The sequence below is a fragment of the Mus caroli genome, chromosome 7, assembly GCF_900094665.2.
Source record: "Mus caroli chromosome 7, CAROLI_EIJ_v1.1, whole genome shotgun sequence".
Taxonomy (NCBI): domain Eukaryota; kingdom Metazoa; phylum Chordata; class Mammalia; order Rodentia; family Muridae; genus Mus; species Mus caroli.
Window position 1 is genome coordinate 103,547,737 of NC_034576.1, and position 62,811 is coordinate 103,610,547.

The 62,811-nt window shown below is 53.0% G+C and overlaps 1 protein-coding gene across 1 annotated transcript; it reads right to left on the bottom strand.

Annotated features, from left to right (window-relative positions):
- Positions 1 to 3,794: 3,794 nt before the first annotated feature.
- On the bottom strand, positions 3,795 to 60,014 carry Arhgef17 (Rho guanine nucleotide exchange factor 17). The gene is made up of 21 exons (XM_021167774.2): positions 56,440 to 60,014; positions 22,427 to 22,504; positions 17,672 to 17,854; positions 15,528 to 15,644; positions 15,227 to 15,319; positions 14,879 to 15,055; positions 14,534 to 14,584; positions 14,178 to 14,287; positions 13,988 to 14,073; positions 13,457 to 13,575; positions 12,943 to 13,156; positions 12,375 to 12,448; positions 11,709 to 11,908; positions 11,226 to 11,530; positions 10,593 to 10,842; positions 10,282 to 10,368; positions 9,886 to 9,953; positions 9,493 to 9,641; positions 8,584 to 8,758; positions 8,231 to 8,500; positions 3,795 to 5,252 (listed from the first exon to the last, which is right to left on the bottom strand). Exons 1-21 carry the CDS (start codon positions 59,611 to 59,613, stop codon positions 5,056 to 5,058), a joined length of 6,177 nt encoding a protein of 2,058 aa, XP_021023433.1. The 5' UTR covers positions 59,614 to 60,014; the 3' UTR covers positions 3,795 to 5,055.
- Positions 60,015 to 62,811: the final 2,797 nt, after the last annotated feature.

Below are 62,811 nucleotides of genomic sequence, written 5' to 3' on the forward strand. Positions count from 1 at the left end.
TCTCAGTGACAGGCTGGGTAGCCTTAAACAAGTGACTTGATTCCCCTGAGTATAGTATTTGCAGAGACCCAAGTAAGGTGCATCAGCTTCAAGAGGGACACTGGAATCTGGAGCTCCAATCTGCCCTCGCCTCCTCCCCCGCACCCGCCCTCCCCCAACACACACACCTTCTCTGCCTCAGCACTTGCTCTGGGCACCTTCCCAAAACACAGCATCTGGGGCTCTGCCTACATTTTATCTCCAAACCCGCTCCCTGGCCTCCTCTGCAGGTCTGTCCTGCACTCTGGCCCTGACCACCCTTGGTTGCCTGTCTACTTGCCTGTGCCCATCAAGGCTCCTCACTGGCCATAATTGGGCCCAAAATAGCACTTCCCCTTGCCACTTCCTGCAACCATCTTGTGGCTTAAGGACAGAGAGACAGAGAGTTGGTGTTTGGCAAGCATGCAAAAGATGTGAAGGGCTCTCGGAGGTCAGCAGGGTGCACAGATTTGCCTCCAGGCACCAGTGAGCAGAGGCTAGGGCTGGAGTTCGCTGTCTAACCCTTTGGTATGCCCTCCCCTTCCCAGGCTCAGCTCAAGGCTAAGACAAGGCCTTAGCCAGACTTCTGCTGTCCTGCTAAGCTCTCTAGACTTACAGACCGGTGTGCTGAGGCTTGTCCCAAGTGTGGGCCTTTTGTCTCTTCTCATCCGAAGAGACTTTTTCTGACTTTTCTGACCATGAGGAACTTTCAAGCCTAGAGTCCCTCGTGTCACCCCTGCCTTTCTGTGTGATCACTAGTAAGTCCCGGTCCCTAAGTGTCACTGTCCTTAAGAGGCAGTCTAGCTAATCCTGGCTTTTGTCTCTAGTCTACAGAAATCTGCAGGAGCAGCTCCTTGAGCAGATAGTCTTTGGCTCCGACTCACTCTCCTCTGGGATCCAGCAGGAGTTACTTCTCAGAGCAGTCTGAATGTGAGGCCTACATGTGGCTCTGGCCATGGGGCTCTTCCAGACACCTGTGTGACCACCTCCTCCTCTCCCACAAAGTATCAAGACCCGAGGGCCTGAGTCCAGTTCTGATAGGTGAATGACCTTGAGGAAGAAGACACTGAGCCTCCACCTCAGTTTCATTGTTCAGAAGGAAATAGTGGCAGCAACCTTCCTGGACCATTTTAAGGATCCAAGGAGCCCAGCTGTGGCATTCAGCAAGCAGCCAAAGGAAGCTGAGTTTACAGTTCCCTAGTATGGAAGACCTACAACTCAGAGATGTGTCTCAGGTAGAATGTTTGCCTGGCGTGAGAATCGCCCTGGGTTTGACTCCAGCATTAAATAAATCAGTTATGGTGGTACTCATGTCTAATCCCAGCGTTCAAGGCAGGAGGATCAGAAGTTCAAGGTCACCCTCAGCTACAGACACTGTTTCAAAAAGCAAAAAAGACACACAGCTGTGTCTCACCTGGATTCTCCAATGTTTATTTCATTAAACATGAATTCAACATTTATTGAGCACTTACTGTATGATGCTTGCTACAGCAAGTAGGCTTAGGGATGAAGCAGAGAACATGCCCTGCCCTCAGAGCATTCATCCAAGCTCCTTCAGCCATCTCTCATTCTATCTGTACAACAGACCGTTCACATCAGGCTCTTGTGGCCCTCCTTGCATCTTACACCCCTCCTTGCATATTCCTGCTTCACACCAAACCCTGGTCCTGCTTCCTCTCACCCAGTCGTGCACTTTAAGGCAGTTCTCTATGCTGTCTGGGAAGACCACACCCCAGTGTCTCAAGCCTGGGTGGCCATGAGTATAAGGAGAGCTGTTGGGGTGATGGATGCCTCTTGGCTGTTCTATACTGAACTGTATACTGTGTACTTCCTCATGTAAGTGCTATATATCAGTGGCTCCCAATAAACATACTGCTACCTGGGTCCTAGCTAAGGTTTTAATTTAATTGGCCTTTGGTGAGCCTGTGCCCCTGGAGAACTATAATGAACAGCCCAGGTTGTAATTTTCCCAGGAGACTCCCTTGGGGATGAGCCTGAGGCCTGTTCCTTCAGGACCGCCTTACTCATGCTGAGTGCCTGACCCAGATGGGCACCTGTCCTCAGGCCAGCCCATGCCCTGGCAGGCTGTCTTCTCAGTGGTTCTGCAATGTGCCAGCCCTATTCCCAGTGAGGATGGCACAGACCCAGCCCTATGTCTCTAGTCCTGAAAGTGAAGCCTGCTTTGGGCCTCTGTTGAGGCAGAAATCCTGTAGTAGCAGAAATGACTGAAGCACTAAAGGTGGCAGCCACTGTCAGAAATGCAAATAACTGGACTAGTGGCAGTGGGGAGGAGCCTGAGGTGGGCCTTCAACATGTAGATCACTGGGCTCTGACCACCAGCTCAGGTCTCCAGACGCAGGCACCCTTTAGATTTAAGGGCCAGAAATGGACCTCTTTGCATTTCAAGAACTACATGCACTAGCCGACCATCCTGTAGGGGAAAAGAAGTTATCAGACCCCATTACTGAGAAGAAAATAACTTGGCCTGGTCACATGGCTGCTATCAGACAAGATTCCAAAGAGAAGCCGTTCCATGCAAAGCCCGTGTTCCTTCCATTTCATCCTGAATTCCACACGGGCACAACCATCTCCTCACGAAAATGCTGCTAGCAAGATGTCCTTTACATGTCCTGTGGTGTTGAAGACCCAGCAGACCCCTGAGGGATGCACGCGAGTTAATAAAAGCACACACCTACACTTTCTCCCTTTGTGTGTGTGTCTTGCCATGTAGAACCATTTTGTTTTGAAATGGGGAAGGGGTCTCACCATGCAGCACTGGCTGACCTAGAACATGCTTGGTAGACCAGGCTGGGTGTGGGCCAGTGACTCTCAAGCACTAAGATTATAGGCACAGATCATCATAACTTCTCTAAGCTGGTTTTGAACTCAAGAATACCCTGCTTCAGTTTTCCCACACGCCAAGCATACAGTCTGTCAACGGAACTATCTGTTCGGTGCAAAAACAGACTTTCTCTTACTGAAAATGTAGTATTTTGTGTGTATGGGTGTTTTGCCTGCATGGAGGTTTGTGGCCACATGCATGCCGTATCCCTGGAGGCCAGAAGAGGGCATTTGATTCCCTTGCGATTGGAGTTATAGATGGCTGTGAGCTGCTGGGGACTGAACCTGGGTCCTCTTGAAGAGCAGTCCGTGCTCTTAACCACTAAACTATTATTGTCCCAGTCCAGGAAAGTGACTTTTTAAGTGAGTCATTTGGGCTGACCTAAGCAGAGATTTGGTACAACCTGACCTCTGCTGTGAGGGCCACTAAGTTCCATGGGGACACCATGGTGTGGGGGGGCTCTTGGCCCCTAGAGAGCAGCCCCATGTTGCTGGGCACTTAAACCCTTTGCAGTCTAGTGTAATGACACATCTCTTTGCAGTCTAGTGTAATGACACATCTCTTTGGACCAGAATCAGCCCGACTTGTGTGGTAGTTCTGCTCCACAGGAGCCTTAGATAGGAACTCTACGACCCTGGGTCAGACTTCCAAGCCCAAACCTAGCCGGACTCGGGAGCTCTAGACTGACACACTATTGATTCGCATATGATTGTAAGGAATTCTAACATTCAGAACTCCTTGGTTCTTCTAAGGAGACTGAAGCCCAGACACGCGCAGTCTGCCCGTGACAACACAGGTTCAGTGTCAACCCCATCACCCCAGGACTTCTTTATCTCCTCCCTTTGGCCCAATTGAGCCAGAGTCAGGGAGCCCTCGTCCTTGGGGAGACAGCTGGCAGGAGGCCATGATGGCCCAAGGCCCTGGGGAGCCATCATTTAGTGTTTCTATTTATTGACTCTTTAAATTTCATCATCTGAGGAGAGTTAACACAAGGCTGTTTGGTAGGAAGAGAAACATCATCTAAGACCACAATGACCCACCCACCCCAGAGAAAAACAAAATCAAACAGAACAAACAAACCCTATCTGAAACCAGACCTTTGGAGTTGTAGCTGAAGCAAGGGGCTGAGGGTCAGGGTGGCTCCCTGCAGCCTGGCGGTGAGGGACGGCCTTCTCAGTTAAAAAGGTTATGTCTAGCCCCTCAACTCTGGGGGTGGGGGTGGGGTATCCTTCCTGAAGGGGCTGCCCTTGGCAGCGTGGGTGTTTAGAGAGGGACTTGATTCAGTGGTCAGAGAAAGGGGACTCATAGGTCCCCACAAGGTGACCATTGTGCCAGTGCATGAGACATGGGGAGGCAGAGGCTGGGGCTTGAGCCAGCTGTGAGGACTGAAGGCCCTTTTCTCTTACCTGAGAAAGCCCGGTCCCAGACCTACCACTGTTCCCACATTGGGGAACCTCAGATGTCACCTTGGAAATGCTAACCCCTGGAAGCTCCCCAGTGAGCTTAGCTGAATTAGGATGGCAGCGCCATCAGGGAGGGCTGGAGCTTATGTTAAGGGACAGTGTCTTAGTGCCCTGAACATGCAGAGTGAATGTGAGTGTGTTGTGTGTGTCTGTGTCTGTGTGTGTGTCTGTGTGCGTGTGTGTAACACATGGGCATTGGTCCTTCCAGGACAACTTGGTTAGGGCTCCAGGGTGGCCTCTCAGGCAGGAACAGGCTTTTTTCTTCCTGTCTTTTCCTCACATCATGTCCTGCCCCAGGTCACTGCATAAATAAGTGCTTTGGAAAGTATTCATCTAGAAAGTAACATAAATACTGTACATAGGAAAGGGTTGCCGCCCCTTAGCCTTCGCACTGCCCCAGAGAGCTCTCCACATATTGCACACGGCCTCCCCAGCCTTGTGGGGTCCAGGCCTGGCTGTGTCTTTGGTAGAAGCTTCAGGGACAGTTCCTGGGCAGCCCCCACATCTCCACCCTGCTCCCAAAGGGGAGCGCTAGGGTAGTCAGTGGGTACCAGAGGCCTCGCTTGGCCTTGCTGGTGGCCTTCTACCAGGGATGCTTCCACAAAGATGAGACAGAGTCCGCATGGTATGCCCCTGCTTGGACACTCTGCTCAAGGTCTGCATGTGGCCTGGGAGGAGACAGGCAGGCTGAGGGCAGGTGGACAAGTGAGTCCTGGGCCACAGAGGGCAGGCTCACACCCTCCACAGGAGTAGGTGGTTTGTGCTGTCATCTCGGCCCACAGTCTCGCTGCTGCCGCCACTCCCGCTGCTGAGTCGGAAGTCCTCAGAGCCATCACCACCACTGATGACCAGCATTTTAGGCCTGGCTGAGGTGGGGCCTCGGCGCCGAGGGGAGTCCCGGTGATCCAGGGAAGGCAGCTTCTCAGGGCCTGGGGAACAAGGACAAGGATCATTTACCTGAGGCAACTTGTAGCTTCATGTCCTATTATTGCTTGAACAACGTCTACATCCTACATCCCAGGAAGATAATAAGACACACACTTCCTGTGGGGGATCCCCACTTCCTGTTAACCAAGATTTTCCATATTGAAAGAAAAGTCTACTTACTTGGCAATCACACTTATGCCTCTGTGTGTGTGTGTGTGCTCTTTCTCTGTGTGTGGCCAGATGTCTACATTGGATGGACGTCGTTCTTGATCAATCTGGTTTTGTTTGTTTGTTTTGAAACAGGATCTCCCTATGTAGTCCAGGCTAGCCTGGAGCTTGCTCCTTGGACCAGGCTGGCCTAGAGCTGGCAGAGTTCTGCCTGCCTCCGACTCGTGAGTGCTGGGACTAAAGCTTTGTGCCACAGCCCTCAGCTTTCTACTGTTTTGGTGGTGGTGGTGGGGGTTTCAGACAGGGTTTCTGGCTACCCTGGAACTTGCTCCGTAGACCAGGCTGGCCTTGAAGTCCCAGAGATCCTCCAGTTTCTGCCTCCTGAGTGCTGGGACTAAAGGTGTGTGTGACCACTGCTTGTTGCATGGATCTACATCATCATCATTATAGAATTTGTTAACAGTTATTTTATGTTTGCGTGTGTGTGTGTATGTGTTTGTATGTACTGAAGAGCTACCTGATTTGAGTGTTGGGAACTGAACTTTGGCCTTTTTTTTCTTTTTTTGAGATGGGGTCTCTCTGTGTAGCCCTGACTGTCCTAAACTCCCTCTGTAGACCAGGCTGGCCTCGAGCTCAAGCGATTCCTCCTGAGTGCTGGGAGCAAAGGCATATGCCAACATCACCTGGTTAATAAACCTTCTTCATGTGAGCAGTAGGTGTATACTCTGGAGACAGCTAAACAAGCTTAGCACATTCATGGGGCAGGAAAAGGTCTTTGCATGTACACTGCTCTGGATCAATTCCCAAACAAAAACAAAAGCCCGGAAAAGATAAATAGAAAATAAACAAGCCAGTAACATATGATCTGCACACATAACATATGCTCTGCACATAAGTGAATGTGCTACACTTTTATGTACGTTTTATGGACTCACAGTAGGTCTGTTAATGCCCTGGACACGTGAACATTGTGACTCATTGCCAGTAAGATGGCCACAACGTCCCTAGGTGATAAGGGGTTTTTAGTCCCATTGGCCAAAATTCATTATGTAGTTATATAAAGATGACCTTATATGTGCAGCAATAATAAAGATGGAAAGTGGCTAGAAAGTTGATGTCATGCCTGATTAGAAAGCACAGGCTGGGGTGGGGTGGCTGGAGACACTTCAGTCTGTGAAGCGTTTGCATGGCAAGCCTGAAGACTTGAGTTCACATCCCCTGCACCCATCCAAAGCCCGGAGTGCAGTGGGCATTGTGTCTGTAAGTCCAGTACTGGGGAGGCAGATACAGGTCTGGGGGCTCACTGGCCACTCAGCCTTGCCTAATGGATGAGATCCAGGTTCAGTCAGAGGCCCTGATCAAGTTTTAGAGGAGGAGGAGGAGGAGGAGGAGAAGGAGGAGGAGGAGGAAAAGGAGGAAGAGAGAAGGAAGAGGAGGAAAAGGAGGAAGAGGAGGAGGAGGAGGAGGAAGAGAGAAGGAAGAGGAGGAAAAGGAGGAAGAGGAGGAGGAGGAAGAGAAAAGGAAGAGGAGGAAAAGGAGGAAGAGGAGGAGGAGGAAAAGAGGAAGGAGGAGGAGAGGGGAGGAGGAAGAAGATGAACAGGAGGAGGAAAAGGAGGAAGAGAGAAGGAAGAGGAGGAAGAGGAGGAGGAAGAGGAGGAGGAGGATCTAGAGAGATGGCTCAGCAGTTAAAAGCACTGGTTACTTTCATAGAAGAACAAAGTCCATCAGGTGGTGGTGGCACACACCTTTGCTCCCAGCACTTGTGAGCAGAGGCAGGTTGATCTCTTGGGTTCAAGGCCAACCTGGTCTACTGAGTGAGTTCCAAGACACCCAACACAGAGAAACTTTGTCTCAAAATAAAAAAAAAAATTTTAACTGTAAACAGCAAGCAGGGTTAGTGGCAGCAGCCTTGTCTGCCTCGGGTTTACTGCATGCTGTTCTCATGTCCTTGACTTATTCTTGTGTTTTACTCATCATGGCTCTAAGAGCAATAGGCTATGCCATTTATATATATTGTAAGGCACAGCCCTGTGGGCTTACACCATCTAGATGTCTGTAAGTGATCTATGATGCACCCACAGCAATGAAATCATCCAAACACAGAGCTCTCAGAACATGAGCTGTTGCTATGTAATGCATAATTGCACCCGATGCCCTTTCCCAGTTAACGTGGCTCAGCTATTTTCTAGATCCACACAGGGCCCATGTTAGGCTCTACTGACTCCTGATTCTCAGTCACTTCTACTTGGCAACAAGGTTTCTTGTCCTATAAAAGCATTGTGACCTCTGAGAAGTAAGTACCTCATTTCCCTATTTCACCTTCTAATCCTACTTCCTGTCGTGTGTGTGTGTGTGTGTGTGTGTGATTCTCTATCCTCTTTTCTGGTGCTCTATTTCCTGTTCTGACATCACTTCCTGAGCCCATTTCCTGCCCTGTACCTCATTTCTAGCTCCGCTTTACTTCCTGATACATTTAAGAAACACACACAACAATATATTTTCCATGAATATCTCTCCCTGATTAGCTTATAGCTCACTTCCTGACCCCTATGACACTTCCCTGGACAACAACTTCATACACATGCATGCATGCACTCAGGGGACACACACATACACACACACACACACACACACACACACACACACACACACACACACACAGCACACACACACAGAGCACCCACACAGTCTCATTTGAGGGCTCTGCAGCCTATTTCTTGTAAGGGGCTTCACTTCTAGCTCTCTGCCTTTCCACCCTTCTAAAGCCTCCCCTGGCAGAGCCCCTGGATGGGAGTGGAATATGCAGACCCACCTGTGTCTGGGGGAGGCGGTGGGGTTGAACATAGAAGGTTGAAGCCTTCAGGCAGCTGGACAGCAGCCAGGAAGCGGACATGGCCAGTGTGGCCCTGGCACAGGCCAGCTGGGCTGAGAGGTGCTCGTGGGCAGCTGACGGTGCTTGGAGAGGTGGGTATAGTCAGCACGACCCCGGCACTAGTGCCCACCCACAGCAGCTCCGCACACACCAGCAGCGCTGTGATCCTCAGGCAGGCTGCCTTGTGCTGCCGGATGATGGCGTCTGAGCCTGGGAAGGGGAGAGCAGCATCTTTGAGCCTGTAGGCTGACCGTGTCAAGGCCTCCCCCAGGATGGGAGTGGGAGGTCAGTACCTGCCAGCATCCTGTGCACAGGAGGGGTGACATCTACCTCCGCCAGCTGCTCAAAGGTGTCCGGATGATAGAGACATACATGGGCACTACCTTTCAAGGTCACCCACACACCCAGGCTGGAGTCCACCATGCAAGCCACACTTCGGCTGGAATCTTGCCCCACGTAGAATGTGTGCTGTCGGGGAGGAGGGCAGAGACCATGTGGTAGTCGGTAAAGCTGCCCAGGGTCCTCCTGCCTGGCCCCGCCCTTGCCCATCCTACATATAGCTCTCCACAGACTGGTTCTCTAGATACCTGCCCAGATTGAGAGCCGAGGCAGTCTTGGTCCTGGGTCTGGTTGATTAATTTCCAAGCTTGCCCACTTAGTCCTCCAGAAGTTAAAAGGGGTGCCCTTTCCCTATGACATTTGAGTGACTAAAGTTCATGTGGGGTTTTAGACCAGTCACTGGTCTCTCCCTGGATAGATGGGGAATTATCAGCCTAGGAGGAAGATCACACCCTAAGAAGGCCCATGGTCACATAGTCGCAGAGCCAGGGCCTGGCCCCGGGCTTTAACCTTCAACTCAATGAAACCCAAGGAAATCTGTGGCCCCTAGGTTCTGTCCAAGCTTCTGGTTTACGAAGCAGGACTAAGGACCAGGGCTGACAGCAATGCCAACATCAAGGACCCTCTGAGTCACAAGGACCCTAATACTGCACTGAGAGGATACAGCAGGAACATAACTGAGGAATTCTAACGTTTATAGGAACTTACTGTCTTCCTCACCAGCTAGAGTACAAATAAGACAGGGCTCAGTGAAAGGTCCTAACACCTAAGCTAGATGCTTCTCTGTCCCTCTGGTCTTATCTCCCTCTCCTGTGACCCCAGCTCACCCCCAAATCACTCATTCTGTCCCCCAGCCCTGCTACCTCCAGCTGCAATGTGTCAGGGCTCAGGACAAGGACCCGGTTCTGGCAGCCACACCACAGCCGTCCACCCACAGACACCATCTTGGTAATGGGGCTCCCCTGAGAACCCAGGGTCATCGATTTGAAGTTCTGGGGATCCCAGAAACGCCCTGGGGAAGGAATGGGTTAAAGAAAACATAAAACAAAAACTTAGTGCAGTCCCGAATTGAAGTCTCAGTCTTCCCTGAAGAGATGTGGATGTTCCCGCTTATAAGACAAGATGGAGTGGGGGGGGGGGTTAGGAATTGCCCAGAGCCTCATATATGTCTAGGCCAGTGGCTCAGAAGTTCCCATTAACCTAAACGAGAGCTCAGCTACCACCAATGGGTAAAGGCAGGTGTGTGGGGACCATACCTGCTTCCCTTTGGTAGACTACAAGTTCTCCATTGGCCAAAGACACGAACACCTTGTTATTCAGATACCTGAGAAAAAGGAAACAGTGAGGTGCTTCCCACAGACTGAAATGGGCACCCCGGGGCCAAGGAAGTCACAGGCACAATGGCTCTATGCCTAAAAGATCACCCTTTTTTTTTATTCTCTACTCTCAACGTTGGGGGAACCTGAGGCCAAGAAGCCACACTGACACACCCCTGCCAAGAGTTTGGGAGACGCACAGCTGGCCTTGGCCCAGGCCTCTGTTCTGCATCTTCCTCAGAAAAGGGGGGCCAGCAGAGCTGGGGCAGAGGAACAGAGGCAGCCTATGTGCTGGCTAAGACGGTTCTGGGTGGCAAGGGCAACCTGGGGCCTTACAGGATGCAGGTCACGGAGGCAGCGTGCTGGAGCTTCATGCTGTTCCTGCGATCACGGATGCTATCAGAGGACTGGTAGACGTGGACACTGTGGGTTAGGGGAGCGTCTGTGACAAGTGGTCAGATCTCCCAGCCCCAGGTGTCATGCCTCCACCTGGCTCCACCCTCTCTGCCTCCACCTCCCCTCCACCAGGTACTGACACAGGTTCTCTTGGGTTTCAGGCCCTCTGGTACCCTCAGCTGGCAAGACCCCCGAGACTAGACCCAACCCCCACGCCCTCACTTTTGCTTTAGGACTCCCCCTGCCCCTACCAGCCATCCTCGGTGCCCAGCCACACGGAACTCTGGTAGGCCTCAGGGTCCACACTCAACAGGTCCTCAAGGCTGCCCCTTGTGAAAGAGCCACGGCTGGAGCGGCGAAGGGCTCTTCCATCCATCGGGCTGGTGCCACAGGGACCACCTGGCCCAAAGGAGCCAGAGAGTGACAGGAAGCCAGGCTCTTGCTCTTCCTCAGAGCTGGTTGTCTCTGCAGTGGCTTCCTTGGAGCTTGGGGTCTCTTCATCTGAAGGGACAAAGATCTCTGTCCCTATTCCCCTCTACCGGGCAGAGATCCGGCATCTTTCTAGGCCTCAGTGTCCCTCCTGGCCACATCGCTCCTACCCCTGGTCCCCGTATCTGCTAAGGCCTTTCCCCTGCTCACTCTCAGCACTCACTACAGGTTCCCAGTCCTTGCCTGGCTATCTTAAGTCCAGCCACATCTGCCACTCTACCCAATACCCTTCTTCCTTAACTGTACTCGAAGGTCCCCAGGACTCCGATGTGTCTGAGTCTTCATATTCCCATCCCCCACTTGGTAGAAGCTAACACCTAGTGAACCGACTCCAGCCTTTGCCTCCTCTGGTGTCCCCTCACTTGCTGTCCTCTCAATCTCCACCCCACACTCACTGCCAAAGCTGGAGGAAATGGTAGATTGGCTGGCTTGGCTCTGTAGAGTCCCGGAGGGGCTGGGTGAAGATTCGTCGTCAGAGTCGCTGTCAAAGGGCACCAACTCGGGCTGGGGGTCACCCTTGGCAGGGCCTGGCTCCATCTCCAGGCCCGATCCTGAGATGGAAATGTGCAGGCAAGGCTGAGGGCCTGGCTCAGCCAGCGTCGTCGCTGCCTCCTCCTCAGCTGTGGCCTCGACATCTAGCTCTGGCCCAGTGGATTCCAGTGTGGTCTCTGGGGGGTTCCTCAAGGGCTCTGGCTGCTCTCTAGAGACAAAGGGAAAAAGAACAAGGGATGCCACTAGGAGGCGCCCGAGAGAGCACCCCAGTCCGACCCCGCCCACGGACAGCCCACCTCCCAGCCCCGCCCGTCGCCACCGGGTCAACAATTCAGTGTACTGGGCCAAAGGCTAGTGGCATCGCAGGTTCGCCACCAGAGCCTTACCGCGGGCAGCGTGGTTGCAGGCCTGGCACCGCTCCGATACAGAGAATGCGGGCAGAACAAACAGCGATGCAGGCCTCCACATCTGGTTCCGCCCTCAAGCTTAGCAGGCACACCTGACCTACGTAGCCGTCACTGTTGCACACCCAGACCTCTGGCGCCGGCTCTGGGCAGCTGCTGAAGGTGGGGGCAGCACACGAAAACTGTGGGAAACCCCAGTGGACAGGGAAAGATGAATGATAGAATCCTGTCAGGACCGACCCCGGCAGAACAGAGGGGCGGGGCAGGTTTGCATCCATCTCTATACCATGCTATACATCAGTCAAATGCACGATGCCTGATAGAAAAGTCGCCCAAATCTGTATGTACACATACATGTACTCCCAATAGGACCATGAGTGTATCCGTTTAATTAATATGTGACTCTGGTACTACTGGTTAGATATTAAAACTCATACAGGTGTATGAACTAGACTTCAAATCTACAGCCTGTGCACATATGCACACGCCATACACATTACACATGTAATGTGCATGTGTATATACTCAAACACGGGGAATAATCACAATGTTTAAAATACATATGTGAGATGGTACACAGCACAAAACCTCATACACATGTAGCTTTGAATAGACACGTGTCTACATGGCCCACACGCACACACACACCTGCATGCCACTGCGAGTCTTCATGATAGGAATGGCCTTCAGAAACTCAGGGTCTAGACAGCTTTTACTGGATGCTGTAGTAGAGGAGACAGGGCAGGAGAGAACCCCTGCTTAGCACCCACCTTACAGTGGCTCTCGTCCCTCCCCATTCCAGTCTCTCTAGGAAGGGCCGGGTACCAGCTCAGCTAGAATGAGAGGTCATAGATTACTTCGTTTGTGTCTGGCCTCAGTTTTCCTTTCTGTACAAGTAGCCCTGGATCTCTAAGATGTAGACTTAATAACTTTCCAGGACTTAGCTGAGTCTATACTGAGGAAGAGGAAGGTCTTGGTGGTTCAGGCGTATGCTGGGGTCCCTGTTCCAAAACGACTCTGTCCAGGAGTTTCTTCCCCCCAGGAAGAAGCTAGGAGCCAGAGCAAATGTCCAGCCTGCTGTTTCACTGTGGGAGTCTCAGTCCACCCTCCCTATCAGCCGCTGGAGGACAGGAAGGCAGGTCAGAGAGTTCTGGCTTCTACAGTCAGGACTGCACAGGGACTGTGAGAGAAGACACCAGCATGAACTCTGGCTCACCCAGCTTCCTCTTGGCCTCATCAAAGGCCTGCTCGAAGCCCAGGCGGGCATCTGGGTGGGGAAACTCAAAGATGTAGGAGTCGGTGCCCTCGGGCCGGGTGGCGCACAGCTCCAGCTTGGTGGGTGGGAAGGCCAGGGAGTAGCACAGCGCCTGCTTTTCTGACAGGTCCCGGTGCATGGCGGCCGAGAGATCCCTCAGTGCATCGTCCAGACTCTGTGGGAAAAGAACCCGGGCCTCAGGCCAAGGTCTTACCACATGGGCACCTGCACCGAGGGGACAGTGGAAGGCAGCCTCCTCCTGCCACAGACAGGGATGGGCCTTTCTCCCCCTCAGATGTCTCCTCCCTCAGACCCCGGACCTGTCACTTCCCTTAAGTGGGAGCAAGACTATAATTTTCCCCTTCAGATAAGTGACAGGACCAACTGCTCCCTCAGGCAAAAGCCAAGACTGTCTGTCCCTCAGACAAGGTCAGGGGAAGTCCCAGCCAGCACTGCCTTAGCTCAGGGCACAGACCTGGTGGGGGAAGCCGAGGCTCTCGGAGAGCTTGCTCATTTGGCCCAGGGTTGCCAGGTCCTCATCCAGGCGGCTGATGGCCTTTTGGATGGTCTCCCGATTGGTGGCTTGAGACGCCCCTGGCGAGGACAGAGGAAAGCCATAGACACATAAACCAAGGTCAAGCTTGGACAGACACACTTCCCTTACTGCACAGCCTTCAGCTGAGCACGGGATGGGTCTGGCAAATGGGAGAGCTTCCAGACCCAAGCTCTCAGAAACAAGGTCAACAGGTGGCTTTCAGAAAAAAAACAGGCCCAGGAGGAGGGGCCTGGGCCTGGTTTAGAGCCACAGGGCACAGAACGGCCAACTCTTGGAGAACTTGCTAGGGCACTAAGAGGATGATTTGCATGGAAACTAACCCGGTTCTTCAAAACCAATCTCTCATATGGGATGAAAAATGAGTCACAAAAGCAGACAAACCAACAGACAGGCAGTCAGACTCAGGGGAAAGCCAACAGCAGAACCCCTGACAGACTCAGCCAGCCTCACCCTTGATGATGTCTGTGTCCTCCAGTGGCAGCTTCCACAGCATCTTGTATTTGCTGGCTGTATCAATGACACTGGCTGCTGTGTACCTGTGGGTAGCCAATGGGGTGCTCTGGCTGGGGCAGGGAGTAGAGCCCACAATAGATCAATGGCTCTCCTGCCTGCACCACCCAGCCCCACCCTGGCCACTCACAGGCTCATGGAGCTGCGCCTTAGCGAGCCCGACTTCCGTTTCAGGGTGGTACAGACAATGAGGTCTGTGAACAGGAAGAGGGATCGGTCCTTCTTGCCTCCAATTGCCTTCTGTAGGGTCCAAAGTGGCATTCAGGCTGAGTGTGCACAGTCTAGAGGCCGACCTATATTACCCTAGTGCCCCAGGAACAGCAAATCCAAGGGAGGGGTGAGGGCTCTCCCCCACTTATGTGGATTCATGCAGGGCTCCCATTGTGTGGTGGTTGGGGAGCAGGAACCAGAGGGCAGCAGGCGCCAGAGAGTGAACTTGGATGGGTTGAAGGTACTTGGGGGAACAGCCAATGGGAGAACCCTTACCACTTCAATAACCATCTCCTGCCTCAGGAACCGCCGCAGGGGGGCCTGGAGCTGGTGGGTAGGAGAGAACTAGTTATTAGTCCATTGACCCTGCAGTGATCGGTTGACCACTCTATGAACGAGGTCAGCCAGAGCGACACCCTTCCTCGCTTGCATCACTGGGCTGCCAGACAGGGACACAAGGTCAGACAGAGGAGGAGGAGGAGGAGGAGGACACAGAAGGGTGGGGCACTGTGGTCACAGAAGCAAGCTGACCACAGACCTGGACGTGGATGGCCACAATCCGGGTGACAGATGAAGACACAGACAGGGACAAGTTGGGGCACGGCAGGGTGGGGCACGTACATCCTCCATGCCCTCGATGTGGGCTTCGATCTCCTGCAGCACGCGGGCATGCCGCTCGGCCTCCTCAGCGCTCCGCACACCCTTGTTGATGCGCTCAGCCACCTCCTTGATGTTGCGCTGAGCATCGAGCAGCAGTGGGTGGTCTGGATGGTCTTCCGGTGTGTGCTTCAGAAGGTCCTGGGGCGGGAATGGAGACCTGCTTAGCTGCCCTGAGGTATTGAACTGACTGCTGGAGCATGAGAGACCATGGTAGAGGCATCAAGGAGGACTTTCTTTCCTGCCTGGAGTCTGAGAACAGACATACTCCTCCTCCCCCAGGCCTCCCTGTCCAGCCAGGCCCGCGGTTACCTTCACCAGAAGCTCATAGCGTGGGATTCTCTGCACAGGCTTGATCATGAGGTCGGACAGAGCCTGCTTTTCCTTGTTCTCACGCATGCTTTGCTGAAACCAAAGGCAGAGTGGAGGGAGTTCTCACATGAGGACTGACCCGTCAGGAAGAGACACGCTCCTAGCCAAGTCCCTCCAGGTGAGCCCAAGGGCAGAGGTTGACACACTTGCGAGCACCACAGTGTTTTTGGTCAAGAGCTCCTGGGATGCCCAGAGCTAGCCTGACGTGAGGTTAGCTTCACCCCTACCCCAGTCCACGTACCTCCAAGAACTTGAGAAAGGCTGGCCTGGCCTCCTTAGCTACACGCACAGCATCCTTTGCATTGAGGAAGTTATCAATATAGGCCGAATAGATGTTCACCAAGACGTCTTTGGAAAACTGTGGGTGAGGAAGCAGGTTAGGCAGGCTCAGGTGTCCCTCATCCACTTCACCCTGTCCTGGCTTCTATCTATTTAACTTGAAATGGTCAGGCAGGTCTTCTCTGTCTTTCTCAAAATGTGTACGTGTTGCATGTATGACACGTGACTGAATGAGCAGGTGTGTGTGTGTATAAATATATATAAATATATACATATACATATATGCATACATATATACAAATACATGTGCCTAGATGCGTGCTGAGACAAGACCTGGGTTTTTTTTTTTTTTTATGTTGCTGCTGTTGTTGTTTATTTGTTTGTTGTTGTTATTTGTTTTCACTTCCAGACAATCTATCACCAGGTCTCCAATCCCATTAAACCAGCGAGGCAGGCCTCAGACCTTCCTGGTAGTAGGAGTGAACACGTTATTGTAGCTTCTGGGACTCTGCCTGTGCAGTTCGTTCCTCCATGAGGAACATCCCTCCCAGCACAATCGACCCACCCTTGGCACTGAGCTGCAGTCTGCTTTTATGGAAGGTGCCTGCTGCCTGACTTAGGGGCTCTCTCCTGGCAGAATGAAGCCTGGCTCAGGACAGGGTTCACACTGGTGGCTAATCCTGCTGGTTGGCTGGTGGTAGGTGCTGGTGGGGGGGGGCGGGGGGAGGAGGGCTTTCCCTCAAGGGAGGACAACTGGGTGCCAGTCTCAGCTGCACCAAGGACAGGTAAGACACAGATCTTGGAGTCCCTGATTCTCTAAGGTGCCAAATGTTCCTGTCTCGGGACAGGGCAGGGCTGAACCTGAGCCGATGAGGGAGGGCCTGCCTTGTGGAGCTCCCTGTCAGCCCACAGACAGCAGCCAGGTCCAGACAGAGGGGCAAGGCAACAGCACTTAATTCTACCTGGTGGCACCAGTTTCCAAGGAGCAAGGACAAACTAAGGCCTACGTATGTAGGTTAAGACCCCACTCTGCGTCATAAGGAGCACATTTAAACAAGCTCACGGCCCAAAGGGGAGAGGACTCTTTTTTTTATTTTTTTTTTTTTTTTAGGACATGGTTTCACTATGTATCCCTGACTGGCTTTAAACTTGCTATGTGGAACATTTCTTCTTTTTGGCTCATGGAATTTTCTGGAAGGATTCTCTACAGTTTTGCTTTTGTAACTACGTGGCTCTAAGGTAACACTTTTTTTTTGTTTGTTTGTTTGTTTGTTTTTGTTTTTTTCGAGACAGGGTTTCTCTGTATAGCTCTGGCTGTCCTGGAACTCACTCTGTAGACCAGGCTGGCCTTGAATTCAGAAATCCGCCTGCCTCTGCCTCCCAAGTGCTGGGATCAAAGGCGTGCGCCACCACGCCCGGCTCTAAGGTAACACTTAATTTGAGTTCAGCTATGATTTATCAGTCATCGTCAAGAATTCTTGGGAATTGTAAATTAAAAGTTTTTTGAGTATAATTAAACTTATATAAATAAATGCCAATTTAGGAAGAAACAGTACATTATGTTTGCAGGAGTTTAATAAAATGAAATGTTTTGTTTGTTTGAGACAGAGTTTCTCTGTGTAGTCCTGGCTGTCTTAGAACTCCTTCTATAGACTAGGCTGGTCTCGAACTCACAGAGATGCATCTGCCTCTGCCTCCAGAGTGTTGGAATTAAAGACACGTATCACCACCACCCAGCTTTGTTTGTTTGTTTGTTTTGTTTTGTTCTGTTTTTGTTTTAAACTTTGCTTTTGTGGCTCTTTTGGAATTTGGAGCCACCACAGAAGGACTGTGAGGGGCTCACAGGATGCTGTGGCTTCTAGGAGGAGTGTGGCAGGTGACATGTGAGGCCAGGGCCGTAGGATATATACTATGCAGGATAAGGCCCAGCATGCAAAAAGCGCCGGACGGTATGAACCACAGTTATTTTTAAAAGGAGCCAGACCGCAGCGAGCATCAATGTCACACCCATCTGAGCATGAGGTCCAGGTCAGCAGCAGTGCCAGCTCCCCTGTCCCGGTCCCAGTCAAGGTCTACAGCTGCAGCCTCCGAGGCAGGGACACTCACCGACTGGACGAGCAGGGCTCCCACCTTCTGCTGGGCGTGCCACGTCTGCACGCAGTGCCGCACCTGCTCCAGGAACTGCTCATGGTGCTCCAGGAGCTCGGGGATCTGGTCGAAGATCTCGTCCACCAGAGACGGGTCACACAGCAAGGAGTTCTCCGGCTGCTTCAGTGGCTGCATGTAGCCCTGCAGGACGCACAGGGTCAGCCCATCTCCTCCAGTGCTACCCTCGCCTTACCTGCACCGGTAGGCACAGGTCTGCACAGGGAATCACCCGGGCCTGCAGCTCAGTGACTTGCCACCGAGCCTCCCTGGTTAGACCAGGAGCTTGGCAGTGGGAGGAAGACTCTGTCCCCCAAATGCTACCTACTACATGCCCAGCTCAGGGCTCTGTCAGAGGACAAGAAGGAGCACAGGGGGAGCATGATGGAGTCATGAAAAGATCTTGGAGAGAGGAAAGCAAGAAGACGGGGGAGAGTGGGGGTGCTTTCCAGGAGTCAGCACCACCTCATTAATAATATTTACTGAGTTTGCCAGGCACGGTTTTAAGAGGGAGAAGACAATAGTGAATAAGAACCAAAAAGATAAACACAATGGTATACACCTATAATCTCAGTATCAGGAGACTGAGGCAGGAGGATCACCACAAGTTCAAGGCCAGCCTGGGCTACATGGTGAGACCTTCTCTCAAAAAACTAGCCAATGAAAAGACCTAACAGAGCTTACATCTAGTCAAACGAAACACAAAAAACAAAAGCCCATTTCACCAAATCTAAGATACACTGTTATTTTAAGTTACCATCTAGGGAAAAAAACCTGATGCTGATTAAATTATGGCATGCTACCCTCTATAGAACAAACTCTGGATTCACCATAAGAAAGCCTTGGGTTTTAGGATAAAGCAGTGGTAGGCAGGGCACTGGAAGCTAATTCTGAAATGACTGGAGGTCTGTACTAAAGACTAGTTTAAAAGTTTTTGTATCTCCTGGAAGTCTGTGCCTAAAATTTCTGTTTTTCACCACAAATGTACATTTAGTGGTGTTTCCTAAGCATAAACAGCATGCCCCTCCACTGGCATTTTCATGGTGAGATCGCCCTCTACTGGCCCATGATGCAACTGCAAGCCAAAAAATGAAGAGGTTTCCTGAAAGACATATGTGATGTTACATTTATAAAATAACATTTATATTAAACATTTTAAAAAATCTGGCTTGTTTTGTAAAACAAACTTGAAAAAGTCAAAGCTGAACAGAATACTCTTGGCTGGCTGAAGAGTCTGAAAAGGCTCAGGGTGACTTGAGTAGCTAGCAGCTGGCCTCCTTATATAGGACTCTCTGGCCGGTACTAGCCAGAACCATGACAGGTCAGGATCTGTGGTTCCTCCCAGAGCAAAAGTGACACCATTTACTCCTGGGTCACACCGCAGAGGAGCAGGCACATCATAGGAGCCACGAAACCCCACACCAGAAGTCAGAAGCTGAGCAAGGAGCACATAAGCCATGGAAGAAATATACAAGCCATTCCACAGTCCAACAGAAGGGAGTAAGAACTCTGGAAGCAGGGAGTAGAGGGCATAGGGGGCCAGGGGAGAAAGGCTGCTTTAAAAAAGGGCGGTGTCTTAGCTGAAAATATTGGGGTTCAGGACAGAACTCAAGGATGGGGGTGAAACCCAGGAAAAGGGTGTATATAGAGTTATGGCCTGGGTTCAGATCCCACCTCTTTCTGGCTGCTGACCCTGGTAAGGGATTCCTTTGTTATTTTGTTTGTTTTTATCTGAGCTTGTACACACACACACACACACACACACACACACACCAACAGCATCATACACAAATAGCAGCATACACACACACACACACACACACACCAAGATACACATGAACACACATACAGGCAGTATGTGAGATGCTACACCCATCTTTTGTAAGATATGCATTTGGGACAGGTGCTATCATGATTGCCACTCTACAGCTGGGGCAGGAGAGGCACAACTGGATCCACCATCTGTTCCAGGTTACACAGCTGACCAAGACGTGCAGCAAAGTTTGAGCACTAGAGCCAGGCTCCAGAACTCTGGAGGGACCAGTCTTCCGTCTGTGCTCCTGGGCTGTGGAAGGCCCAGCCCTTGGGTAATACTGTCCTGCTCACCTCCACCTCCCCTTCCACCCAGAAATCTCAATTTAGTGCCTTCAACTCCAGGCCTGCTTGCCTCCTGGAGCCCAGACGATCCTGGTTCCAGGCCCGCCTGCTCTGCATTCCACGGTTCCCCCTCCCTGTTGACAGCCATGAGAGGCAGCACCATCTTTCCATCTTCACTTCGGGAAAATCCATGAACAGCCTCATTTTGCAGGCGCTTAAAGAAGTGAAGAGACTCAAACTCCCATCCCCAGTAGGGGACAAGCGACTCAAAGCCTGCCTGCCTGTCTGACTGTACTGCCTCCAGCTCACCAGAGGATGGCCATGGGTCCTTGCATGACTCTCTTCTTGTCTAACATCTTGGGGGTCCCCTAGCCCTTGCCGAGCTTCTTGCCTTTCTCCTTGGCAACCACACCAGCCACTTCTGGGGGGTGACAGTGGCTTCTCCACTGTCCTGGTCTTTGCTTCGGTTGTGTCCTCTGCCTGTTCCCCTCAACAAGCTCTCTGCTAAAATCCTACCCACCCCTCAGGTCTCTGCAGGGCACCCCAAACCCAGACTCACATTCCTCGAGCCCATACGACAGGGAAGTCCTAGTTCTATGTTCTTAGCTTGTTGGACATTTTGATAAAAGCAGAGGCAATGTATTTCTTATGTAATTTGTCACTTAAACTAGTTTCTTTTATGGTTTTGAAACAGGTCCTCATGAACTCCCTTGGATTATCTATCAGTCAGAGATGACCCTGTATTTTTGATCCTCTTGCCTCTTCCTCTTGAGTGCTGGGATTACAGATGTGCACCACCAAATCTGGTTTATGCAGGCCTGGGAATCACACCCAGGGTTTCTTGCATGCTAGATAAGCACTTTTCTGAGTTACACTCCTATCCCCTCTTTAATCGGTTTTAAGTATTCAGCTTAGCACACACACATTCATACTGTTGTGTAAATGCCAACTTCACCTTCCAGCTGGAAACTCTGGACCACTGAATACTAATTCCCCACATCACCCTTCCCCAGCCCCAGCCTCCCCGGGACGGTGCCACCACCACTCAACCTTCTATCTCTGAAGCACCTTGGAGCACACGCCATCCAGTACTGGTTGGTTGTGAGCCCTTCCTTCACTTAGCACTGTGTTGTCCAGGTTCATCAGTGCCGTAGTGTGTGTTGGCATTACCCTCCTTTTCTAGTGGAGTACTTCCCATATATGTCACACACCACAGCAGCCATTTCTGGTGGTGACAGTGTGACTTGTCTGGCTGGTGAGGGCCACTCTCCTGAATAATCAGTCCCTGAGCTCTGGGGAAAAGACTCACGCCCCTGAGGCTCACTGCTGAATGGAAGCCTCTGCACTGCCCAGAGGTTTGGTGTACTGTAGGGATCTGTGCAGATCTGGACGGGAAGAAGGGGGAGGAAGGAAGGGTGAGTGGTTCTGGATATGTCCTGTCCCCCTGAGTTGTAGCAGGGTGTAAGCTCACCTTCAGTTGTGTTTGTGAGCCCCATTTCAGCACATACACCCAGGCTCTGGCCTCTGCTGTACACACACAGCTGAGCCTCAGCCCATCATCCTGCCACAGAGGCACCCTCCCCATCTTGCTCCACCTCTCCCAGGCTAGGGGCCCAAGCATAGACCCTGTCTTCCCACCTCATGCCCACTTCCCACAGTTCCTGGAAACACCGCCCCCCACCCATGACCTGAGGAACTTACCTCCTAAGTGTCTGTTCCCCCTCTGTCCTTCCTATGGTCTGCACCCTTACTGGAGCTCTGTGCCCTGGGATAGCTTCTTCTTCTGCCACCTATGTTTCCAGTAGTCATGCAGACTTCCCAAAGCACAGGTCCAACCTCATGCCTACCTGTCTCAAAACCCTCTGATGACTCTCCAGGAACCCAACTGTGATCCCATCCTTCTCCTGGGGTTCAAAGACCCCATGGCATGACCCTTGCTGCCTCCTGCAACATTACCCAAGAACCAGCCCCTCATACACCGCACCATGTAGCTCTCTGAATATGCGTGCCTTCTGCAGAACAGAGCCACCCCCCTGCATCTTCTCTGGGGAGCTTTCCCTGATAGAACACTGGTCAGGCACCTCCCATGCCTCTACAGCAGTGGCTTTCAATCTGTGGGTCGTGACCCCCACAAGGGTCCCATATCAGACATTCTGCATACTATACTTACATGGTGACTCACAACAGCAGCGATATTAGTTATGAAGTAGCATTAAAGTGACTTTATGGTTGGGGGTCACCACAACATGAGGGACTGTATTAAAGGTTCGCATCCCTAGAAAGGTTGAGAGCCCTGTTCTAGAGCGTCCCGTGTGCACTCAGCAGGCTCTTCTTTCCCACACCCTTGGGCTTCCTGTATCTGGACCAGGGCCTGCTCTCAGATACCTAGCATTTAATTCTAGTCACAGAAAGGGCAAAAAAGGTGCACACCTCAAAACTGGGTCCAGGACTGATGAGGGGACCTGGTAACTCTAGGGTAGAGACTCCTACTCTCCCTGGATCTTCTAGTCTCACCAACCCTGCAGGGGGTGGCCACACCCAGCCCCGGTCCATGTGAGTGATCCCACCTGTGTGCGTCCACACTTGGGGTGCTGCTCTCAGGCCTAGGCCGTGCCTTACCTGCATCAGGGTGCGCAGTGACTCCACGTACGACTGCTCTGTGTCCAGCAGGGTCATGGTCACGTGTTTCCTCATGTCCTGCGGGGACAGAAGGAGAAGGTGAGTGGTCCTTTGTTCCCCTTAGCCTCTGTCACCTTCTGCTACATTCAGGCGCACCTGAACACAGAGAGAGCCCATCTGGTCTTTTCCCAGGCCTTCCCTGCCAGCTTCCTGTCCCCCAGTTTCCCAAAGCATCCCGGACCTCCATTCTGCCAGACCCTTGCTCAGGCACTCTGCTGGGAACGCTCTCCTGAGTCTCAAACACACCCTTCCAAGTGGATCCCTGTTTTCCTACCCCAACAGGTTCTGGACAAAGGCAAAACCCAACAACAATCAACTCTCATATTTACAAAGGAAGATGCCTCCGGGCTACACCCACTCTAGAGACTTACTCTGAAAATACCAAGTTCCAGTTTGCTGCTATGAGGACATGTTTGACCTGGCTGTGTCACAGCATCCCTCAGAGCAGAGGCTGTCACTTTCTGCTTCAGAAGAAGAAACTTCAGCTCAGGGAAGTAAAGTTGGTGCTGGAAACACCAGGGCTCTGACAAGGCTGGGTCCCAGTCTCATTAAAAGGTCACAGAGCTCTCTACACCAGGCCTGGCTCCAGGCCCGGCTCCAGGCCCTTCTTCTCCTGGCCCTCTTGTCCACGTCTGTGTTCACAGTCTCTCCATTTCTTCTCTTTGTGTGTGTATGTGTGTGTGTGTGTACATAAGAGGTCAATGAGGTGTCTTCTTCTTTTGCTCTTCACATTATTTTATTTTATTATTTATTTTTTAACACAGAGTTACTCACTGAGCCTGGAGCTTCACTGTCTCAGCCTGGGCAGCCAGAGAGCTCAGAGATCTCTGTTCTCTAGCACTGGAGTCACACACACAGTGATGGGGTCACACATACACAGTGATGGGGTCACACATACACAGTGATGGGGTCTCACACACACACTGATGGGGTCATACATACACAGTGATGGGGTCATACATACACAGTGATGGGGTCATACATACACAGTGATGGGGTCACACATACACAGTGATGGGGTCACACATACACAGTGATGGGGTCATACATACACAGTGATGGGGTCACATATACACAGTGATGGGGTCACATACACACAGTGATGGGGTCACACATACACAGTGATGGGGTCACACACACAGTGATGGGGTCACACATACACAGTGATGGGGTCACATACACAGTGATGGGGTCACACATACACAGTGATGGGGTCATACATACACTGATGGGGTCATACATACACAGTGATGGGGTCATACATACACAGTGATGGGGTCACACATACACAGTGATGGGGTCACACACACAGTGATGGGGTCACACACAGTGATGGGGTCACAGTCACACACACAGTGATGGGGTCACACACACAGTGATGGGGTCACACACACAGTGATGAGGTCACACATACACAGTGATGGGGTCACACATACACAGTGATGGGGTCACACACACAGTGATGGGGTCACATATACACAGTGATGGGGTCACACACACAGTGATGGGGTCACACACAGTGATGGGGTCACAGTCACACACACAGTGATGGGGTCACACACACACTGATGGGGTCACAGACACACACTACTATGTCCAGCTTTTACAACTCTGGGAGTGTAAACACAGGCCTTCATGCTTGCCCTTCAAGCCACCTCACCAACCCTCTTTCTCTCTCTGAGGCAGGGTCTTACATAGACCAGGCTGTGGAGACTTCCCTAGTGCTAGGGGCTACAGGTACTCACTACCTCGTCTGGCATATGCACCGCTGTAGAACAAGCCAGAGCTTGGTGCACAAGCTAGGCAAGCCCTGTACTTCCCGAGCTATAGCCCAACTGAGTCTCTTGTTTTTCAGAACAGGGGAATTACTGATGCTCACATACACAGGGCCCAAGAGTCCTGTGAGGTTGCTCAGCATCAGCACCCACATCACTAGGCACTGGGGTCCCTGCCCCTGTCAAAGGTATTAGCTCTATCCTATGGGAAGACTTTGTTAGATGCAAGCTTGGGAATGTCTAAGCTTGCCCCACCCCCTCCCTGCGGCAGAGCTCACCTGCTGCCAACTCCCATGGTCCCCAACCGTATCCAGGAACCCCTCCCAGACAGCACCCATCCCACCAGCCTACATCCTGGCAAGGACTCCACTCCAGAACCCCATACAGACACTTGACTCTCTAGGCTAGCCTAGGCAAGGGTGTGGGGCCTACACACTTATCTGGGCCATGCTTGGGGCTCCAGCCATCAGGCCTGCAGATTCAACATGCTCTTTCTGTGTGGGGATTCTGGAATGGCTTATGCTTGGGTATTTCCCCAGTTCTTATCCCGACACCCCTTACTGTAGTGCCTCAGTGAGGGGACCTGCCACCGCCACTGCTCCGCCCAGGGTCCCTGTGCTGCTTAGTATTACACTCTATTAGTAATTTGTTTGTTTGTTGAAACAAGGCCTTACTCTGTGGCTCAGTACACAGCCCGGGATGCTTCCGTCTCTCGTGCAGGAGCCCCAGGCTACCATGGCTGGCTTACTTCTCACTTTGCTGGCTATGGTAAGCTTACCCCAGGTGCTGCTGCTCCTCTGACCCTGGAACTGGGGGATCAGCCTTCCCCCTCCTCCCCCGATAACTGAGGAGGCACACTCAGAAGTGACGCTCACTCTGAGCTCTATGGAGACGTGGATGTCGTCTCCTTGGGACACAGGAGGCTGGCTTACTCCACTTCTGCAAGCTCTGTGCTAGGCTGTGTTTCTCAGGCTCTACCCCAGAGACCCCCAACTAGGAGCAGGCAATTTATACTGAGGGCTTCTGGAGCCTTAAAAACTGAAAGCAGCTTTGGGTCTCCCACATCTGCTCCTGTGCTGGCCACTCCCAGAACACCCCAGCACCTCATAAGTGCGTGCAACTCATTTCAGCCTCACGCAGGTCCAAGACACAGGCGTCATCCACTGCACAGATGAGTCAAGTCAGAGAAGTGATGTGACTTGCCCAAGATCATTCGGCCAGTGACAGACAAGGCCCAGGGCCTCTTCAGACACCTCACGCAGAGCCCTAGGGTCCCAGCACCCTATTCTCCCACTACCAGGAACCTCGGGCCACAGAGCTCCCCAGCTCTGCTCTTCCTCACTGTGTGACTTTCGTGGCCCTGCTGCCATCCTCCTTCATGAAAAGGAATAAAACCCCTTTGTTCCTGGTACCACACAGGCTCCACGCTCTGCAGTGGGGTGCCCCACCACCACAGCGACCCTAGCTGTCCCTTCTAATTCCACTTCCCTGAGACTTCACTGGAGGTTTTCTGACCGACAGGACAGCCAGACTAGGCTTTGGGCCACACTGCTACTGTCCCCTGCCCACACTCACCGGGCAGCCACCCCCCAACCTGGGTCATGGTCAGAGAAGTTTCCTGAGGGGGAGGGCTGGCACTGAGCCTGTTGGCCGGGAGGCTGGGGGTAGAGGGAGCTGACGCTGCAATGCAGCCGCCTCTCCTGGCCTCCTCCCCGCTGCAAAGCACAGTGGGCTGTCATTCAGCTGTCAGGTAACACACAGAAAACAAGGCCAGCTCCTTGTCACTGTGTGGAGCACCCTCTGCACGTGTCCTGACACGGGAGCAGTGCAGGGGGGCGGGGGACAGGGGAAGCAGGAGATGGAGGGACGAAGCAGCTGTCAACCAGATCGGCAGGCCCACCTGTTCCAGGCTGGCCAGCCCTTCAGCCTGCTTCCCTCGGGATCCCCCAACCCTTCAGTAGCCACAGACAGGACCCTGGCATGGGGACCAAGGGGGCCTGTGGGAAGGTGGACATGGCAGGAACTTGGTAAGTGGAACCCAAAGACAGCATGAAGAAAGATTCACAGAGAGAGGCCATGAAGGCCAGATGCCCCACATCAAGACAAAAATGAAGCCTAGTTATCCAGCTGTGAGATAGGCCCTCTTGCCTAGACTCCTGGAGCACTGGAGACACGTACACAAAACACAGTACAGTACCCGGATTAGGCCTAGTCCCCATTGTGCCCATAGAACGGAACAGAGTCAGGGCCCAGACAAACACAAAAACAAGGCAGCATCCCTGGTCCCAGCCTCCTCCAGTTTCCAGAAAGGCCACTGGCGGCAGGGATGGGGACAGGCCCCTGGGTCCCAGTGGCAAAGTGGCGGTGCTGGCTACCCTCAGCACATACATACAGTTGGGGCCCATCAACCCTGAGGGAGGTTGTAAATCTGGCTTTCCTGGGGACCCAAGGTGTCCCAGGAACAAATCTGCTTTCACCTGACCCATTTGACAAGAGAGTACTGTCCTGGGCCTTGACCCTGCCAACCCGACTAGTGCAGCCAGAGTTGGCTGTGCCGGTTGGCCCTGGGGAGGAGGCTCATCAATCTCTCTGCCTACATCTGAGGTCAGCTCTCCTCAACCCCGGCACTGACAGGCAGGCAGGTCCTGGTTTCTGATCCAAGTTCCAGGCCCTGTTCTCCAGCATCTGCCTACGCTACCCGATCTCCTGGGTCTGCGGCATCCTAGGCCAAGACCCAAATTCCCGGCTGCCCCTCCGCCTCCCAGTACCTGGGCCTCCCCCGGCTCCTCCGCGGTGTCAGAGCCCCCGCCCCCGCCCCCGGAGGGCTCCCCGGAGGCGGCGGCCGAGCCCAGATCGCGCATGTCTTCCAGCGCGATGGTGAACTGGGCCAGGGTCTTCACCATCTGAAGCATGCGGCCGGGCTGCCGCCGGGGCGGGTACTGCGCAGAGTCGGAGGGCCCCCTCCCACCCGCGCTCCTCGGGGGCCTCAGCCCCGCCGCGGTGGTGGTGACGGCGTGAGTAGCAGCGTCAGTGAGGGCGCAGCCCGCGGTGGCGCTGCGGCCTCCTCCGCGCAGGGAGTGCGCGCGGCGTCGCAGGGGGAGAGTCCCGCCCTCTGCGCGCCGCCCCTTCTCCCGCAACAGGCTCAGTGCCGCGGGACCTCGCACCCCCGCCTCAGGACGCAAGTCACACACACTCGCGGATAAAGACGCGTCCACAGTGTATACTAGCGCGCACACACAGATCTACACCCAGGAGCCATGAATGAATAGAGCTGGTATAGAACAGGCCCGGGGGTAGGGTAGGGTCAAGTGCACGCTCACATACAGATCTCCAATTCCTGACACCCACGAGCCTGACCCACCATCTTTCACAGTAATGCGAACTTTCTTGGTCAACAACTGCAGTATGGCAGAAGCAGGCACCATTCCATGTAGGTATCAAATACGGATGGTTGAAAACCTCACTGGCCCCAGCCAGTGAGAGAGGGATTTGAGTGTGATAGAGAGCTGTCACGCAAATCACCCACATTAAGTCACCCCTATCCTTACCACCATCTCCCCCAGCTTAGTCAGTGTTCTGTACCTGGCTCCAGTCCTGTTCCCTTCCAGTGCCTCTCCCCAAGACCCTCACTGGAAAAGCCCCCCCCCCCCAATCTGCCCTCCACTAACTCTGGCTTTTGTTTAAATGTGATCCTCGATCTTCTGGCTCCTTCCATAAATGCCAGGATGAGGCTAGAATCTACTCCAGGATCCACTTAAGTAGAACTGGGGTGTGGTGAGAAACAACTTTGACACCAAATCCCACTGGGCACCAGGAAGGGGGGCCATACCCTCTGCTGCTGTGCCTTACCCCTCACTAGCTCCACCTCCTTCAACATTGTGGGTTCCCACACTCACCAAGCTTGCATCTGACTCCCTCTCTCCAACCTGTTCTCTCTGGATTTCCTGAGCAGTAGGATAATGAACCTCCATCCCACAAGCTAGGCTCACCCTCGTTCCCACTCCTACATGCTTCTTTGTTTCACCCTAGCCAACTCTCCGGGTCTAGAAAAGACACCTCTCCCTTGCCTCGGGGCCTTGACCTAAGCCGGTTCCCTCTCCTAGCAACCAATGTCTTTTCACTCAACTGTTTTACACAATGTCACCTCTTCTAGGAAGCCCTCCAAGTCTTCAGGGTAGGTGTTGTGTGCCTGTTCTGTGTTCTCCAAGATCTTCAGTTTTCTTAACCACAGACAGTCTGTAATAATGGATTGATGCCCACTTTCTCCCAGGAGAGTGCTGGCTCCCTGAAGTAAGTGTTCTTGGTAAGCCAAGGCACTGAACACACGAAAAAGACGGTTGGTCTCAATAGTTTTGCTTTTCCCCTTGGCCAGCCAGCATGGGTACATTTCTGAGCATCTTTTTAGTGTGAGGTCCCTGCATCCCTCTATCCTGCCCTGCTTTATTAGCCCGGACTCCACACCCCATTCTAAGGAACTTTAGAAAAAAATACTTGCATATTTTTAATCTACGTGTATGAGTGTGTTGCCTGCATGTATACCTGCTTGGTGTCTATGGAGACCGGAAGAGGGTGTTGGACCCTGACACCTATACCTGCCCCCACCCCGCCCAAGGTCTCATGTAGCCTAGGGTGGCATTAAACTGACTATGTAGTGGAGGAGGACACTGAACTTCTGACTCCTCTGTAAGCACCTTCCCAGTTCTGGGACTATAGGCATGCACTACCGTGCCTGTTTTGTAGCATGCCCCCGATTGGATCCAGGGTCTTGTGTATGCCACGCAGGCAATGCGCCAACTTAGTTTGCCCCTAGCACCTTTAAGTTTTGCTACCGGTACTGAAGATTGAACTTGGGGCCATCTGCAAGCCGAGCAAAGGGTGGGTGGGCTTTCTTTCTTCCTGTGATGCTGTTTGTGTGAGCCTTCCTACGCAGCTCAGGCTAGCCTCAAACTCATGACCCAGCTAGGGATGGAGCTTAGTGGCAAGGCGTTTGTCTAGCCTGTGTGAGGTTATGGGTCTGGTCCCCAGAACTTTTTTTTAAGTGCATATAACTTCTGTCTAGGCAAGATGGCGAACACCTATAATCCCAATACTTGGGAGGTGGAGGCAGAAGGCTCAGCAGTTCAAGGTCATCCTTTGCTATATATAAGTTCAAGGCCAGCCTGGGCTACAAGAGGCCCTGTCTTAGGAGCAAAACAAAACAGGTCTGGGAATATTCTTCACTGGAAGAGCTCTTGCCTGGACTCTAAGGCCCCAGGTTCAGTTCCCAGCACTGAAAACAAGCCCACAAGAAGCCACTGATTCTCCTGCCTCCTCCTGAGCACTGGCAGTACCCCTGTGCCTGGCACAAATGAATTATACTTCAACTACTCCTGGAAGGGCAGGTCAGGGGCTAGGATCCCAGGCTAGCAGGCACAGCACAGACCGGTCACAGCCAATATTGGGTAGTGCTTAATAAATTTGTGTTGTATCAGTGAAGGGACTTGCTATGTCTACTGGGTCCCCCTGGATCAGAATAACCAACCATTCGTTCAGTCTGTTGAATGAAACGAATCCAGGAGGGGGTGTGCCAGGCTCTGTTCTGGCCTCTGGATTGAGAGTCCAGCACCTCCTCGGAATGTGCTGAAAAGCAGTCACCTGTCCCCCAAAGGATCTCAAACCCTACCCAAGGTTAGAGCCAGAAAGCAGCTGACTCCACCTGCCTTTTCCCGTCCCAAAGCACTGCCTTGCCCATACTTCCTCCCCACAGCTTGCTCCTCTTCTTCCTCATCAGGGTGGGCGAGTTGGGGGAGGAGAGAAAGAATGCCTGTGTCCGGGCAGGGCAGCCAGGTCTCAGAGGTAAGCACATGCATACAGAGGCCCATGGACTGGGGCCGGTTGCTTGGTCGCTGTAGCCACCTTTGGCTATCAATGTTCCGCCTCCATTTGGCCCTCTCTCAGACTACCTGATTATTTCTTCTTAGTGGCCGAGAGGCAGTGCAGTTTGGGGTCTTGGCCAGGTGCCACCCATCTACCCATCAGCCGGACTAAATTCAGAGGAGTGATTCCACCCCTGCAGGCTCCCAGGCTTAGCAAAGGTTACCTCTGCAGCGGGGAAAGCACTCACAGGATGCTCCCGGAGAGGAGCCAGGCCTAGAACACAGCATGAATGGAGGTCAAAAGACACAGGAGTACATGGGTGCAGGGAGACAGTCCCAGGAAGCCTCCAGCCCCTTACAGGTGAGGCTTAATGCCAAAGGCCGCTTTGTTAAGGATGGCTGAGATGGTTTGAATAAATTTGGCCCCACAGACTCATACTTTTGATTGCTTGCATAAGAAGTGGCACTGTTAGGAGGTGTGGCCTTGATGGACAGAAGTGGCCTTGATGGGGGAAGTGAGTCACTGTAGGGGTGGCTTTGAGGTCTCTCCATGCTCAGGTTACATCCAGTGACGCAGTCGTTTGCTGCCTGCTGATTAAGACGTAGAACTCTCAGCTCCTTTTCCAGCACCATGTCCTGCCTGGACACTGCCATGCTTCCTACCACGATGATAATGAACTGAACCTCTGAAACTGTAAGCCAGCCCCAATTAAATGTTTTTCTTTGTAAGAGTTTATGAGTCGTAGTGTCTCTTCACAGCAATGGAAACCCTAACTAAGACAATCGCTAATTAGGTCCAAGCTCGTTGCCATAGCACTGGGGGTGCTGATGGAGCAGAGAACCAAAGGATGCCAAGGAGAGGAGCAGCGGCTCAGGGGCTGAGGCAGGGAATCATTAGAGCCCCCTTCAGGACAGGGTCAACTGGGGTGAGGCCGAGGGCATCACGTAGCCAGGACCAAGTCAAGGTATGGTTCTGTGGCTCCTCTGAGAGTCAATCCAGGGTGCAGATTTAATCACCCTCTTAGAGCTCTGAGGATGTTTGGAGTAGGGTCACAGAATTTAATTAATTTGATCATATGTGGGGTGGGTATATGTGCCCCTTCCATGGTGGAGTTCAGAAGTCAGAGGACAGCTTTTGGGAGTCAGTGTTCTTTCCGTCACCACATGGGTCCTGGGGATTGAACATGGGTCTTCAGGCTCGGCAGCAAGAGATTTTACCACCTGGGCCATATTGCCATCCCTGAGAAGAGTTTTTTTAAGTATGAAAACCTGTCTGGTTTTCCATACCACATCTGTATCCCACCTCAGACATCTTCCTTCCCCACCAAAGAGCTGTCCACACCCTCCTTGGTTAGGGGAAGGTAAGAGACAACAGTCAGGAAAGGGCTCAGCCCCACCAGACCACCGGGTACCTGGCTCTGAGACCACCCTCTGTCAGCCCCAGGGAATCCTGGTCTAGCGACCTCCACCAGGTCTGTTGACAACTTCCCCAGCCATCTCTGAGGCAATCCTGGTTTCCTGCTCGCTTGCCTCCAGACACCATTCATTCCACCTGCCCTCTGAGACCCACCAGACCTTACAGCTACTGTTGGACCACTGGAGGACCAGATGCGACAAAGGCTAGACCTAGAGTGGACTAATGAGAGTCATGGTAGCGGCTGAATAGCTGGAATGGTGAGAAATGAATATGCACGTGGATGGGTGACAGGCCACTGAGTCAGGGGCAGATGAACACACGACTGACTGCACCTAGTGGATGGGCTGCTGCTCTGATTGTCACACCATTCTCTTGACTAGTTTACTAAATACTCATTAATCACCAACCAGGTACCAGCTAAGCACTGTGCTAGGATGATGATGATGACTTTAATGTATGAGGGTTCGGTCTGCATGTACACCTGGCTGCCAGAAGAGGGCATCAGATCCTGTTATAGATGGTCATGAGCCACTTGAAGTTGCTGGGAATTGCCAGTGCTCCTAACTGCTGAGTGAACTCTTCAGTTCCTGTGCTAGGAATCTGAAGATAAGGTCTTAGACTGGGAGATGGCTGGGCATATGATTAGGTAGGTAAAAATACTGGCCATTCAAGCCCAACGACTTAAGGTCCATCGCCAGAACTCACATAAAAGCCAGATGGGACAGCATCCATCTGTAATCCCAGCACTCTTATGGTGAGACAGGAGGCAGAGACAAGGGTGATCACTGGAAGCTCTCAGGCCAACTAGCCGGAGCTCCCTCAAAAGAAAAACCAAAACCAAACAAACAAACGAACAAAAACAAAACAAAAATGAACTCCAAAACCAGTCCTCTGTCACATGCACGTTGTGCCATGTGCACACTCCACCTGCACACCAGAAGGAAAGGAAAGGAAAGGAAAGGAAAGGAAAGGAAAGGAAAGGAAAGGAAAGGAAAGGAAAGGAAAGGAGGGAGGATGTTTATGTTGGGTTTCGTTAGGAAGACAAGACCTGAAAGAAATGACCCAAGACCAGGCCACTGGGGTGTAGCCAGCTAGTCCAATGCTTGCCTCATAAGCATGACGCTTGGGGTTCGATCCTCAGGATTGCATATACGTGGCATGGGAGCACATGCCTGTAGTCTCAGCACTGGGGAGGCAGGAGGATGAGAATTCAAGGTCATTTTTGATAACCAGGGAAGCCCCGTATCAAAAAGAGCAAAGACAGCTCCTAAGAGACACAGGTCTGGAAAGCAGGTGTCATCAGGCTTCATGGGAAGGGTCTGCAGACCTGCCCAGCTGTCTCTGTCAAAAGATCTCTGGACCCCCGAGCTGCCCACACTGGACCACGGGGAGCCTGGAGGATCTCTCTCCATGACAAATGCTGTTTGCATGGGTCTTGGGACCAAGATTCATCTTGCTTGCTCCTTAACCACCAACCTACATACACCAGAGCTCTGTTTCTTGTAACTCTCCCATTTTATAAACCAGGAAAGCTTTGAGAGGCCAAGGCCGTCCTGCTGGTAAGGTAGGACCCAGCTGGCTGTCTTCAAGCCTGCAAGCTTCCTGCACTTCCGAGACACACTGGCTGCCTAAGTCACCTTTCTCTGGTCTCTTCTTTCTGAGTCAATGATATAAACAGGTTCCCTTGAGTCAGGAACATTCTGGAAGATGAACACAATGCTGCCACGGGCCATGCCAGGATCAAGGACTACAGTGCCTGACAACCCAGATGTGCTGTCTGGCTCTCCCACCCCACCCATATCCATGAAAGTGGAGTTGGTACTACACAGTCGCAGCCTATAGGCCATCTACTTCCCAATGGCTGCTGCCACCTCTGATGCTCTGTCATCAAGGAGACAAAAGTTACAAAAGGATTCTTGGTATGGAGCCCAAGATGGCTGGCTATGGAGCTGTGTATTTCAGGTTCAAATCCTCGCTACGCTACTTAGTATGTGGATTGGGGAAGACACTTCATTTCCTGGGGGCCCCCGCTTCCTACCACCCTTTCCATTACCCATCCACTCCCCTTGGTTCCCTAGATCACTTCCTGCCCTCAGTAGACCCTCCTTTCTGGAAGGAGAGGCCTCTTAAGGTTTCTCAGTTCCCAGGCCTCACAGGCAGCTGGAAGGGAAATGTCCAAGCCACTGAGATCTCTGGGGACTGGCTGCCCCGGGTGGGGCTGTCACTGGAGGATGAGCTCTGGGGCTTGGAGGGAGAGCTCGGGGCCTAAGGAGCTAAAGCGCCTTCCTGCTTCAGAGGCAGAGTGCCGTGTGGCCCCTTAGTTATCTGTAGCCACGACTGCACAGCAATCCATGGTAATGAACCATGGGGTTCTAGGCAGAGGTTAAAAACTGAAGGGTCTTTCAATAATGATCAAAACCAGCTACGTTCAAAATAATCCCAAACAGAAAACAGCAACACACCCTCGCTTTCAAGGCATTTGCCATGTGTTCCACATGGACTGAGTCCTTTCCATTACTGCCTCCTGTCCTCACAGTCACCCCGGGGTGATGTGTCAGATGATATCTGTCAAAGCGCGTGTTCACAACATTGTCCATCTGGTAGGCTCTTCCTCCAACATGGTGCAAACACTCTTGCACACAGCATGAGGCCCATGGCCCATGGTCCCTCCTCTCCAGACTGGATGGACCTTTGTTACTTACTCTCTTGGACACAGATCACTAGCAGAAGTGAAGTCACAGGACACTGAAAACTTGCTCTTCTGGCTTGTTCCAGTGATGCCAGGGATTGAACCCAGGGCCACGCAAGCACTCCTCCATTATGGTGTTCTTTTGTTTGTTTTTATTTAATTTATTTAAACAGTTTTAGATTTCGTGTGTGTGTGCGCGCGCGCACGCGCTCTCACACGCATGTGCCTGCATGCATGTTTGTGCACCGCATGCATGCTTGGTGCTCTCGGGTGCCAGAAGAGGGTGCAGGATCCCCTGAAACTAGAGTTGTGGATGGTTGTGAGCTACTGTGTAGGCGCTGGAACCCATATCCAGGTCCTCTGCAAGAGCAACGAGTGCTAAACTGCCGGGCCAGACCTCTAGCCCCTGCTCATTTATTTTTTGAGAGATGGTCTCACTATGTAGCCCTGGCTAGGCTGTAATTTACAAAAACCCTCTTGCCTCTGTTTACCAAGTGCTAGGACTAAAAGCATGAGTCACCACACCTGGCTTCCTCTAGAGATTTCTAACTTTGATAAGGGGTCTCACTAAGCTGGCCAGTTTACCCTTGAACTAGCTGTGGCAGGTCCTGAACTTTTCCTACTCAGCTTCCCAGTACCTGGGACTACCTTGCGCCACGAAGCCTGGCAGCCTGCATATCCATAAAGCCCGGCCTACATGTTGGGAGGGAGCCCGGGCCACATGCCATGTATAGGTGTTCCAACTAACGGCTTAGACGTGGCCCGAGCCAAACATCAATATTCACTGCTAAGTCTGAGAGGAACAAGTCCAGCCCAGGCACCACCTGACTGCCATGAAACTCACAGTGAAAAGGAGACAGAGGCCCAGAGAGGCAGACAGGGTGCCAGGGCCCCGCAGACAGGAAGAGGCGGCGCTTGAACCTAGAGCTCTTGCTATCCTGGCAGAGAAATGAAGCCAGGCTGATTTCTGCATGAACCCACATTTCATCTGTTGGCCCAGAGGGGTCAGACTGAGACCCCAGCAGGGGCAGTAGTAAAAAACCAGAAATCTATTGGCTGTGAAAGAAGCAAGAGGTAGCCTTCGCTCTCCTGGCTGGATTCCAGGCTGTCTTCTGATGGCTAAACCCGGCTGGCCCATCTCTCAGCCTAGAAGAAAATCCCTGACCACAACACGCCTGGCCCATCCCAGACCCAGGGTATAGCATACACTGCGAGGTCCTCGATGGGGACCTGAGGTACAATTTCTCTCCACAGCCCTATGTAGGCCTCACGCTGTTCCTGAGTGCCCTGTGATAACTCCCCAGTCCGTTCTTCTTCAACATGCTACAGATCTATACGTTGCCAAGACAGAAACAGAATCCAGGAGCACCTCTCTGACCTCCCAGGAGCACCGTGGTCTAGGAAAGACCCCAGTTCCTACAGGATGTGTACTGAGAACATCAGTGGGGTGACCTAGGCTAAGATCTAACCCCAAGCAAATGGCGTATCAGCAGTTGAAAGACTTCACTAAGTTGCAGGGCACATAAATAAGAAGTCAGGCCAAACCTGGGGCACCCTGAATTAGGAAGTGGGGCTGGCAGCTGTATTCGTTTCCCTGGATGGCTAAGACATAGATGGAAACAGAAGGGAGGTCTCAATGTCTGCCTGCCCCAGGACTACAAGAATAATCTAAACAGGAATGAGTATAAACTAGACATACACTGGGTACATAACATGTACCTATTGGCTGGCCTTCCTGCTCTGTGACTTAGTTTCCCCTTCTGTAAACAGATGAAGGAGGTGGGAAAGTTCAAGAGGGTTCTAAATTCCCCACTAGGTTCCCAGAGGGTGACTGAGGTCATTCTGGGAGAAAGGCATGGCTGATGAAGCCCAAGTGAGGAAGCTGGGGCTCTAGGACTGCACTTCCACCAAGCACTGCTAGGTGGCAGCAGAGGCCTGCAGGACTAGGATTGTAGGGCATGTGGTTTGAATTTAACTGCATGATTTTTTTTTTAAATGTGTTTTTTTTTCTTTTCATTTTTTCTTTCACTCCACCCCCTTCAGTTTCAAGAGGATACAGCTGAATCTTCTAGGTTTCGAAAGAAAAGTTCCTTATCCCAGATAATAGAAGTAGGAGATGGGGGCTGGAGGGTAAGTCGGACCTCAGCAGCTGCCAAAAGCATCGGTTGAGCCAGTCCACTCTGAACTCAATCTCTGTGCCCACTTCTTCCCCGTAGCCACCATTTTACAGGACAGGAGCCAGGCATAACTGAGTGTGAGACCTTGGAGGAGAATGCTAACAAATCTGTATTCTAAGTTTGTATTTTAGGGGCTCCTAGGATATACCTGCCAGTCCTGCACACAGGACTGTGCCCTGCCTTGGCTTGGAACCCCAGGATGTGTTGACTTCCAGGAGACTTCCCCTTACAGCTCTAAAAATTCATTCAAATATCCAAACCATGTTCAGAATGCTACCCAGGCCGGCCTGGGCCCCACATGGTTTGAACTTCAACTCCTACCTTCATGTAGCTGAATATACCTTTTCCTCAGTGTCTATTTCCCTACCTGGTACATGCCAGAACTACAGCTCAGTGGCTGCTCTACAAAGAATGGCTCCCTCCCATCTCACCCATCTTGGTAGTACGGAGGGAGGCTGGGGTGAAGGGTCGTGGGAACGGGAGTTTCTAGGCTTTGATTCCAGCCCCTCCAATTCCCTCCTTCCTTCAGACCAGGCACATGGGAGGGGGGCTCCATTTGTACACTGTTGATAGAGATGGGGTGTCTTGCCTGTAGGGCGGAAGATGATTCATTGGGCCTTGAGCCAGGCACCCTGGGAAAGGCCAAGCCAGCCCCAGGCCAGTGCCCCAGGGAATAAAGGACAGGGCCTGACTGGGCTGTGTATAAATCCTAGGGACTCTCAAAGCCCCAGTCAAAAGACGCCATCTTCCCCACTTAGACAATGCCAGAAACCCTTCTGCTCAGGCCACCAAAGGCCCAGGGAAATGAGGTGGCCGAGTCCACCAGTCTTTCCCTCCTCAGCACGGGGTCCATCCCCACATGCTCCTTGCCCTTGGCTGGATCAAGTCCCATTTAATCTATGCTCTGCTTTTTCCACGGAGCTTTAAATCTCCCTCACCAACCTCACCTCAGGCCAGGGCAGGCGCCAACTGCCCCACCAACTGCCCCGTTGTGACTCCCAAATCAGTCCATCCTTTTTATTATGCTACAGACCTATGAGGACGCTACGTAGGGCACCAGGGGGCAGTAACAAGATCTGGGAGCTCCAGGATAGAGGAGGCACCACTAAGGCCTAGAGCCCAGTTTCCCCAGGGCATACAGTCAGCACACAGGTGTGAATAGAGACAAAGACAGCAAGTGTCCGCAGGATGAATAGGCACAGCGAGGAGGCCACGGGTGTCTATGATCAACCTCTTAAAATGAAAGGGCAGTAGGACCCGACCCCACCACCAACACCCTTCTCTCTCTTTGTTTTGTGATTTGGGTTTTTTGGAGACAGGGTTTCTCTGTGTAGCCCTGTCCTATCCTGGAACTCACTTTCTAGACCAGTTCCCACAGAGTTCTGCTTGCCTCTGCCTTCCAAGTGTCAGGATTAAAGGTGTGCGCTGCCACCACTCAGCGGGGGCCATTCCTTTCTCCTAAGACTCCATATCCAAGACTCAGCGCATGTCGTGACTTGCTGGGTTCTCAAGACTAGGCAGTGGGCTGGACCCGAATCCTCCCGCAGCCACTGACCACTAAGTGGCTGGGACTTTGGATAAATCACTTAACTTTACAAAGCCCAAGGACAGGAAGACAGCAAAGATCTAAAAATAGCAGGTCTATCTGTGGAGGGATTCCATTCTCTGCTGACTAAGCACCTCCCAGGTGTTGGCTTTAACCTCAAAATAATCTCGTGGGTGGGCCCTATTATTACCTTGTGTCACTGGCGACCCAAGCAAGATCTTTCAAGCAGACAGGACTCCACCCCAGGGGACCCTGGGTAGAAAAGTTGGGACAGTTTACATCTGTCTAGAGTGCCAGGAGGAGGGCTTCTTTCAGCCAGGGGTTAGCCTGAGAGTGTCAGCCTGGGCTCTCCGCACATGGACTCTACCTACACAGCTCGCTTCAACTCCAGCTACAGGGAGGGAGGGCTCCTGAGTCATGGACCCTTAGGAAGACCTCTGAAAAGTTACAGAGAAGGAGTCCGCTGTGTTATCAAATGAAAGCATAGGGCACTCCTATCGACAAACTGTATTGCCTCAATGTCATCTAAAAATAAAGAGAGAGAAAGAGATAAAGACAGAGAGAGAAAAGGGACACACCTGGAAGAAGCCACCAGAATGTCAACGGTAGGCGGGGCCTAGGGCATGGGGACAGGACAGAATAATACCCGGCCAGGGACACTCTTCATGGGTGACTGACTCAGAAGACCAACCTGTACCTTGATTTTCTCATCTATAATGCCGGGAGTAGAAAGCACTTATTTCGCACAGTACCAGGAGTCAAGACGCCACTCAACAAATACTGGCTGTTATAAATAAGGCTGAATCGTTACATCAGGAAGAAGGCTCTAAGAGACTCTTGGAAGGCAAGTGTCTAAGAACGACCAGTTCAGCCTCCTCCAAAATAGGCCCTGGCAGTCCTTGCTTGCACATCCCACAGAACTGAAGAGCCCAGTCACTCCCTCCACTGGTACTCTGGGAACAGCTTACCCTACGGAGGAAGGGCCAACATGTGCTGGACCCTCTAATCTCTGGGTACCAGCTCAGACTACCAAGGCCAATAGAATGGCTGGGATGTTGGGAGGATCTATCCCCACCTACCATTCCAAAATGTTTTGGTCTAGGGTTTTTCTATGGGGGTGATTCTCCAAGTAATAGAGGCTTTCTCTGTGGCTCTCAAGGCCCCTGCCTAGATGGTCACCTCTGTTCATCCCACTCTGTGCCTCAACAACCATTTGCTAGCAATCCTACCAGCCTTTTCCATTTTCTTGTTTGGAAAACAAATGAGAAACCAGCTGGGCCTGACCTCCTCCCCAGCCTTCTCCTGACTCCCTAGTCCCTAGGGGTGGGAGGCCCTTCTGCCTCCTCCCTGGACAAGGGCCTTGTGGAAAACCCCAGAGGAGAGGCCTTGTGAGCTGGTTGTTGCCATGGCAATGGCAGCCCTGGAATTTGACCACTGGGGCCCTGGAGTGGGGGTGGGGAGTTGGTATAGGCAATGCTGGGGGCAGGGAGGAAGGTCCAGAAGCCCAGAAGCAGGAGATGGCAATCCAAGGCCCCTCCATGGCCTCAGTATCCCCATTATAAAGGGAGTGAGGAATGACTCCCAGGATCTCTCTTCTCTGTTCTAACTGATGGATGGGGGAGACAGCCAGGGAGAGGCCAACTGTGCCCTTTGATAGATAACTAGGACTCCAAGGGACAAGGACTCACTAGAAATCAAAAGCCAAGTCCACAGCAGTGGCGGAGTTAGTTAGCTTCTGAGATGTGACCTCTCCACACTCTGGCATCTCTGTGTCTCTGGAGAGGATGAGGGTGCCTGCTCAGGGTGGTGACGGCTGGACTAAGAGCTCTCCTGAGACAGAGTATAATGTGTCTGCTCATGGTAACCCTTGCCATTCCTGGATCTGGAGGGCGGGCAAAGGGCCTGCCCCTCCCGGCTTGCTGTGCCAGGCTGCAGTGGGTATTTTTAAACAGGCGCCCGCCCCTTGGCCTTCCCACCTGCCCACTCCAGGAACACAATGAGCTCGGCTGCCAGCCTTCCGTGTACTTCCGACAAGTTCCAGCAATGCACCCTCTGCATCCCATCTTCTCCCTCCCCATCAGCCCAGCAGTCAGGATGCTATCCAGGGTCCCCTCCAGCTACAATGCTGGAGGCTCAGAGAGGTGGTGGAACTTCTGCAGAGTCACACAGCACAGAGAATTTGGAATGCTGTAACGCCAACTTGTGCCCTCACTTCCAAATGCCACCGAATTCTTCTGGTGTCACTCCAGCTCCTTCATCCTTTCTGTCCCTGACCCTCAAAAGTCACAGCCTCACTCCCCCACAGGCCTTCACAGCCCCTTTCAAGAAGATAACACAACTATGACTCCTCAGCTCAAAATACCAGCCACAGGAGGAAGCAAACAGAGTTGGTGTCGCATCTCCCACGGCACAGCAGGACAAACTCCATGTGGATCCAACACTGAGATGTAAAACAAAAACCAGAAGGCAGCAGAGGGGTGGCAGACTTTCTAACCAGGGCTCCAAGGCCAACAGTCAGAAAACAATGGCTTGATAAATTAGACCACATTTAAAAACAACAACAAAAAAAACCTCTCTGGGCCAGCAAGATGGCCTGGTTACGGCAAAAGCCTGCTGATCCCCAGAACCCACTCAAAGAAGACAAAAGGAAACCAATGCTACAAAATCCCTCTGACCTCCACACGCACATCGACAAAAACTAAAAACAAGGCCTTCTACAGAACAAAAATATACCCCATACAAATACAAAAACCAGGTGAGAAATCAGGGATAGACACTTGCAAATCATAACTCAGTCAAAGAACGAAATCCTCCTTCCCAGAGGTTAAACGCTTCCTAGAAATGGCTACACTGGGCACCAACAATCAACCGAGAGAGACACACGGGCAGGGGAAAAGTATGAGACAAATGTGAGTTAGGACAGAGTGACGGTGGCGGCACGGGCACCTATGACGTCATGGGTACCTACTGGACTGGTAATTGTCCAAAAGTCAGATTTGTGAGGCCATGCCTTCACATCGCTAGAGGTACAAGCATGTAGAAACATCAAAATGCAAGTCACAAACACACGATGTCTTAGCAATCTCATGCCCCAAGGGACTCCACTCCCACCATGAAATCATGCAGTATAGCTCCTGTGCTGAAGTGTTGTTTAAACAGCAAAAGACCTGAAAATACTCTGTGGTTTTAATATTACTATTATTATTACTGTGTTGTTGTTTCACACTCTGTGTGTGTGTGTTGTGTATATGCTTGCTCAGAGGGTAACTTGCAGTTCTCAACTACCACGTGCCTCCTGGAGACTGAACTGAGGTCACTAGACTTGTCAGCAAGAGCCTTTACCCACTGAGGTCAGCCTTATTTATTAGCTTTTGCTTTTGTTTTTGTTTTGGGACAGTGTTTTATGATGTAGCCCAGGCTGGCCTCAACTTTTAAGACGATGCTGGTGCCTCAGCCTCCTGAGCGCAGGAATCGCAGGTACAACGCACCACATGCAGCTACATGTCCCACCGTAAAGACACTATGCAGTACAAAAAGAATATGGAAGGCTGCTGTGAGTGGCCTCTTCCTTTCTCCCCCTGGGCAGGGACTGCTGGGTCTGCTTGGTTAGATCCAGTCCAAAGGATCTCTGTCCTGGCTCAGACCACTTCCTGGTATCCCTGGCACTGAACTGTGCCTCTCATCTATACACAGAACCAGGTCCCGAGGTGGCTGCCACCTAGCACCGATGTGATCCAGGCCAGTTCTCTGAGTCCCAAGAGCACAGCCTCTGTCTTTGGTGACTCCAACACATCCAGTCTCTCAGGTGACAACTCTCCAGGAAGCCCAACTGCTCACTCGGCAGACCAAGGCCTGGCTTTGCCCCTTCCTCAGAGGCAGGTAGAACACTTCTTTAGGCCAAAGGGCCATCCTCATCTATTTGAGGGCTGAGCTTCCCTGGCTGGTGCTTGGAAATGAGTCCTCATTCTGCACGAAGGCTTTGGAGTTGGAATTTACAGGGTCACGCTGGCAATTACACCCACGTCTGGGTCTGGGGTCTGCAGAGCAAGGAGCGTAGGCCAGCTATCCTGCTAGGAATGGGTAGCTACACTGGGGCATGGGGATGTCTACCAGTGAGAATTAGGCACAGTACCAAGGCCACATCCCTGCTCTGTACCCGATCTGAGCCCTTTTCCTAGGAACAGTTGCATCAGGGACTTCAAAGCTTTCCACCAGGAACTCAAACAAACGGCTCTAAGCCACTGTCACTACCTCATCTCAAAGCACCCCCCTAGCCACCCCTGTGGTCCTTCCTCAGGCAGGGCAGGTCACCACTCTCCATCTCTTCCAACTTGCCTTATGGCTCACCACTGATCTCCAGACCAGCCACCAGACGTGATCACATTTAGCTCTCAGAGCAACCCTGTAATAGGTGCCGTCATTATCCACATTTTATATGTACCTACGCCATGTGTTGAACCACAGTGAGGTTAAGCGCTCATGGTCACACAGTGAAGATGAACAGGATTTGAAAAAGAAGGAAGCTGTGTGCCTCCAGCACTTTCTTTTTTTCAGACAGGGTCTCTAAAGCCCAGACTGGCCTCGAACTTCCCATTATTGGCTAAAATGACCTTGAATTTCTGATCCTTTGGTTTCCACCTTCAGAGTCCTGGGATTACAAGAACAAGTCACTACACCCAGTGCCATCCAGTGTTCTTAGAGAAGTGGGGCTCTGGTTGTGCAGGAGCCAGGTAGGCTGGTATGCACCACGGCACAGCCATGCCCTGAAGGGCCACATGCTTGCCAGCCCCAGGCTTGTTCCTAGAAACCTTCATTGATACACTCAACTCTGACAAAGTCCTTCCAGATTCTCACCTAAATCACCTCAGAGAGAGAAGCCAAGATTCCTACGGCTTCTAAAGAATGTGTCACTCACTGCTCACCCCGACCTGTAGTACTAAGGCAGCTGCCTGCTCTGAAAGTGTGGCCTGCTACCAACTCCTGCCTCCTGCAAAGTCCTTCGTTGCAGGTGGCAGTAGAAGGCAGGTAGACTTTTATCACTCACACAGGCTGTCCTCCGGACCAAGATAGCTCAGGCTAGCTCTAGAGGGCCTGAGCAGGGGGTGTTACCAAGGATAAGTGAAGCAGTCTGTCAGGCTCCTCTGGAGACCTAGTCCCACAGCACCTGGCTGGCTGAACCCGAGTTCAAGTCTGCTTTGCTCTCTATACCCTAATCAGGGATTTCCTCTGCCCTAACAAGCATCCCCCGCCCCCATGGAGCCTAAGGCAGTTCTGGGGCACTGTATGGGGAGGGGTGGTCCAGGCAGTAAGACACCCCACACACACAACTAAGTGGCTGGCCTGTCTCACAGTCCTGTGCCAGGACTCCAATAGAGAAAGGGTTTTATTCTTTTTGAAAGCTAAGGGATATTGGCCTGAGATCAAGTCCAGCTATGTAGGCCTGGCTGTTGAGTCTCTGAGGGACTACAGAAGTCCTCTCCAGAGCAGGGAACTTTCACAGCACCCAAAAACACCAGGGTTGCTCCACCCCAGATCTCTGCCTTCACAGTTCTTTCTCCTCTGAGGGTCCTGGGTACCCCTGACTTCATCTGCCTTGGTCTCCTGAGTCACAGTTCTCAGGTTCCTTGGGGCTGGAGTCCCTTCTTTGCACTGTAGCCACAGGCTAACCCAGTGGACAGCGGCTAAACTGGGTTTTAATGGCTACCTAGGTTCCCTAGGTTCACCTAAAGCTGATCCCAGACTCAATTACCAGGACTGATTAGAAAAGTTAGGAGTAAGCCAGACATGGGGGCAGAGACAAGCAGATCTCTGTGCATTTGAGGCTAGCCTGGTCTAGAGAGTTCCAGGACAGCCAGGCCTACATAGTGAGATCTCATGTCAAAAACAGGAGAAAAGGAGAAGTTAGGAGTGGTAGCGCAGTCGGCTGTGAGACAGCCCACCAATCACGACGAGGATGCTGGACTCCTCATGGGAATGAAGTCCTCTTCCCACTGTCCTGGTTCTGGAGTCTACTGCCCCGCCCAGCGCCCTGTCAACTATCCAGAGGCTTCTGTATAGGGACAAATTATTCTGTAGCTATCCCCTAGCAGGATAAGGCCTGCTTGTGTCACTTGCTCACACGACATCTGGTCACTCTTACCGACTCCACTATTGCTGTCAGAGGATGGTCTGAGAAGAATCAAGCTGGGTCCTCCCTTCTGACGCTAGCACAGGTTGAGGGTCTGGGAACCTGCTGGGGACCTAAAAGAAGTGGGTATGATGTGTGCATGATGCCTGTGTGCTGTCTATCTCTGCCTTTATTTGTGTTGGATGGGCGAGGGGAATCTGCTGTCAAGTCAGCCCTCGGTGAGGGAATGGTTTTGGTACGTGCTTGTGGTTTCTGCTGGGACTCTTCTCTTCATGCCCAGCTCTAGCACAGATTTGGTACCCAGATCCTAGGCCTGGCCATGCAGAAGGTAGAAGAGCCTGATGACTGAGAGGAGGGAAGCACATGGTTGCCTGGACCCAGGAATTAAACTTGAGAGACAGGACTCAGGGCTGGGGGCCCAGAAGAAGCCAAGGCAGGAGGCCTGGATGGGGGAGTCAGCCTGAGTCTCTCTGGGCTCTTTATCCAAATATGGAAGGTTTTTTTGGTCTCCATTTGAGTCACCCCGGCCATGGCCCAAGAGATCTGCTTTCCAGATACTGCAGGCAGGACTGCGCCAGCCCTGCTGGGCCTAGCAGTTCCCCTTCCTGACCATCTCAGCACCTTCCCAAACTGCAGAGCCAGAGCTGTCCACCAGCAGGGAGCTCCACACCGCTCACCTCTGCTCCAGCATCAACAGAAGAGTCCCTGGGCTCAATGAATACAGGAAACACACATTCCCTCTGCAGCTGTAACCAGCCGGTCAGTGCAAGGCTCACTACTATTTACCAACTGCTGTGTGCTAGTTCCTGGAGCTGGGACCACGGGCTGTGAATCCAGTGGACGCATCTTGACACGTCCTGAGCTCACTGTAGCAATGGCAGTTCTGAAAGCCCGGATCCCATTGAACACCTGGAGGTGCTAGAGCTGTGGGGCCAAGAGTGTGAACTCCTTCTTAGCCACTCAGCTGTCCCAACCTGCAGGCTCCGCACAGTGTCATGCTCAGGCTCATCAGGGCAGAGTGGCAGTCCCTACTCCCCACAGCTCCTCTGTGAGGACTCAGTGAGTACAGATAAAGTGCTCAGAGCAAGCTGAGGTTGGAGCACCGCGGTTGGAGCACTTCCTTAGCATGCAGGAGACCCGCTAGATCTCCTGAATATAAAATTGAGCATAAAATTAATAAAAAACAAACAAAAAACCAGAAGTGCCCAGACCTGTGTCTGGTGAAACTCTTGACAAGCTTTTCTGCTGTGACAATTCACACCCTGACCTGAGCCCAGAGAGTTACTGTGGACCTGAAGAAACTCACACCCCAGCCTTGAAGTAAGGTCAACCTAGGTTATAAATCCCACCACTCACGGTCTCTGAGACCTGAGCCAGGCCTCTTACCGCCTCTAGCCTCAGGGTCTGATTTCCACCATGTCCCTATGGCCCTTGTGCCAGCTTCCACTTCTTGGTCTCCCCAAAGAGCAAATCCAAGGCTGGCATAAGTATAGAGGGCTTCAGGGAAGTTTGGAGCAGGGCTTTGCTGGCTTCCTCGTGTCTCGCTACGTGGATTTAATAAATAAGTTTACAGTGCAGTTCCACTGTGTGCCAAGAAGGACAGTTTGGCACGGGCAGCCACTTGCCAGAGCTAACTGGGGGATCCAGGGGTTCACACTCGTATCTTCATACCCCAGAGTGTTCCAAGTGTGCCCAGCTAGGGCCATAGAAGCATCCTAGATCAGGGGAAGCTGAGGGGCACAGTCCTGATCAGGATTCTCAGAGGCCTTTCCCCATCCAGGGGTGGGGACTCAACCAAACACAACACAAGACTCAGGACTCAGAGCAGGTACAGCATGAGAGGTTGTGGGGGTGTGGGGGCAGAAACCCCAAAAGCAAGAAGGCCTATGTGTATGTGAGTGAGGAGAAAGCAGATGTCTGTGAGGCCACAAGAGGCCCAGGCCCCGGTGATGATGGAGGCAGGGCAAGAAGGTAGCTGGGAATTACTCTGGTCTGCAGCCACCGCCGCCTCCTCCTCCTCTTCCTCCTCATCTCCTTCTCCTCCTCCTCCTCCTCCTGCTCCTCCAGCTTTGGGGCCAGGCCCCAGACTATTTTTAGCTAGGGCTGAATTTAGCCATTCCCTCGGAAATTCCGCACCCGCCCCAGGCAACGCCCCCACTGGCCTTGGGAGAGGCCTGGAAGTGACTGGTGCAGGCCAGAGCTGAGAAGAGGGCCCTGTGAGCAGCAAGGAGCTTGCAGGGGTCTCACAGGCATCTGATGGGGAAACAGGCTCACGTCAATCACCAAGCTGAATCTTTCTACTCCCTTTCGTCTCTGCCCAGCTTTCTCTCAAGGCCTCCTCAGGCCCACAGTTCAGCACTGCTGTAGTCGAGGGACAAATATCAGAAGGGTTCTTAGCTCTGACCCTAGGTCCCACTGTGGATAGTGTTACCAGGCTGCCTACTAACCACCATAGTACTTACTCCACCCCACCTCTTGAGAGCCTGAATATTCAAGAACCATAGCTGGGATCCCCACTTCACAGGTGGGAAGTCTGAGGCAGGCTGACTTGGCCTGAGTCAAAATCAACATGGTAAGTCTGCGTGCTCTCCAACCATGCTCCTTTCATCGGGCCTCTTCCAAAAGAGCGGACTGGGGGTGTAGCCTAGCTGTTCCCTAGGAACCCCTGTGAGTGGCAGGGTACCTCCACCCAGCAGGGAGCCTGAAGTTGGACAAGGAGTAGTAAACTGGACTCGGAGTCAGGGTTCAGGGTCCTTTACCCCTCCAGAGAGAAGTTGTGCCTGGTAAAGGGGGCATGGCTCACCCTTCACCCTGCCCCACTCCCTCATCCCAGCTTGTGAGCCCAGATTCAACTCCATCTGGACCTCCAAATTCTCTCTACACAGCCTTCTTTGACACATCCCGCACCCCTGGGCTCACACTTGTCCCCACCGCCACTTCCTCCAATCTGAACCTCACAGGGCACCATCACCATACAAAGCTGCAGTGCCCCTTCAGTTCCTCATCCTGCATGGCTCCCCCTGCCTAGGGGTGAGACTCAGCACCCAAGGCCTTCATGCTGGCCTCAGCACGTACAGCTTCCCTCCATGTGCTGGTCACACGAGACCTCTGTTCTCCACCGGCCTCTGACACATACAATGGCTTTCTTTTGCTGCCCTGGCTTTGATCAATTCCCCCAAATGCCAGTGGACCCCATCACTTCCCCTCCTTTTGGAACTCTTGGTGACTGCCCCCCACCCCTGCTGGCAATCCTCAGGCAGCGCTGGGGCAGTGCTGGGGCAGTGGCAGGAGCCGTGGGAGGACTCACTATCATAGGGTATCAAGACTTTCACCTTCTTAATGAAGCAGGGGCCGGGAGTGGGGAGAAGGCAAAGGTGATGTCTGGAGTCCAGATGGGTGACTCTGGCACCCAAGGCCCTACCTCTCTTCCTCTCCCTTCTGACCTCCTGGTTTGTCAAGGCGTTGGCATCTGAACACGCCCGTCCAGGGGGACAGCCATGTACGAGAACAAAAACCAGCAGCCAAGAAAGACGGAGTCCACAGGACTTTTCCTGGGGTGGGGGAGGGTCCTTCTCATCTTCCCTTCCCTTCCACATCTGTTCCTTAACCTCCAGTGCCCCGTCCTGGGAAAGAACTGAATGTTTGTCCAGGGGTGGGGGAATGGGGTCTCGGCCGTCCCAGGAGGCCCAGCTCTGGGGCTGGCTGGCAGCCAGGAGCATGGCCTCCATCTCTCCTGCTCCACACTGCAGCAAAGAGCAGGGCCTGTCACCCCCTGGGAACCAATAAACAGGAAACTGACACCAACCTTGCACTTGCTCCCTTGCATTGGTCCTCCAGCCTTACCACTGGCTCCAGACCTGCCTGCCTCGCCCTCCCTCCAGAATTCCAAGACAAAGGACATCAATCTCAAATCAACCAACACAATCAAGTTAAGAGGTCAGGGTTCTTGGGGGGATGGTGGTGGTCAGAACGCTTCATGACATAACTAAAGGGCTACTACCCTCTGAGAGTGACAACTCAAGAGTACACACCAAGCGGCCACATTTCTGAGAGCGATCTAGCCTCGGAGTCCTAGGGAGAAGGTTTTATGAACTTTATCATTTTGTCCTCATAATTCCTCAGAAACTCCATCTTATAGAGCAGGAAGCCGAGGCTCACAGCTGAGGTCCAATGTTAAATATTAACATATTAACATTGTTAAAAATCACCCAGTGAGGAGCAAGGCAGAGATGGCCACCAGGCACTCGGACTCTGGGACCAGAAAAGGGAGCAAACCCTGGGGCCTGCAGCTCTGACCCAGAGCGGGCTTTGGCTTGGCTCTGCCTTCCAAACTTTGCTCAGCCCTCTCAGGCAAGGCTGGTGAGAAGAGACAGAGTCAGAGAGAGGAGGTCACAGATCTGCAGGCTGGTCCCTGCCTTCCCTCACCAACCCCAAATGCCCAAGCTCCTGAGGCATGTGGTCTCCTGTCTACAGCTTTGTCCTCTGCTCCATGACTGAATCCCAGAATCTCAGACTCATATCCTAGTATCTTACACCCAAAGGGAGACATTAAGATTGCTTTTTAAAAAATTATTAAGCCGGGCATGGTGGCGCATGCCTTTAGTCCCAGCACTTGGGAGGCAGAGGCAGGAGGATTTCTGAGTTCCAGGCCAGCCTGGTCTACAGAGTAAGTTCCAGGACAGCCAGGGCTACACAGAGAAACCCTGTCTCAACCCCCCCCCCCAAAATTATGTGTATGTATTTGTGTATGTGTGTCCATGCATGTCACATAGCGCCTATATAGGTCAGAGGATAGCTTATAGAAGTTGGTTCTCTCCTACACCGTGAGTTCTAGAGACCAAGCACAGCTTGTTGGGCTTAGTGGCTCACACCTTTACCTGCCAAGCTAGTGTGCCAGCTTGGCAGAACTAACATTTCTTGAGCATTATGAGGTAACAATATGACATTGGGGTGGACCTTGCCCCATCCGGTACACTGCGGCAATTTCTAAGTGTTTGTTTTAATTCCAACCACATACAAACTTCAGGATGAAACAGTTCTCTAGCACGTAGCTCCCACTTTCTCATCTGTCCCCCAGCTCCCAGCTCTGCCCTTGGTGAGGACAGTCTGGCCCAATCATGGCTTCTCCCAAGGCTCCCACTTTCCCCGGCTCTGAGCTCTTCAGCAAACTTCCCCTCTTGGGAGATGCTTCACTTCAATGTCTAGTCAACAAACCTCGGGCAAGCCACCTCTAGAGGCCGAGCCTATTCCCAAAGGACTCAATGACATATTTATCCCTGCCCTTCCAGGCCTGGGCTCAGCCTTCCTCTGAGCCCCACGCGCCTCACACACTGAGATCCTTGCCAAAAGCTCCTGGATGCAAACCTTCCCTGTGTGTCCCCACTGGCCATCAAGGGTTCACTGTTGACTGCTTCACAGGAGAAGACAGAGAAACACGGAAAGAAATGAAGGTTGAATTAAATGCAGCAGGCCTGAGACATCCCCAGGACTAGCTCCTATAGGGGACCTTGGTGAATATGATGTCTTACATGGCAGGAGGGGCTCTGCAAGTGCCACTAAGGGTCTTGAGTCACCCAGGTGGAAGGTCTGGGTGAGGGAGTGGTGGCGATGCTATGTTGTCAGCTCTGAGACTGAGTTAGAGGCCACACCGAGGAGCACTGGCACCCACCTGTGACTAGCAAAGGCAAGGGAAAACAGCCCTTCTAGCACCTACATTTCAGCTCCGTGAATCCCATATCAGGCTTCCAACCTCAGGAACTATAAAATGCTGTTTGAAGCCACTGACTGACCTGTGATAATCTGTTACTGTAGCAACACACCATGCCTAGCAGCCTCCGTTTGTCTTTCCCACCTCAAGTCCCTCTGCAGCCACCTCAGCCTCTCCATGCCCAGGGATGGTTTTAAAAGTCTGCTGATCTGGGCTGGAGAGACAGGTCAGTGGTTATGCACACTCGTTGCTCTTGCGGAAGACCTGGATTCAGTTCCCAGTACCCACATGATGATTCACAACTTCAGTTCCAGGGCATCTAACACCTTCTTCTGCCTTCTTTGGGCATCAGGCATGCACACGGTGCATACTTACATACATGGAGGCAAAACACTCATACACATAAACATTAAAAAACATAACAAGAAGCCTGTTTTTCCCACCCTGACTGGAAGTCCTAATGTCCTGTGCATAGAAGCCTCACTATTTGGGATACAGGCCTCAGAGAGCACCATGGCCTGTCCCACATAAGAGAAAAGATCCTTTTGGTGGCTGGAGAAGTCACAAGTGAACCTGGCCACATAAGGAGAAGCAGCTAGAGAATGGGGCAGAGGCCTCAGCAGTGTGTGGCCCAGCCTGACAGCACTTTCTGGTCTTCAGGAGATGTTCTTGCCCATCACAGCTGCGGCAGCCCCAGCATCCCTGGAAAGCTTAATCGTGGGGCTCAAGGTCACGAAAGCACTCGTGGCTCCAAGGATCTGGGACTCCAAGGATAAGGCCTCACAGGAAGGACATGGTGAGAGTCGGCTGCATCCCTGGTCTCCTGACTCCTTGGGAAGACCTCCCTGCAGTCTGCCAGATAACCCAATGAAACCCTACAGCTACAGATCACCCCAGTGAACCCTACAGCTCCTGAAGGGCCATCTGGGAGTTCAAACAGCCTGCATGTCACGAACTGGGGCTCAGAGCCCAGCAGCCTGGCACTGTCTTTCAGCCTTTGTCCATTCCTAGGAGGCCTCAGAGGCCTGAGAAGTGGTGGGGTATCAGGTCCTGTGGGGGAAGGCATCCTCTCTGACTAGCTTGTGCTTTCCAGAGGACCCAGGGCCCCCATTTCAGGGCCTGCCAGCAAGGCGCCAGGCTTCCTGGGCACATTTCCCAATGAGTGTGCCAGGGTTACAAGTCTTTCTGGGAAACACAGGCTCCCCCTTCCCCCGGACTGCCACCACCATCTCTGCCAACTTGACTCACTGGGAATTCTGAGGCCAATGTATGACCTGGAGGCAGGACACCTAGGGCCACATTACTTGTGAGCCATGGAGCCCTGGGCAAAACTCTGCTGGCTTTGAGCCTGCTTCTTCACCCAGCTTGGGATTAGATGGGAGGGCCAGGGCTGTTGTGGTTGGCAAAAGCTCCCTGTTCCAGAGACATAAGTTAGTGCTGGGGAGGGGTCACAGTGGCTGCAGTGCATGTCACACACCTGCCTGCCGTACATGGTGCTACCACCCGCGTCACTGGGGCCCGAGGAGGGCCTCACTGGGGCCTCTTAGCCTCTGAGGTAAGTCCCTGTAGGGCAACAGTTTGTCATCTTGCTCTCATCAGTGGTCCCTCTCGGATGGACAAAGGCGGAAGGATAGTGCCAGGATGCTGAGCTCTGAGCCCCAGTCCATGACATGCCAGCCTTCTGAACACCCAGATGGCCCTCCAGTAGCTGTAGGGCTCTCTACTATTTTTTTCCTCTTTGAAACAGTGTCTTACTGTAGTACCTGTCTAGCCTGGAACTTGCTATGCAGACCAGGCTACTCTCGAACTCAGAAGCCTGTGCCTTCTGAGTGCTGGGATAAAAGCCATGTGCCACCACTACTACATCTGATAGACAGTAGCACCTTGTTCTCTTACGTACTAGATGTCTAGGCTCCTTGGGCTTCAGTTGAAACACCCCCTCCACATCTCTGCCTAGCCTGGGCTAGCATCCTTGCTTACTTCTGTGGCCTTCTGACTGGCTTCAGGGCTTCCATGCTTGATCCTGCTATCTAGCTCCACACAGCATTTTACTCCGAGCCCTCTGACGCTGACTAGCTAGTTCTCACTTCAGATAGATGCCAAGTCTTCCCAATGGCTTACAAGATCTACCCTCACTACCCAGCGTCCATTCCTCAGGACCTTTGCTGTGTTCCTTTCTTTCCACAGTCTGCTTCCCCGCCAACCCTGGACCCCAAGAAAGCTAACTGACTTCCTCCCCCATTTCTTTTGGTCTTCAGATGTTACCACCTCCGCTCACAGGCCTCTCTAGACCCCATGATCTAAAATAGTACCCTAGTCTGTCATCTTCAACTTGTTTACCCTGTTTTATTTTTCTCCCCCGAACCTTCTATTCTCTGACAGTGTCCTCCTTTGGAGATATGTGTCCTTACCAGTCTGAAAGGGCCATAAAAGCAGGCCTCTGTTTTGGGAACTGTTGTTTTTTTTTACACTAGAATGGTGCCTGACTCAGCGACCGGGTGCTTGGGATATTATATATAGTGCATAGATGCTAAATCCAAACTTCTATTGCAACAACTTGTCCGGAAAAGCCTCCTCCTGGCCTCTTGCTCATGCCATGCCCTCCTCCTAGAACCTGTCCTTCTCCCAGGTTCCAAGGCCTGCATGCAAGCTGCTTCTTCATTTCACCAGCTTCCTCTACCAGCCAGCAGACGGCCATCCTAAACTCCTTCTAGATTCTCAAACGAGCGAGCGCCTCTGCTCCCAGGCTGCCTGGGGATGGCTCCATTCCACTGCAGTAGCAATCAGCCGGGAGGAAGGAAAGCAGGGGGGGACAAGTCCCTAACACTGGCAGAGGAGGCTGGGGACAGGATTAGCTGCAGCGTCTCAGATCCAGCTGGTTCCAGAAATGTCGGGCTGGAAAATGTCACACTCAACTCTGGTCCCTCCCCCAACTCTTCCCCGCTGGGTGGGTTCATTCCTGGAGAGCCACCCTTCTCCTCCAATACCACAGGGTCCTAGGAAAGAAGTGGGGCAGGGAATAAACCCTGAAAAGGACAACCCTTTTGCCTGTCCTCCCCCATACCACCCTCCTGCAGGGTGACAAGACTTTAATTATAGATATTTGGTACCTACTCAGAATCCCAAAAGTCCTTATCGCCTCATCCCCTCCCCACGGAAGCAGTTTCCATGGGGGGTGGGGAGGAATCACAGTAAAGAGCCAAGGAGGGGCAGGAGGAAAACTTGTCTCCACAAGTCCCAGCCAAGGGGGAGCCAGCCAGACAAAAGTGGTGGGAAGGGCTGCTGCCCAGCCCCGCAGAACGCAGGGGCATCTGGGCAGGCTGAGGTGGGAGCCAGGGCTGCTGGTGAGTGGGAGAGGAACAAGGCCAGAGGTTCTAGGGCTTGGGTCCAGCTCTGCCTGGCCTTGTGGTGTGACCTTGGGCTCAGCATTCTCCCTTTTTGGGTCTCAGAATTCTTCCTACCTAACACCAGGCCCTGGTGAATTAAATACCACCACGAACACATTCAAGCTGCTACGATACAACGTGTAAGTGATGCCCCAACGGTTCCTGACTTATGCCCCTTCTCAGATGGCAGGCCAGTCTCACTTGGAAACTGGGAACAACCCCTTGATCCAGTCTCTTTAAGATACTGATAAGCTAGGATTCAGAGAGACTCCAATACTCGGAATACTTGATCTTTCACATGACAAGAAACCACTGGTGTCTACCCCGAAATGAGCAAATGAACAACAGACAGTGAGACAGCGACTTCCACATGAAAAGTCCCATGAAGTCAGCTATCGACGATTCTCAGAGACGAGTCACTACCTGTTTCTGGGCTACAGATGGTTCAGGTGTCAAGGGGTACCAGGCAGAAGACATGAGCTATCAAGATTACTCTGAAGCTCAAAAGAGGAATGCCTTGGTGCAAAGGGAGGTCCGAGGACAACATAGTGGTAACTATGGAGCTAACTGGAAGAAGCCAGAGGCCTGGAATAGGAGAAACAGGGAGAAGGCCTGCGCAGCACAGTCTCGGGGAGCCACGGGCAGCCTCAGTGAGCCATGGACAGCCTCAGTGAGCTGCAGGCAGAGCTGCTCACATTTGAGGTACACAGAGAGCAGACTTTCTCTCTCCTCTGGTCACATTGACTCTCCCGACTCCATTCCCTTACCTAGGCGGCAGAACGAGGCCCTCCTACAGAACCTCAAAGATCAGGCTTCCCAAGTTCTCAGGACAAAGATGGGAAAACTAAGTCCTAAAGTTGACTGCCCAGGTCCAGATAGAGTCAGAGGCTAAGCAGTGCATGGTACCCGAACTTCCTGACTCCTTATAACGTGGAGAAGTTCTGACTCGAGCAACACTTGAGCACGAGGGACCGCCCACTGCTCAAGATGAAGTCTGGGGTTACTGAGACCCCAGTCTTCTCCTCTGAGTGCTTTACACTGCTTTAGGCTGGAACATGACAGACAACTCCTCTTGTCCTCCTCTCATTCTGAAGGCCAAGCCACACCATCCCCACCCACAGTGCAGGGATCGTGACTGGAGCCCCAAGCTTGAGACAACGGAACATTGTCTGCTCAAGAGGAGCCAGCAGGAAGGGGGGAGTGGACAGCTGCTCCCCATCTTTCTGAAGCCAGAAGGACAAGGATAACAAGAAGAGATTCAAGGTAGCAGATGGTAGAACTTCCAGGCTTAATGTGGGGGCGAGTAATGAGGCATGGCAAATGTGTTCTGAGCCTAATAAAGTCCACCAGGTGACCCTGAGACCAGTGCTTAGACAGCAGTGGGGGAGGAGGAAGCCAAACCTGGCCACCCGAGAAGAAGCTGAGACAGCAGAGCCTGTTCTGTCCTCCCTCCTGGCCCCAGGGAGGGAATGGTCACACCACTGCCCACCGACAGAGCCTCCCCGGCATCAGCCCATTATCTCCACTCTACAGAAAGGGAGAGCAATCCACCGAACAGGGACGGGATAAGTCCTGTGGCTCTCCAGTCTGACTCTTCTAATTACAGACTCGCCCTTCTCTCTTCTAAGGGGGGGAGGGGAGAGAGAGAGAGAGAGAGAGAGAGAGAGAGAACATCCAACTGGGCCTGGAGAAGTGGGAGGACCTGAAATGTCAGAGAAAGCCTCTTGTAGGGCCAGGAGAAGTTTGTACATTAGGGGACGGCTCCGTATCACGGCTCCCAGGAAGGGAAGATATGGAGAATTTGAAGCAGGACAAAAGCCAGTCCTAGGAAACTCTTTCCTCCTTGGCCTCAGTGCCTGTCTCCCAGATGCCACAGGTGATCCCCTCAACTCCCACTATACTCCCACAGGACCCCATTACATGGAAAAGGAAGCTGGGACTCCCTTCTCCCATCCTCCACTCACAGAGCTGGCCCTGGTGCTCAGGCTCTGCTAATGTGGGTCTCAGAAGGAAAGCCAGGTCTAAAAGTCCTGTCTGCCAACTCCCTGACTGTCCATCCTTAGCCCCTTTCATAAGGAAGGGCAGAGCTGGGACCTGGGACGGGGAAATAGAAAGGAGGGGAGAGAAACAGAGACAGGGAGTTAGAGGGCCCTGAAGAGATCTGAAAGGCCAAGTGACCAAATTAGTCCAGGGTGTAGGGTTTCCCAGCTTCTGAAGTCAGCAACACAGTGGGAGCTGAGGCAGGCCACAGTTGACATAACCCCAGGCCATCCCTGAGCTCTGCTTCCAGCCCAGAGCTGCAAAGCTAGCTGCAACTCTCCCATGCCAGGGCAGATGCTGCCTAGGGCCAGTCTGAATCCACAGCCAAAACCCAGGCATACATGATGCAAGATAAGAGATGGGAGAGCTTTGTGGAGGGTGGGAATGAGCCTTCGAGGCCGGGGATGAACAGGAATGAGGTGGGAAGGTGAAGAGAGGCAGGCAGACAGGATGAGGGGGAAGAGTATCCACCCTGAGTCACAGAGGCAGCCCTATCTACAGGGATCAGAACTACTTTCAATCCCTCTGAGGGGCCTTTGCCACCAAGGCTCAGCAGAAGCCGATCTGTCACCACACTTCCCTAGCGACTTTAGCTTGAAGCTCCTCCAGTTGAAGGCTAGTGTGTTGGCACTGGTCCTGGGGACTACCCAAACTCAAAACATGGACTCTCCCAGTTCTGCAGGATTCCACCTGGGTGGATCTGCAACATCCACATCCCTCAGACCCAGTTTTATAAATGAGGAGGTTAAGCCACAAGAAAGGCCAAGGTCAGAAACTAGAACAAGACTGGAGTCGGACCCCTGAAGCCCTCTGCTGATCCCTAAAGTGAGGCTGGTCCCTAAGTCTCCCAGGCAAGAGCATGTGAACTGGCCTGAAATGAGATCAGCCAAGAGTCGGGCATTGAGGCCAGAGCCTTGACTCAATGTTATCACCTGCATCCACACTTCTAGTGCATTTCTAGCAAAGAACCATGGGAATCTATGAAACAGGACTCTGAGAAACATTCCAAGGGCCTTTGCAACCACCACCAGAACACCTTGGGGCAGACAGACAGACCCTTTCACACTGGCAGCATCCGGAAGCCTCTTCAGGTCCTGAGGTAACAGGAGCCAGGTGCCATTAACTCTATTCCAGGACAGATTCTGGAAGCCTGCCTAATGAGTACTCAGCTCCTGTCAGGTTGGTGCCCATGGCTCTCATGTACCCTCCCTCAGTCTCCTTCCAAAGGACTTACCACTTGTGGCTTGCTACAGCACTTGCTCGCTGGGGCTGGCTCATCTGGAGTTGCCCTGGCAGCCCCAGAGGGCTTGGTCTCAGTGGAGGGCGGTGCAGAGGGAGGCAAGCAGGGTAGGTCCACAGGACCTGGGGCAGGAACGTCACCAGAGTGAAGAGTCAGCATGTACTGTTTAGTCACATCCTCAAGTGATGGTGCCTGCAAGGCGGGATGGCCTCTAACAGGAAAGCCCACAGGCTCTGGCGCAGCCACGGGGGGTCCCACAGACATCGCAGGCTCGGGTACCACAATAGGTGTAAAGGTGGCAGGCACACTGGCGTGGCGAACATGTTTGGAGGAGGACCGAGTTTGTGTCAGGCTACCAGTCTGGTCCTGGTTGCCCTCCTCTCTCCAAAGCTCCTGGTGACTGCTCCGGGCTGGGCGCTTCTTGGAGCCTCGACGGGTGAGCCGAGGGGAGAGAACACTGGTCAGCTTGGGGTCAAGATGGAAGTCATGGTGGGCAGTGGAGGAGGCAGGTGGGGCAGGTAGGGACCTCTCTGACTGTGCCCTGCCCCTGGCAGGAGCAGGGTCTTCCGGCTCTGTCCACTGCTCTGCAAGGATAGGTTCACTGCTGGATGGAGGCAGCATGGGCTCCACTTCTCGAATGGGCTCCCCTCCTGGGCCCTCAAATCCAGGCCCAGTCAACTCCCCACGGCGACTAGGGTCACTCAGAGATTTCTTCTTGGGGGTCTTGCCAGCAACCCTGTCTTCTCCCATACGCCCCAAGGCACCAGGCCCCTGAACGATACTCTGAATGACTTCCTGATAGTCTTTGTTCTCTTCGCTAACCACAGACCAGTCACTGTGGCCGCTGGTCAGGCCCTCATCCATAGCTGGGGTCACTGGAAGCCCTGTCTTAGAGTTCAGCGAGCCCAGAAGATTGCTGTCCACAGAGAACCCTGAGGGCTCCTCAGAGGTGGCAGCCCGATGACGCTGTGGAATAGGGTCACTCAGGGACCTGTAGGCCTCACTAGCCTCCCCATTACTTAGTTCAGTTCCATTAGGGCCTGAGGGTGGCACTTTTCGTCTCCTGCGGAGAGCACCTGGAGTTGGAGGGGTCTCAGGAGACACAAGGGCCCTCCCACCCAGGCTGTCTTCTGTCCCGGCCCCAAGGTGGTGGTTTGTCTGAGCTGAAGTCGAGGAAAGAGGTCGCCACACTCCTGCAGGATCTAGGCTGCAAAAGGCAGCCCCAAGAGGTTCAGGGTCTGCTCCAATGCCCTCATCCGTCAGGTTGGACTCAGGGCCAGAGAGCTCCTCCTGAGACCGCTGCCCTTGGGTCATATTCCCTGCCCAGTCAGGACTTGTAGGGCAGACATCACTTCCATCGTCCTGCTGTGCACCCATTCGCTGTATCTTCTCAAAAACCTGACGGGCTTCCTGTACATACTGATCCTGGACCACGAGTGGCAATGGGTCCTCCTCTGCCCCAGAACCTGCCAGTAGGAGCTCTGAGGAGCTAGGCTTCAAGGCACTGGTGCGGAGCAGGCGCCGGGCCATGGGCTTTTCCGAACAGCTGAATGACTTTGCCCTGCGTAGGGTAGCTGTCAGGTCCTTGAGGGTGGGCCGGGTGGTGGGTGACGTTGGACTTTGAGACAGCGTGGACTCCGATTGTTCCATTGGGCTACCTGCTGATGGTGAGTCTCTGCCATCTAGGGGCCTGTTCCCAGGGCCCCCACTGGGCTTTCGGACCCTCAGCTCTGAAAGGTCTGAACGCAGGAAACTGAGCAGCGTCAGGGTTTCGGAGGCGATATCTGGATTCGATAGGGACTTGCGTTGTCGGTTCTTATCTAGCTCCAGTCCTCCATCCCTCAGCGGCCTGGCAGTGCCTACAGGTCCCTTACTGCGGGACCTCGTCTGGGGTCGCAGAAGAAGCCCATCTCCAGTTCCAAAACTTGGGGATCGATATACACCCCAGCCCACAGAACTACGGCTTGACCATAGGTCATCATCTTTGAGGGTCTCTGTGCTGGAATAGCGACTACTTCCTCGGGAGCCAGCTGGGCTGGCCAGGTACGCAGGAAAGCTCACCTTAGCCACTCGGAAAGGTGCACCCCCAGTGTCGGACATAGGCCTTAAGCTCTCTTGGGGACCTGGGAGGCATGGCTGTGTGCCAGTACCCCACTCCTCCATTGAGGTTCTTGGAGACGTCGGAGGTTCGGGGCTCCCGACACCCCCCGCTGATCCCAAGCTTCCCTGATTTAGCTCGTCACTGTCCTGGCTGCAGCCGTGAACCAACAGAGAGCTTCCAGGCCGGAGACCTCTCCCTCTCCAGCGACGGCCATCCTCACCATCTGGGTCCTCGTCACTGCCCGAAGAGTGGCCGCCGAGGTAGGCCGGACTCTGAGGCCCAAGCTGCGACTGCGGTCCCTCCTCTTCCTCCTCGCTGGAACTAGCAGCCCGGCTGCGGCTGACAGGATAGGAGGAGGCAATGGAGGAGGAGGAGGAGGAGGCCCGGGCCCCGGCCTGCGGTTGGGAGAAGCTATGCCAAGAATGTAAACCATCCGCCGGACGCTGCGCCCGCTCCTGTTGCTGGTGCTGCCGACGTCGCCTCCCCTCGATCCCGGGCCCGGACAGCGGCCGCGCAGAACGCAGGCCAGCCAGAGGAAAGCACGTTCGAGGAGGTGGCGTCGGAGGTTGCCGGGGATCGCGAGTTGGGGGCTCCCACGAAACTCTGTCGGGGCTAGTCGACCCCAGGGCCTCAGAGTCCATACTGGGTCGTCTGGAGCTCGGACCGCCGAAGAGTTTGCGCATCTCGGTGACGCTGGGCCAGGCCCCACGTTCAGAGCCTTCCGCTGCTTCTTCTGTGGTGCCGGAGGAGCAGCCCCCGTCCCGGGTACCAGTGGAGTCGTCGTCCAGACGTGCCGCGTCGAAGCGCCGGGAGAGCTGGCGCACCGATGGCGAGAGGCTGCGGAGCGGGCGCGGCTGCGCGGGGGCGGCCGGGGGCCCCGACGCCAGCTTGGACACGCGCCGGGAGGGCTGGCCCGGGACTGCCGCGGCTGGCCGGCACGAAGCTCGGCGCCGCAACCCAGGGGTGTCCGCGTCCTCCTCCCTCGGCCCCGGTCCGCCGCTCCAGCGCTCCAGCAGTTTAAACGAGACGCTGCGGTAAAGTGGGGGCCGAGGTGACCCGTCCGCCATGGTTGGTGCCAGTCACTCCGGGGGGGCTGGCCTCGGAACGCCGCGGCCAACCCCCCCTGCAGCCCCACTCCGAGGGCGCGCAGTGGCCACGGTCCGAGAGCCTGGGTCCTGCACCCGCAGCGTGCGGCGGCTGTGGAGGAGGGTGCGGAGATGTGAGCAGAGGTTTATCAGTCGAAGATCAAGTTTCCGCGGCTACAAGAGGCAGGAGTTCCATCCTGGGCGGCCCCTCTCGCCCCTGCGGCGACCCCAGGCCCAGCCTTAGCCTCTGCGGGAGAGGCCAGGGACATCGCGGTCCTGCCGGCCAGGGGCCTAAGGCTCGGATCCTGCACTCAAAGTCCGCCTGCCAAGCCCGGCGGCCGGCCTGCCTCCCCTCGAGCTCCCGCTCCAGCTCCCTTTCCCTCCCCCTAAGCAGCTAGCTCTCTGCTCCCTTTTGTTGCAAATAAACTTTGAGGCAGAGGAAAGGGGGCGGGGGGCGGGGCCTGGCGCCCAAAAGAGGGGGTGGGCTCCGGGAGCGCGCGAGGCTGGGAACACTGTGGGGGGAGGGAATCGGGGAGGAGCCGAAGGAGAAACAGGATGCTAGGACATTTGTAGACCTAAACGACCCTCTAGGGGAGTCCGCTGCGAAAGCCGCGGACTGATCCTCCCTGGGGACTCGTTCAGACACCCACAGGAGCTGAGAGTGGACAGCTCTGCATAATGTAGTCTCCGCTTTCACGCGGGAATCTCTGCCGCAGGGGCTCCAACATGGCAACCCAAGACCCACAAACTCAGGTACACACCGAAACTCAGGTACACGCAGAAACTCTCCTGGCCGGAAAAGAGGTGGGGCCCAGGGAGACGTAGGTGGGGCAGGGCCCACCGGAGCGCTTGTGGTTCCCCACCTTGCTCAGACCACGCCCCGTACTCATCCTTCAGTGGCGAATCCCGCCGCACCACGCCCATGTCCCGCCCCTCACTCTTCCAAACGCTCCACCTATCTCCCACCTCCCTCTGGCTTGTCCCTCGCTGACTGTCCCTTAACCCACCCAATGCTGCTTTAGCAGTCCCACCACTCAGGACTATTACACACAACTTCCCCCGCCATTTTTCCAGTTGCCACGCCCCCTACCCTCTAAGGCCTGGCGTCCTCTAATCTCTAAGACTCCGTTCCCCACGTCTTTCTGCGGTCGGGGTACGTGGCTCCTGCGCCCTCTGCGGGCAAGATTCTCCGCTTTCTCCAAACTCCGTAGAGATAAAACTTCATCCTCCCACAACCAACCATAGAAGAGTTTGGAAGATTTCACTTGCTTACAGGCGTTCCCTGCCCGCTTTGCCAAGCACTCTGCCCTTTCTTTGGCCTCCTGCACAAAAGGTGTTTGCACGGGAACGCCCTCAACTTCCCTCCGCCAAACCTATACTCCTACCTGTGGGCGCTCCACCCTCCAGACCAGGAAGGTATCTCTCCTGCTGCAACGGTGATCTACCCTAGACCTCCCCTCCCGCCTCTGCTGCAGTCTAGCAAGTCTAAAATTGTTCTGGTTACTGGGATGTCAACTTCGAACCTCTGTTAGGTCCCTTTTTGCCCAGAGGCTTTAAATGTAGGACTCCACACCTAAATGAATGAAAATATATGGACTGCCTAGGACGTACGGGTAACATTTTAAGTATTTTATTTAATCCTTGGGCCACCCTTGGGGATAGATGTTACTAGAGAAGTCACAATAGCCATTGCAGAAGTCAGAGGGAAAGGGCAGCTCTAGGTGTGGCTCAAATCCAGACTTTTTTTTTTTTTTTTTTGGTTTTTCGAGACAGGGTTTCTCTGTATAGCCCTGGCTGTCCTGGAACTCACTTTGTAGACCAGGCTGGCCTCGAACTCAGAAATCCGCCTGCCTCTGCCTCCCGAGTGCTGGGATTAAAGGCGTGCACCACCGCCCAGCTTCAAATCCAGACTTTAAAGTTGTCAATCACCACGTTTTTTTCAGACATCTTGATGACGGAAGGTCTGATTCCTTTAAGTTCCAGCAGCCTTTCTCTTTGTGGGTGGTGGGCAGAACTTAGCCTCTTTGGGGACAGAGGACAGTCTAGACTGCCTCAAACTCACCCAGCTCTGTTATGTGTAGGCCCCATTCCTCCAATGTTCACTTAGTAAGTACTTAAGTGCTTACCCAACCAACCCCAGGGCCATATGGGTCCCAGCCAAAGATACTCAGCTCAGTGGAGATCAAGGCAGTCTTGAGGGCAGAATGCTAAGTGCAGAATAAGGGAAGGCAGCCTCTAGCACAGTGGCTCTCAACCTTCTCGATGCTGCAACCTTTTAACACAATTTTTCATGTTGTAGTGACCCCCATCATAAAATTATCTTTGTTGCTATTTCATAACTGTAATTTTGCTATTGTGAACCCATAATACAAATATCTGTGTTTTTCAATGATCTCAGGAAACCCCCATGAAAGGGTCATTAGGCTCTAAAGGGGTGAGGCACACAGGTTGACAACCGCTGCTCTAGGAGGACCCCAGGCCGGATTGCTGCTCGAACAGCCCCCAGGGTAAGAAGGTAGCTCTCTTAGTTCTGGATCATCCGTTAGTTTGTAGGAAGCTTCCAGGTATGGAGATGAAAGAAGCCTCCTGCAAGACCTTCACACCATTGTGTCTCAGTTCTGTCTCAAAGGGTCTATGAGGTATATCTTGCCCTCTCCACTGGCAAATTAGTGTGCAAAGAAGAGAACCTGATGGGTTTGTGCCTCTCTACTCTGCCTCACTGGGATGCAGAGTAAACAAACCTCTATGCGTCTTTGAGCCTCAGCTGCCTTGGCCCATTGGACTTGCAAACTTTATATGACCCAGTACAGGGGAACACCAGGGCCAAAAAGTGAGAGTGGGAGGGTAGGGGAGTGGAGGGGGGAGTGTATTGGGGACTTTTTGGATAGCATTGGAAATGTAAATGAGGAAAATACCTAATAAAAAAAGAGAAAAAAATAATAATGTTTCTGTGTTTTTTGGTGGTCTTGGATGACTTCTGTGGAAGGGTCATTTGACGACCCTCTAACCCTCCACTAAAGGGCGTCATAACTCACAGGTCAAGAACAACTGATTTAAATAAAGGTTAGTTTAGAAGAAAACAAACAAAAGAACCCAGATGTCCCTCAACAGAGGAATGGATACAGAAATTATGGTACATTTACACAATGGAGTACTACTCAGCTATTAAAAAGAATGAAT

What these genes read in the sequence shown, in the direction of transcription:
- Arhgef17 (XM_021167774.2), bottom strand. Translation starts at nt 59,613, where the DNA reads ATGGCGGACGGGTCACCTCGGCCCCCACTTTACCGCAGCGTCTCGTTT. An exon ending in GAGCCCTGCTCGTCCAGTCG is followed by an intron (nt 15,645 to 17,671) that starts GTGAGTGTCCCT and finishes CCTCACCCACAG; the next exon opens with TTTTCCAAAGACGTCTTGGT. An exon ending in CTGGGCACCGAGGATGGCTG is followed by an intron (nt 10,369 to 10,592) that starts GTAGGGGCAGGG and finishes CCTAACCCACAG; the next exon opens with TGTCCACGTCTACCAGTCCT.